Below are 72,089 nucleotides of genomic sequence, written 5' to 3'. Positions count from 1 at the left end.
AACAACATTAGATTCTCTTAAACACGTGTTTCAAATTCAACACGATACAAATTTATTAGACGCATTCATTAGATGTAACATGTTTAGTTTTTTTATATTTATTTTATTTTAGTTGGGTGCTCTATTAAATGTAAATCGTCTATAGCTTCCGTTAAAATTCAGTAGATTATTTTTGCTATAAATATTTTTTTTAAAACATTTATAGATGTATACATATTTATGATGCATATAAATAGTTAATATTCTGTTGAGAAAAGTAAAAAGAAAATGGGGAAAAGAAGGAGATACTACATTCACATGGTCATTAATCATGGATGTCAAGTCAATTTTTATAGTAGAAAAGTGCGCAAGATTTCAATATAGTGGCACATGATTTTTTTATACTATATTCATATTTTGGTAATTTTATCTCTTAAAGTGCACAATTTTTTCGAAAATCAAAACTGAGAAAGCTTAGAAAAAAATAAATGGAGGAATGTGTAATTTATTCAATGAACCAGATGCTTATTTATGTAAAAGAAACCCACATAGAGGAAAATTTACAAGAAAATGAAAATTTTAAAATTATTTATAATTATGTCAATATGTCAAACTAGAAAAATCATTATTTTAATATATTTTAAAGATTAGAGTTTATAAATTAAGAGTCTAGGATATAATTTTTAGGGTTTAAGATTTACAATTGGGATATAGAATTATAAATTAGAGTACAAAAGCATACTTTATTTTTTTATATAAAAAATAATAATATATTTAGAATTAATATTTGTAGTATGATTTAATTGTAATTTCTATAGTGCTTTTTACAGGAAAATCATATTAGTTATAAAAATTAGAATTCAATCAAATTAGAAAAATTAATTTTCTTTTAAAAAAAAATTAATTCTAAATATATCATTATTTTTCCCAAATAAAGTATGTTTTTATACCATAATTTATAAATTTTAATTCCCAATTCATAAATTCTAACCGTAAAAAAAAATATCCATATACCCCTAATTTATAAACCTTAATCCTTAAAATATATTAAAAATAACAATTTTCTTGGTTGGACATATTAAAATTATTATTTGACATAGTTGCTAATAATTTTTAAAAACTATATTTCATGTAAATTTCTCTTTTTGGAATTATGATTTTCACTTAAAAAGCGTAAATAATAAATTCCACTCTTTACACGCTATAAAGTAGTAAATAAATAGGGATTCCTACATGGATATCATAAAAAAAAACTATAAAACTACAAGTAAATCAGAATATCAAACTGAATTCTAAATATGTCAATTATTTTTCTATATATGACAAATAAAGTATGCTTTTGTAGTCTAATTTAAAATTCTAAACTCCAATTCATAAATTCTAAACCTTAGACAATATTCTAGACCCCTAATTTATAAACTCTAATTCTTAAATAGATTAAAACTAATGATTTTATTAATTTGACATAATTCAAAATTACGACTTGACATAATTGTAGATAGTTTTTTAGAAGTGAATTTGTACGTAAATTTCCCTAAATAAAACACATCCTATCTCTTCTAAAGAATGGTCTTGTTGTAACAAACTAATTGAAACAGTAAACTTAAAAAAGAAATAGTTCATAATAGACTCAAATTTTGTATTTCTTTTTCATCTTAAAACTAAAATTTTATAATTTTATTTATCCGTACAAAAGTAGAAGTATAAGATTTCATAATCCAATCTTAATCACTTTAAGTAATTTTGTTTACATATATAAAAAAATTCCATATATTAAAAATATAATTTAAATGGATAAAAAGACTAAACTGTTGGATATAATAAAAAGTTAAGAATCATGTAACGTATTATTAAAAAATATAAGGACTAAATAGTATGTTAGGTAAATATATAAAGACTAACAAATTTTTTTACCTTATATTAATTGATTTTCACATACATACAAAAAAAAAAGATAAAATGGGTCATAAGAGGTTAAACATATAAATATTTATGCATGATGTGGTAAATTAGAATATGTGATTTTTGTATAATATATAACTTAATTTATTGAATTTATTGTTTTAGAGATTTAGGTGATATTTTAGACAAACTTTCAAATTGTCTCCGGAAGACCGAGAATGGAGGTGCGACCTATCTCGTTTATTATGTTATTATATAAAAAATTAAATGACTATAGTTTTAAACAAAATAAAAAATGTAATTTTTTTTCTCTATTTATACTTTTCCATTATTATTTTTATAATTTCTTCGATCATGCAAACAAAAAAAAGGAAAATTTAAAGATCGGACTGGGGCACATACGCATGAGCAGAAGGAGGAGAGACAAAGTCATTCACAGCTTCCTTAACATAAGTAGCAATGCTTTGAGACATGGATAGAGTGGAGATATGGGCGAGATTCACATGGTCATTAATTCTAGTTCTTAAGTCAAATTTTAGAGTGGAAAAGTGGGTAAGATTCCAATATAGTATCTCTCTAAAAAATAAAAATAAAGTGGCGTATAATTTTTTTTATACTATATTCAAATTTTGGTAATTTTATCCCTTAAAGTGGGTAAAATTTGTTAAAAATCAGAACTTAGAAAGCTTAGAAAAAAATAAATGAAGGAATTTGTAATTTATTCAATGAATCCCAGACTTATTTATGTAAAAAAAACCAAATAAAGGGAAATTTACAAGAAAATATTTTTTTTATAATTATGTCGAAGTAATGATTTGAATTATGTCAAACTAAGAAAATCATTATTTTTAAAACTAGAGTTTATAAATTATGGGTCTAAGATATATTTTTTAGGGTGTAAGATTTACGAATTTGGGTATAGAATTTATAAATTAGAGTATAATAGCCCTTTATTTGTGATATAAAATAGCAATACACTTTATTTGTGATATATAAAAATAATAATATATTTAGAATTAATTTTTGTACACATTAAAATAAAAGACATGAATATAAATTAAATAAATATTATAATTAAAAAGATTGGTAAATAATAACTTTTGTTAGTTAGAAGGTTGAGATATCTCTACCAAAAGAAAAATAAAAGAAGGTTGGGATATTTAATCAAAATTTATAAAGTTTTTCAAATTATTTTCTTCCAATATATTGTTTCTGATATTTGACCTGCTAATTTGGTGTCAAAATGAACCGTAAACAGGATAGTCCAGTTTGGTTCTTACAACCATATACATATATATATATATATATATATATAGGAGAGGGCTCTTGTGAGAACCCTTTCATAGGTGAGAACTCACCTTAGGTAAGAACTACCCAAAACTACGTCGTTTTGGGTAGAAAATTAAAAAAAAAACTAAAAAACGCTACTGCTACTTGGGGGGTCGAACCCTGACCTCCTCCATTACACTCCACACTCCTTACCATTGAGCCATTTGCTTTTCTTGTATATTATGTTGTGCACTGCTTAATAAACCAATGCCGTTTTAGCTTCTATTTTTTTTTTTTTTTGGTAAGACTTCTATTATTTAATATTTGATGCATTCACTTATTAATATTGATTAAATATGCATAATAATAAATTATTAATAGAAAAAAAAGAAATTTGTATAATAATGAATTATTAATAGAAAGAAAATGTCCATAATAATGAATTATTAATAGAAAAAAAATCCAAAAACATGCTCCAATTTCTTATTTATTTAATTCTTTTATATTTTTGTAATTTATGTTATATAAGAAAATATATTTTTTTAAACATACGTTAGAACATATATTTTAAACTTTTAAAACACGAACTATGAAGTTTAGAACGTACAACATATTTTTTAGAACATACGTTATGTTTTTTAGAACATGTGTTATGTTTTTTAGAACATGAGTTATAAATTATATTATAGAACAAATGAAAAAACGATCCAGATATCTACTGATTTTTTAGAACATTATACTTAATTTTTACAACACAAACTACATATTTTTTAAAACATACGTTATAACATATATTTTAACTTTTAAAACACGAACTATGAAGTTAGAACGTACGACATATTTTTTAGAACATACGTTATGTTTTTTTAGAACACGTGTTATGTTTTTTCGAACATGAGTTATAAATTATATTATAGAACAAGTGAAAAAACGATCCAGATATCTGCTGCTTTTTTTAGAAAATTATACTTAATTTTTGGAACACAAACTATAAACTTTAGAACATATGTTATGTTTTTTAGAACATACGTTATGTTATTTAGAATGTGAGTTTTTTTTTTTTTTGACAAAAAAAATGGCCCATATAATTACTATTTTTTTAAGACATTATCTTAATTTTTAGAACACAAATTATAAAGTTTAGAATATATGTAACAATATTTAAAACACCGTCTTTAACAATTTAAAACATAAATTACAAAAATATAGAGGAATTAAATAAATAAGAAATTAGAGCATGTTCTTGGTTTTTTTCTTTTAATAATTAATTATTATGCACATTTGTTTTTTTCTATTAATAATTATTATGCGAATTTAATCAATATTAATAAGTGCATGCATCAAATATTAAACAATAGAAGCTACAAGGGCATTGGTATATTAATTAACGCGCGGAAAAATACACAAAGAAAGCAAATGGTTCAATGGTAAGGAGTGTGAAGTGTAATGGAGGAGGCCAGGGTTTGACCCCTCCAAGTAGCAGCAGCGTTTTTTCAGCTTTTTTTTATTAAATTTTACACCCAAAACTACGTAGTTTTGGGTGGTTCTCACCTAAGGGAGGGTTCTCACTTGATCCCTCCCATATATATATATATATATATATATATATATATATATATATATATATATATATATATATATATATAAGTTCACTCTTAATGGGTATTACCCATCCATAAGTATCTAGAAAAATGTGTATATCAAATAGAGATTTTTTTTAAATTAATACAATTTATTACCCAACTATTTTACTTTAATTCATTTTCTCTCTCATAATAAATTTCTCTAGAAAATGAAAAATATTAATTTTAAAATTTAGTATCTTCTTGAAAATAGTAATTTGAATTAATTTTATGAAATTGTTATTTGGATAGAAATTGTTTGTTAGAATAGATACAAATTTAAAACTATATTTTTTTTATCTAATTTAATCCTAATAAATGTACCTATTTCACGCATCCAGAAAATAAAAAAATAATTAATCATCATTAAATCTTAGTATCAATTGTCTTTTCTGTTTTTTTATGAACTTTGTACTAATTGCTTTTTCATTCACAAATTAACTCCTCAATTTTCTAATGGTTGCGAATTGACTCTCGAGAATTTCTAATTGTCTTAATTCGACCTCGTTGATTCCAATCCATAAAAATTAAGCCATTTCGTATTTTCAATCGCACCCCAGTTGTTTTAATTAATTCGATTGGATCCTCCAAACTCCCAAATTGACCCCTCCTATGTAACGTTTTAATTCCTTTAGTTAGGCCTTTCTTGTTTTTATTAAATCTCAATTGTTAAGTTCAATTCAATTTGATCCCTCCTTATTTCAATTATCCACTCCAATTTATTTAAATTTCAATTCGGCCCCTAAAACCATGCAAGATCTCAACCGAAAGGTTCAAGCCAAAGGAGAATCTTTGGCTCAATTTGTTGAGAAATTCCAAGCACTAGTCATCCAAATCAAATAATCTAGTGTTGGAGGAGCTATTGATGCCATAGCAAGCAATTGTTGAAGCTGCGCACTTTAACAAAGTATTATTACATCCAGGCCAAGAGATATCCAAGAGCTCATGAAGCTGATGCGGAGTTACACTCGATAGGATAAGCATATAAATCGAACCCATTTCTTAGGAAAGTCTGGATGCAATACGTTACATTATGTTATATTACAAGATGCAAATTGAGTATTTGCTCAAATTCGATTAATTCCGATTAATTTCTAAATAATCCTGGATTAATCCACAAAGGCCTTCTCGTAATTATATTTTCAATATTTAGGTAAATTATGCATAAATCTAATGGTTTTAGGTAAAGTTCGTATTTAGGGCTATAAAGTTTTAATTAAGTCCAACTTTACATAAATTATACATAAATCTAATGGTTTTGCAAACGTAACGTAACGTACCTTAGTGTAACATAACATACCTTAGAAAAACATAACGTAATATAATATAACATAACTTAGCACAACGAAACGCAATGTAATGTAAAATGACGTAACATAATGTGACATGGCGTAACATGAGATAACGTAACGTAACTAGAGGTGGCAATTTGCATGTTCGTATCGTGTCAATTTTTGTGTTCAAACACGACACGAAAAAAGTTTCATGTCAAAAATCCAAACACAAACACGACGTGCCAAAAACACGAAAACACGACACAGAAATATCAAAAGTAAAATAGAAACGTGTCAATTTAATGTGACCCAACCTGTTTGACACGACACTACACATCACGACACGACATGAAGAATACAATTTACATATAAAATAAAACTATTCAATCTCCACAATTTATATGGTAAAAAACTACAAAGAATTTAATAATAATCCTGAACTAGAGTATGTAAGCAAAAACAATTGAAAACTTACCAAAAAATGAGGGTTTGAGGGAGGAGGTGTAGTAACCGGCGATGAAAGGGATAGACCGGAGGATGAGAGGGTGAGGGCGGCGGCTGAAAGTGAAAGTGAAGTGAGTGAGTAAGGGCGGCGAGTGAAGTGAAACTGAAGTGAGGTTAGTGACCTGAAAAAATAAGGCCTTATATACTCCTCTTTCTCTCCTCTCCTCTAACCTTAAGGATAAAATTGTAATTAAAATTTCCGTGCCAGTTTTGTGTCTCCCGTGTTTGACACGAACACGACACGGAAATTAGCGTGTAATTTCGTGTTGACATGAAAATGACACGTTACCTATTTTGCCTAACCCAAACACGAAAAATCCGTGTCATGTTCGTGTTTTCGTGTTACGTATATTTTTGCCGCCTCTAAACGTAACGTAACTTAACATAAAGTAACGTAACAACGTAACGTAATGTAACCAAACGTAAGATAAAGTAACTTAACGTAACATATCGTAACGTAACGTATCGTAATGTATCATAACGTAACGTAACATAATGTAAATAAAACGAGTACTTATATTTTCAATATTTAAGTTTTAGTTTTATCAAGCGCAACACCTCAATGTATCTTCCATATAATATTTATTTTATGTAGTGTTTATTAGTACTGCAATCGAACTGAGCTAAACTGAGCTTTGACATGGTCATGCTCGGCCCGATAGAAAATTGAGAAGCTCGAGTTTGAGCTCAACATCCTATTTGAGCTTGTTCATTAAGAAAATTATTTGATCCTGAGCTACTCACGAGCACCTTGTTTATTTGTTCATGGGTTTTATTCACAAGAACCGCGTTAATTATGTTCATAAACTTTGCTCGTGAATAATTCATTAATTATGTTCATAAGCTTCGCAGTTTTAAAACCTACAAAACAAAAGTTTGATACAAAACTATGTAGCTTTACATTTTTTCCTTTATAAAAATAATATTATTAAAAAAAGTAGTCAAACTAAGCTTGCTCACGAGCCTATTCATGAATATTATAATCGATTTTGTTTATCATCTTGATCACAAAGTTATAACTGAGCATGTTTGTGAGCTTTTGATTCGAGTTTCACCATGTTTAATCTCAACTCCTTTACAAATCAAGCCACAAATCATACTCAATCTCGACTCATAATATATGTCTCTTTTAATGATATTTCGAATTTAAATCTTTTCTGAAATTGCAAAAATGTAAAAAAAAAAAAAAAAAACCAACTGATATGGAATTGGTGCAACACATATAACCTAACAGGTGCATTCTATGTATTTTATGTTAGGTAAAGCCAAGTTAAGCCAATTTCAAAGAACAAAAATTCTTAAAGAAAAAGAAAATAATGATAATTAATGTTTGAAGTGGTAATTAATTATGTCATTAGAAACTAATATAATCATAAATATTTAATAAAAATTAATTAATATTTAAACAATATAGTCAAAATGATAACACTATGTATCTCGAATAAATAATAATGGGATATTTTAGTCACAATAAAAAAAATCTGCCAAAATAAATAGTTCTTTTTTTTTTTGAAAATTAGTTTTTTTTAATCCATCTAGCTTTATTATTATTAAAAAAATTAAATTTTAAATCAATAGCTCACAATAATTAATTTTTTTAGTTTAATTAATTTTTGTATTGGAAGAATATATAATGCACATATTCCTATATTGTATTTATAGCACTATATTTTATAACTTGATATTATAAGTCATCCTAATAAATTTACACATTTTTCAAAAATACCCGTGGATGGGTAATACCTATTGAGAAATAATCCATATATATATATATATAAAGTAAACATGCAAGAGTAAAAAAAAAAGTAAACATGCCTGAAATCTCAAAAGATCAAATTGTCGGTTCAACCCGTCGCTTTGAGCGGTTCTAGCTGATTTTTAAATATTTAAAATTTGAATCATCTCTTATATGGAATTATTACTGATTTTGATTGGACGGTCCTCTTTAGTTCTTACTAAAATATACATAAACACATAAACGTTTACATAATTTTAAAGTTTATATAATTATATAAACAAAATCTAAAAGTTTAGTAAATTACATAATTTTAAACTCTATTTATTTACGTAAACAAAATATAAAAGTTTAGTCAATTACGTAATTTTAAACTCTTAACTATAAAATATATACCTTATTATTTCAATAATTTATATGTTAATAGTATTATTAGTAATAATAACTATTTAGATTAAAAATTATATATTTTATATTTTTCATTCTTTTTTTGTATATTAAATTTTATTATATATTTTGTTTAATTTATTATATTGAATATACAAAATATCTCTATTTGTTTTTGTTTTGTTACTTTAGCAAATTAGTATTAATTAGTAATTGCTAACAGATTAGGACAAATTCATGTTAATTAATAAATGGATGTATATAATTTTAGAGCAAGAATTTATTCACTGACATTTTGAACATATGCCATTACTTGATGAACATCAATGGTCCATAATAACTGCGCCAAAATCTATAGATTTTTATTTTTAAATTTGAAATCAGTCTTAGGTTTATTTCTTCAGATGTTTCACATTTATATAATACAAAAGTTGTTTTAGAAATTGGAGAGGTGAAACTAACTGAAATGGGAAGAATGAAGTTCAAATAATAAGATTGGACAATGTTAAGGCAAGACAAGTTAAATATTAAAAGAGGAAAGTTGGTGTTACAATGTTTCTCTAAGATCTAATAGCCACTAAATAAAATATAGAATATGATTTCAAATTTCAAATTTTGTATATTAGTCGTTAGACGTATGTGTTTCAGAATAAAATTTGATTTTCTTAAACACGTGAGTTTAAATTTAATATGTTCCAAATTATTTTATGTTATCTGTTATACACAAAGGTTTCCAAAACAAAATTAGATTCTCTTAAACACGTATTTCAAATTCAATATGTTACAAATTTATTATATATTCGTTAGATGCAACATGTTTTCATTCTTTTTTGTATATTGAATTTTATTATATATATATATATTTTTTTAATTTATTATATTGAATATACAAAATATCTCTATTTGTTTTTGTTTTGTTACTTTAGCAAATTAGTATTAATTAGTAATTACTAACAGATTAGGACAAATTCATGCTAATTAATAAGTGGATGTATTTAATTTTAGAGCAGAATTTTATACACTGCCATTTTGAACATGTAGTATTACTTGATGAACATCAATGGTCCATAATAACTGCGCCAAAATCTACAGATTTTCATTTCTAAATTTGAAATTAGTCTTAGGTTTATTTCTTCAGATGTTTCACATTTATATAATACAAAAGTTGTTTCAGAAATTGGAGAGGTGAAACTAACTGAAATGGGAAGAATGAAGTTGATAATAATAAATTTGTACAATGTTAAGGCAAGACAAGTTAAATATTCAAAGAGGAAAGTTGGCGTTATAATGTTTCTCTAAGATCTAATAGCAACTCTATATAAAATAGAATATGATTTCAAATTTCAAATTTTGTATGTTAGTCGTTAGACGTACGTGTTTCAGAATAAAATTTGATTTTCTTAAACACGTGAGTTTAAATTTAATATGTTCCAAATTTATTGTATGTTATCCGTTACACGCAAAGGTTTTCAAAGCAAAATTAGATTCTCTTAAACACGTGTTTCAAATTCAACATGTTACAAATTTATGATATATATTCGTTAGATGCAACATGTTTAGTCTTTTTATTTATTTATTTTATGGGTTAGTTACAAAGAAGTTAAGATTGACTTAAATAATTACATACGTCTTATACTAATCAAATTAATTCTACTTATGTCAAATAACTTCTACATATTCAAATATTATCATTGAAAACGCCACCTCCCTTAATATTATGGATGATTTATCTTATTTTTTAATTTTTAGATAATTAAAAAAATACACACTTGAATTAATATGAATACCTTTGGAAAAGATTGAAACTTCCACATTTAGAAAATGTTGAAAACCCAAATTTGAAAAACAAAAATAATGGGAAAGAAATAAGAATAAAAAATAGTTTATTGGTGTATTATCAAATACATTGTGAAAGAAATAAAATAAAAATAAAAGAGGGATATAAGAGAAGAAGAAAAAAAGTAATAGAAGCAATGGAATATGGACGAAAAAAGAAAAAAAAATTGCAACAAGAAATATCAATAGTGGTAATGTGAATTTAGGAGAATATAATTATCCGTTAATAGATATAGAATTTAGGAGATCCGTCCCTGACCATCGCCTCTAGTGACCACCATCTCTCTTTCACCGGCGACTGAGGCAATTATTTTGTATACATTTGGTACTGTTTGATATATTTTGTATATTATGCTAAATATTTTATATATTATGCAAAATATTTTGTATATTGTATATTTTAGTAAATATTATATATTTTGGTATATATATTTTTTATATATTTTTTGGTATATTTTGTATATTATGCTATATATTTCGCTATATTTTTTGGTAAATATTTTGTATATTATGTATTTTAGTAAATATTATATATTTTGGTATATTGAGGTAAATATTTGGTATATTATGGTATATTTGGTATGTTATGGTATATTTGGTATGTTATGGTATATTATTGTATAATAGATATATTATGATATTTTTTGATATATTGTGTTATTTGTTTTGGTATATTTTGGGAAAATTATGGTATATTATGGTTTTTTTTAGTATATTATGGTATGTTATGGTATATTTGTTATTTTTGGTATATTATGGTATTTTTTAGCATATATGGTATATTATGGTATTTTTTTGTATTTTTTGTATGTTATGGTATATTATGTATATTATGGTATTTTTTAGTATGTTATGGTATATTTTGGTATATTATGGTATTGTTTGGTATACTATGGTATATTTTGCTTGTTTAATATTTTTTTGTTTTAGTGGATAAAGATAATGGTTAGAATACAGTGGGATGATGTAAAAACAAGAAAGTTGCTTAATATTTTGGCAAAGAAGGAAATACCAAGTACAAGTATAGTTGGCCAACTATTGTCAAACTTTTAATTCACAATCAGGAGAGGATATTTTACCTAGATAAGGGTATGATCATTTTACTAACTTGAAAGAAAAGTTCAAAACTTGGGAGGAATTGCAACGTCTGACCGGAATAGCTTATGACCCTATAACGGGTTTTGTGGATGTTCAAGAAAAATCCCTGGAGCGATGACATGCTTACTTGCAGGTATGAACCTTTATTTTTCTTATATGATTGAATTGAATTGAATTATAATATTAAGTATGTATTTTGAAATATGAAATTTGTTTATTGCAGAAGAATAGCAAACATGAGTTAACATTGGCTAAGAAGGAGTTGGTGAATGTTGATTTGCTACGTAGAGTCTTTGGTGGTCAAACTGCTTATGTGTTGGTGATAACTTTGCACCCGCGATGGCAAAAACTGATTCATATTTAACAAAAAAAAGACATGGAAGATTTGACCATTGATGATGAAGAAAGTTCCGGAGATAGTGAAACAGATAAGAATGAACATAATCACGTAGTATTTACATCATCTACCGCCGAAAGTATCTCCCCTCCAAAGTCTGCCATGCGAAATTATCTCGCCACCTCCTCCAAACGAAAAAGTGAAGAGACTATAACTTCTCCTGAATTTAAAAGAAGGCAAACTAGTTTTGATATTGTTATCGAGTTATTGTCTAGTAGTTGCGTTGGTTCATCTAGTAGCACTTCAAAGGCTAAAAGGATTAGTGATACTCTTTCATCAATGGGAGTCCTTGAGATACGGGGTGATCAGTACTTTGTGACTGCTATTAGGTACTTGAATAAAGAGAAATATGCTAACAGTTTCTTAGCACTCCGAAATGATAATTAGAGATGGATTTATTTAAAGGACCTTGGTCTGGATGAAGATATGGATTATCCTCTATGATGATGATTAGACCTGGAAAAATAACAATGACACGATTACACGACACGAAATCGATACGGAAATTTATTGTTAGTGTTTAGCTTAATAGGTGATGTGTCATTTTCGAGTTGACCCGAAAATGACACGATAATTTTCGGGTTGTGTTCGTGTCAACACGCTTAACACGAAACTGACCTAAAAATATTTTTACAATTTTATCCCTTCAATTATCTAGGGTTAGATTCATGTGGTATATAAGCGTTCTTTTTATTCTTCTCCTACCCTTGCCTCTTTATACACTGCTCTTCTTCCTCTCCTCTCTCAAATCTCAGATTCTGCTCTTCTCACCATCGTTTCTGACTCAAAAAATCCACTGTCGGTGATTATTGATTCCATCACTACTTCCTCTCTCACACATCGATCGGAGAACACCATCTCTCTGAAAGTGAAACCATCGGTGCTTTTGCTTATCTTCTTGTCTTCTTTGCAGATGCTACAAGGAAAGGAACTGATTCAACTCTTTAACAAAAGTTCTTCAAGAAATGATCTAAGTTTTAATAGTTTGTTCCATATAAGTTCTTCAGTTTTTTTTGTTTGATTTATGATGAGGACATCTTATCCCTGAGCCCGAGCCCGGAACAACGAGGAGCTACACGAGAGAACCCACCTAAGGAGAGCGAAGACCAAGCCGAAGCAGAGGGTACGCGGGGCGTGGCTAACAGGACGCCATGCGTGGGGAGTGTCGTCCTTGGAGGAAGGTCAAGCCATTCGGGGACACGGAGCGCCACCAGTAACACACAGGGTGTAGGTACCAGTCTAGAGCAAGAATCTTCCCAGGAGTTCAAGCCCGCGGGGCGTACGCCTTGGGCGCCACACGTAGATTCAAGTCCACAGAGCCATCAAACTCAGGAGCCTAATTATGCGAGGCATAGTCCACAAGACACCACGCGTAAAAAGCATGATCGAGCGTCTCCAAGTTCAGGAGCGCAACTACACGGGGTGTAGTACTGGGGCGCAGGGCGTACTTGTCTGGGAGAATACTTCTCCTCCAAGTTCTCATCTTGAGGGGACCATTTTCTGTTGCTCTTTATTTACTGTTTTGCCATCAACCCCCTTATTACTAAACTGCCATTTTCCTATTCTATCCTTGTGCACATGTTTTGGCCAAAACCCTATTCATGGGCTTTTGGTCTTTTCCCTTCTTATGTTGGAGAGTATTTAAGCTCCACTTCTTTGTAATGTTTAGCAACTTTTGATATATCGAATTAAAGAAGCCTCCATTGGAGCACCAAGGTTCATCCTTGTGGGTTAATCCAACCTTCTAGTTAAGCTAGAGAAGATTGCATTCTTTATTGGTTTACGATTAAAACCTCCAGTCGATTTCACTCTACATCAGTTAGTATCAGAGACGAGTCATTTTCCTTGACCGGAAACTTCTTCTCGGAAATGGTTCAACCACGTATCACAAACGAAGCCACCGGATCCATGGAGCAACGAGTTGAGGCACTTGAAGGCAACGTGAAGCATATCTCGGAGTCTCTAAGAACGTTGGAAGAGAAGCACGAAATGAGTACCCAAGATTTGCATCGCCTCCTTGAAGAACTCACCATAACCGCCCGCAATACTCACAATCTTCTAACCGGAGAGCCTCACCGGAGAGAAGAGGAACAAGCCCGCCATCTTCTCGAACGGCAACCGACACCACCACCAAGGATAACTTATGCACCCCAAACAATGAACCCTCGGGTTCAAGAGGTAAGGCGGACTAATCCCGTAATCATTAGAAATGTGGATAGTGATAGTGATGGAGAATTGTTTGATGATTACGATATGCCTAGGATTGCTAGGAATATGGGGATTAGGATTGATGATAATGCCATGAATGATAGACCTAGGCATGATGTGCATATAAATGACGTTGTTGGTCCCGCGCATGTGCGTGCCGGGAATATGGATATTGTGCATAATGATGTTGTAGGTGGTTATGAAAGGGGAAATATTGGTTTGAATGACCCATATGGGGGCCGAGGTAATGAAAGGGGCGGATATAGAGGCGAACCGAATATGAGAATGGGGTTGGGAGGAAATTTTGAGAGAGATGACGCTTTCAAGTTGAAAGTGGACTTACCATCATTCGGGGGAGAACTCGACATAGAGGGTTTCCTCGATTGGTTGCTTGAGGTAGAACGGTTCTTTGATTATGCGGGAATACCGGAGGATCGGAAAGTTCGTCTAGTAGCTTACCGGTTGAAAGGAGGAGCCTCAGTTTGGTGGGATAACATGAAGGAAGGGAGAAGAAGAGGAGGAAAGGAACCGATTAGATCTTGGCTAAGAATGAAATCGATGTTGCGGGAGAGGTTTCTACCACCCGACTATGAGCAGTACATTTACAGTTCCTATCGGAATTGTTCTCAAGGCGCTAGGAGTGTGCACGAGTACACCTCGGAGTTCTTGCGGCTTTCGGTAAGGGCTAACTTGTCGGAAACCGAAAGCCAAAAGACTTCAAGGTATCTTGAAGGGCTGAGATAAAACATCCAAGACCAGATTGGAACGCAAATGGTGATTCGGGTGCAAGACGCTCGTAATCTAGCATTGAAGGCCGAGGCACAGTTGAGTTTGAGGGGACGTGAGGGCTATAGGAGAGCTGGGGTTGAGAACACTTATGGAGGGAGAGGAGCTCCCAAGGGGATTGACAAGGGCAAGGGAATTGCAAGTTCAAGTGAACCCAAGGTACCAAGTGCGGGAAAGGCACCTAGTGGAGACGTGAGGCCTTTTAAGGCAACACAACCCCCTAGGGGCAACAACCCGTATGCTAGACCGGCTCCGTTCAAATGTTTCCGATGTAATGAGCCTGGTCACCTTTCTAATGAGTGTCCCAAAAGGAGAAGTGCCAACATGGTTGAGAGGTATGATGATGACTATGAATATGAGGATGAGGGGGATGTTTGTTGTGACCCCGTCGATGATGAGTATGAGGAAGAGTATGATGGTGGGCACACCATACATGTAGTGAGAAGACTTTTGGTTTCAAGTAAAGTGGACTCGGATCAGCGACATCAATTGTTTCGAACTCGATGTCTAGTGCAAGGGGTGAAGTGCAATGTGATCATTGATAGTGGGAGTCAAGAGAATATTATCAGCGATACTGTTGTCCTCTGATGTGACTCTAGCAAGTGTACTAGATATAAGTAATAAAGTGATAAGTCAAGTATCGTATCCACAGGGATTGAGATCAAAATGATATGAGAAAATCGTTGCTGAACAGAGTGTGTGCGTAAAGGTATCTTCTTAGTAGGATTGATTGGTTGAGTGTGATAGTTTAAAACACATTGTGCTAAGTTATGAAAGATATGACAAATAGAAGACAGTTTAAAAGATAGAACATGCTAGGCACTGCCGAACAGGTTGTGTTAAGTCTTATAACATTCCAACGAATTAGTGATGATGCCAATGAAGCCAAAGTATCAGCTTTAATGCCCGCTTAAGTCAACTTTCGTGTGTTCTTAAGTTCCTGAGATTTACTAGAACCTTTAGCGTCCTAAAGATACATTCGTTCTCGCATTAAGATCGAAGCTGCATTTCTATCTAAGAAAACCCTCGACACAACCATCTAACAGGTCTGCTTCGAGGTTGCGAGATTGATAGAGATATCAGTGAAGATGCAAGCAGTGTCCTAACATTCATCTATCACATGCATAAATGCCGAGGCAAAGAAGTTAAACCCTCATCAATCACAACATTGGCAAAATACTACACATTCATTAAAACGATATAAAACTTACATTACTGACCTGGACTGGCCTTGCCCATTCAAAATGGATTACTCACTCATATCGAACAGTGAGTAATCAGTTGTTCTTGATACAACGAGAAGCTCCATTGGAGCTCTAATCTAAAGCTGTTGCTAAAATAACTTGTCTATTCTATGAAAACTAAAACTATCCGAACTCCATTTCTTTCCTTCGCTACGCCTACTTAAAGGAAAAAGACAGGGACAAAATTGGTACAAGTCAAGTACCTTTACAGAAATTAAGTCAACTAATACTAAAAAAAAATAAATTGAAATGATTCGAAATCCTTTTTTACCCTTGAACTCTCAAGGGTCGATACTTCATGTCATCTTGCTTCTTTGAGTAATGCCATCTTAACACTTTTCCACCTGCTGCTCTGCCTCTGCCTCTGCCACCTCTGATCTGTCGCTGTCCGTCATTGAGTATCTGGCGTTTAACCGCTGGATCAAAATAAGGCTCCACTCCTTCTTGGCGGTAGCGAAATAAGCTGTTTCCAGCGAGTTTGGCTTTTATCAATGCTCACCTATAAAAAGACATTAATCAGTCCTTTATCTTGCAATATAATGTAAAAACACCCAAATTCTTATATAAATATTATATTAAACTAAGTCAATTTCATGCCTAATAAATACCCCCAAATTGAACCTTTGCTTGTCCTCAAGCAACAAATTGTAAGAAAGAATACTGTAACAGAAAAGAGTTAGGAATGAAATTTTTTCAGAGAAAGAAAAAAAAAACAAAAAACAGACATTGTTTTGCCCAATGAGGAAATTTACAGATGCGTGCTATGAGTTTTTCCAAAGAGTTTAGAGCTTGTTTTAAACAGTGCTTCCTTTTACTCGAGAACTTCCTTAAAGCTTACAATTTAGACTTCTACTTTCACAAGAAGCTACCACTCGCCAAACATGCCTCGCTAAGGAATGGAATATTTCACTCACTCTCGCATGGCATTTATTTACCATAGGAAAAAGAATTCGATTTCACTCCTCAGCTCAGACACCACACCCTTAGGGTGTGAGTTTGCCTATTGGTCCTGAATCCAAGGGTCAAAATTCTTTCAAGCATAGTCCAAAGGACTTGACAAAGGTTGTAATGATAGGCTCAGTTTTAGGTTTGATAGTGGAAATCTGTAAAAAGTCCGGTAAGAAAAATGCCTGAAACACCTGCTACTGCTAATGCTAATGCTGAAACTTCCTCGAAAGGGGAGGGCATTCCTACCGCTGCGGATAGAGAGGTTAACTCCTCTCTCTCCCAGCCCGCCTGATCTGTCAACATGGTCGTTGTCCTAGCATTTGGTAACCTCTAACACCCTTATTCTATCCACTGTGCTATGCCTGTGTTGTATGCTTTAATTTATTTACAATCTGCTGCCATCATTATAACATTGAGGACAATGTGCTGTTTTAATTTGGGGGTGGGGGTTGTGTATCACAATAAATGCAGGCATAACATGATAAATGCTAAATTCTATTGTTTAACTAGTGATTTGATGTAGAACAAATATCTCTTGAGAATCTTTGATGCATATGTCCTTTTGTGATTTCTGTGTTTTCCGTTTCTTCATTCTCATCTCCTTGTTTAAATCACTATCTATTCGATAGTTTTATGTTCAAGGGGAATCACTAAACAGACTGTGCGAGTTTTGATGTAATTATTGAGTTTTACTTGTTTGTTTGAATTTTGTCTCCCCGAATCGGGAAGTTCCAAAAATTTTGCAAATTTTTAAATCTTCTTTCACAATTAAGTAACCCTTGTCTTGCTGCAATTTCCCCAAAAATAGTGAGAACTCGAGCCTGAAAGTGCATCTATAGTATGCATTGATTCTTTTCTGAGAGGGCCAGCGCTCACTATCTTTAGGGAGAATTTGCCTTGGTTTGCCTTGTTGAAATGGAGATTCTTTTTGACAAGCATAGGAAGAAAAAGGCATTAGTTCCCCCTTCCACTACATAAAAAAGCCACCTGTGCTTTGCACTCACATTTTAGGATACCCAACTTGAGCCATAACCTGTTCTTTCTGAATACCATACAAAATACCCCCGTCCTTTCACTGATATTCCCAAATACCCTGAGTTCTGTCTTGTGCTTCAAACCCAACTGTTTAAATTGAAATTATGTGCTTTTAAAATTACACAGCAAAGGCAGTTGTGCAGATAATAAAGATAAGATAGAAAGGAACTTGGGAAGTTGGTGTTTGGATGGAAGGGTCTTTAATGATTGATAAGATTAGAAAGGATAGGTTGTCTTAAGAAAACAGGCTGTTTGAATGTGGAAATGGATAAATCACTTTGATTGTTGAAAGCTGTATCGGTTAAATAAATTGCATGAAGACAGAATTCATACACTCTCCTTACCATGCTCCTCAATACAGATGGTTTTTAGCATATCGATAGATACCTCATGGGACTCATACTTTTGCTCGAGTGCAAATATCATCTCAAGGTTGGCTTGATTTTGAGCACACAGGGCATTTAAACTGTCAAGGATGTCCTCGCTCAAGAGCTTTGCACATTTCTTATAGAAGTTCAGATCCTTGGGCAGCTCGACCTGTTCAGAATCTGATGAGACCGACACCGTTGGCTCATTCTTTCTCTTCCGGCTCTCAACTTTCCTTGATGTCACAAAGTCCGACATCCAAACCCACTTCCCGTTCACCATTTTACCGAACAACATCTTATGCAGGCTCTTTAGGTCGATCTGGTCTGGGTGGTTCACAATAGTGAGCCGAGAGTGGTCCTCAGGCTTAAAGACTCCGATAGATTCAGTAATTCTCGTGATAATGCTCCCTCAACAGATAAGCAATGAGTTCTTCTTACAAAAAGCACTGATGTACTCCCTAAACCAGTAACCTAGGTTCATTCTTGGTCCAACTGCCATACTCCACAACGCTGTCAGATCTGCATGTGGCATGGTGGCTTGATTTTCTCGTGCGAAGATCGTGCCGGAAACCAACTTATGTAAGTAGCGAACATCATAGTCGTCAATATTGGATGCCTTGGAGACACTCCCATCATAATGCTGCTGACCTGTAAGAGAATTCCAAAAGGCAGTGGGGTCAAAGACATTAGGGGTCTTGGTGAACGCCTCCTTGTAGCTTTCGGACTCTAGGTCATCATCATCCGCAGCACCTAGCATTTGATTGAACAGGTTCAGCGAAGGTCTCTGAGTGTGACCCATAAGCCGAAAACTAAACTTCCCTTCTTCTTCAGGATCGGTGATCTCAGTGTCGTGCTTGAAAGTAGCCAGGAATTCGAGCGTCAATTCTTTGTACGTAGGTTCTTTCATCTCAAAGAAGCAGCCGAAATGCCCTGCCTCCATGAGTGTGCGCACGTGATCGTCAAGCTTTAGCCGCCTTAAGGTGTCCCAACAAACTGTGCGGATGGGTCTGAACTCAAGTTTAGCCAGATCTTCGTAGTACTTTTGCACCTCATGATCTTTGAACTGGGAGAGTTTCTTTACGAGCTTTCCATCTGGAACAAAAGCTACAGTGCTAGGCTCCGCCATCTTCCCTTTTTCCTTTTCTTTCCTGGCCGAACCCTCAACTTTTACGTGTTTTCCCGAACCACGGGTTCTCATGCTGTGCTCTAATTTAAATAAGGTTTCCCAGTGATAAAGGGCACAGAGCATGTGATGTCTAAGTGAAAGGAACTAACAAAGGAAAAGAAAATACAGTGAGCGAATGACCGTAATGAAGTAGATCTCTTTAAGTAGGGAGAACAGAAACGTTCCATTGTCAATCTGTCCTTATGAGGGCGGTCTAGAGGACGCCACCTGGACAAATTAGACAAAAGGCGTGTTCGTTCGAATTCGAATAGGGGTGACGAACGGTCATGATTTAAATTTCGAATTTATTGCTCCCTATCCGTTTGATTTCATCGAGGAAGACAGGCGAAATGAGTGCCTATGGATATAGGATTAGACGTGTTCACTTTTTCTCACTTTTATTTCGCCGCCCAACTTCCCATGGTAAACCACTTCCTTACTGAACAGGTACATTCGTAAAACTTGACCTTTAGGAAAGGGTGTGAGTTTTACGACTGTGCTTGTTCCTGAGATACTCATTACGGATCAATGCTAGACAATAAGTGAATTTATACTACAATTGATACTACTTAACAAAATTTTGAACATTAAAAATATAATAATTTAAATGCAGAGTTACTTGTGCCACAATTGGTGTTTGTAGCGAACACCCTTTTCGCTTCTGCTGGCCTGGTGGATCCTGAAAGTGAACTGTGTCGATCTTCCTTGTGTGGTCGCTCTCTAAATATGGTTTCAGTCTTTGCCCATTTACCTTAAAAGGTTTCTAACCTTCCCTACCAATCTCAACTGCTCCATGACCAAACACCTTGCGCACCAGATAAGGTCCCGTCCATCTTGACTTTAGCTTCCCAGGAAACAACCTGAGTCTTGAGTTGTACAGGAGGACTCTCTGACCTTCATGGAATGACTTTGTTTGGATTTTCTTATCATGCCACACCTTTGTCTTGTCTTTGTAATTCACGGCATTCTCATATGAGAACAGCCTGAATTCTTCCATGTCGCACAGTTGCATGCGTCTCTGTTCTCCAACAGCCTGTGTCTCAAAATTTAAGAACGTTAATGCCCAAAAGGCCCTGTGTTCCATTTCTACTGGCAGGTGACAAGATTTTCCGTATAACAATCTAAACGGAGACATTCCAATTGGTGTTTTCTAAGCTGTTCTATATGCCTAAAGAGCATCGTCAAGCTTGTTTGCCCAGTCTCTCCTAGAATTTCCAACAGTTTTTTCTAAAATTCTTTTGATTTCATGATTGGAAATCTCTACCTGTCCACTTGTTTGTGGATGGTAAGGTGTGGCAATTCTGTGAGAGACTCCAAGCTTTCCCATCAGCTTCTCGAATTTGGCATTGCAGAAGTGGGTTCCTTGATCACTAATGATCGCTCATGGGACACCGAATCTGGCGAACCACCTTTTTAGGAATTTTACAACCACACGGGCGTCATTGGTGGGACTAGCCATTGCTTCAACCCACTTGCTCACATAATCTACAGCCACTAAGATATATTTATTCCCAAAAGATGTAGGGAATGGCCCCATAAAATCTATGCCCCAGATATAAAAAATCTCGCAAACAACTATGTTGTTGAGGGGCATAGCATTCCTAGCCGAGATGTTGCCTGTTCGCTGGCACTCATTGCAAGTGCTAACGAACAGATGGGCATCTTTGAAAAGTGTTGGCCAGAAAAAACCTGATGGAAGAACCTTGGCTGCAGTTCTGCTAGCGCTATGGTGCCCTCCAGCTTCACGGTCATGACAGTGGCTTAGAACATCCTGTCCCTCTTCTTGTGATATACATCTTCGAATAATTTGATCAGCGCACAACCTAAAAAGATAAGGGTCATCCCAAAAATAATATTTAATTTCAGAAAAAAAAACTTCCTTCTTTGATTCGTGGACAGGTTGTGTGGCTTGAGCGAACTCGCAAGGTAATTAACAATATCGGCAAACCATGGCGCAGATTGTGCGGCATATAGATGCTCGTTTGGAAATCTTTCCAGAATCTCTGGTTGTTCCTGGCTGCTTTGGTGAGAGATCCTTGACAAATGATCATCCGCGACATTTTCAGTTCCCTTTTTGTCCTTAATCTCGAGATCAAACTCTTGAAGTAACAATAGCCAACGGATTAATCTCGGCTTAGCATCCTTTTTCGCGAACAAGTAGCGTAGCGCAGCGTGGTCTGTGTGCACAACTACTTTGGATGACACCAAGTAAGGTCGAAATTTGTCGAAGGCATACACAACTGCAAGCAGCTCCTTCTCTGTAGTTGTGTAATTCTGCTGGGCATTGTTTAGGGTCTTGCTTGCATAGTAAATTGGCCTAAACTTTTTCTCTATCCTTTGTCCAAGGACGGCCCCCACACAAGTATCGCTTGCGTCGCACATCATCTCAAAAGGTTGCTCCCAGTTTAGGCCTGCCAGTATATGCGAGTTGATCAGCTTGGTCTTTAAGAGCTCAAACGCCTTCAAACAGTTTGCATCGAAAGAGAATTCGGCTTCCTTATGAAGCAGTGCTGACAAGGGAAGCGCAATTTTTGAAAAATCTTTGATAAACCTGCGATAAAACCCTGCGTGCCCCAGAAAGCTTCGCACATCTTTTACATTGGCCGGAACAGCCAGCTTTTCGATTACTTCCACCTTCGCTTTGTCCACTTCCATCCCTTTCTCTGAAATTTTATGCCCGAGGACAACTCCTCCCAATTTAAGACTAAGTGAGTTTCCTTGCATCGCACAAGCACAGCTTCGAGGTTGTTTAGACAGCTATCAAATGAGTTTCCATAAACCGAGAAGTCGTCCATGAATATTTCTACAGTCCGCTCCACCATGTCATGAAAAATGGACATCATACATCTTTGGAAAGTGGCTGGAGCGTTGCACAGTCCGAATGGCATTCTTCTATAAGCATAGGTCCCATACGGCCATGTGAACGTTGTCTTCTCTTGATCCTCACTGTGAATTGCGATTTGGTTGTATCCTGAATATCCGTCGAGAAAACAATAGAATGCATATCCTGCTAACCGCTCTAGCACCTGATCAATGAAGGGCAAAGGGAAATGATCCTTCCTCGTGGCTTCATTGAGCTTTCTGTAATCAACACAAACTCTCCACCCCGTAATCGTTCTTGTGGGCACCAACTCGTCTTTCTCGTTGAGGACTACTGTTGTTCCTCCCTTTTTTGGCACAACGTGAACAGGGCTTGTCCACACACTATCAGAGATTGGGTAAATAATGCCAGCATCGAGAAGCTTGATCACTTCTTTTCGCACAACCTCCTTCATGTGGGGATTTAGTCTGCGTTGCGGTTGAACAGTTGGTTTGTGCTCCTTTTCCATCAAGATTCTGTGAACACAGACTGCAGGACTGATTCTTTTTATGTCATCAATTTTCCATGTGATCGCATCCTTGTTTCTTCGTAAAACTGCCATGAGTTGCGCCTTTTGGTCAGGAGTTAACTTTGAGGATATGATGACCGGACTTCCGCTGGGTGGTTCAAGGAACGCATACTCGAGGTGTGCAGGCAACGGTTTCAATTCTGGTTTAGTCATCGGCATAGTTGGTATCTCCGGTGGTTCTTGATGAGTAGGAACAGTAGGATCGAAAGGAGATGCCGGTAGGTTAGATTCTATGGAACAGCCCGTTCCTTCGCATATGTTCACCTCTTCTCCCAACAAAGTTTCTAGAGTGTCATGTTCCTGCAAAGTAGACAAACTTTGAAAGTCATCTAAGAAACAGCATGTGTCATCATTATTATTTGCACGTCTCATTGCCTCGTTCATTTTAAAGATGACTTCTTCCCCATTAATCCTTAAAAATAATTGTCCCTCGCCTATGTCTATCAATGCTTTCCCCGTGGCTAAGAATGGTCTACCTAGGATGATAGGAACATGCAAGTCTTCATCAATGTCCATTATAATGAAATCAACGGGCAAAATAAATTTCCCTACTTTGACTAGCACATCTTCCACAACCCCCATAAGATAGCATACTGAACGATCAGCTAACTGAATAGACATACGAGTAGGTTGGGGTTCTCCTAATCCAAGTTTAGCATATACCGAATAAGGCATCAGATTTATGCTAGCTCCTAGATCACATAGTGCATTTTCAATATTTAGCTTTCCAATTGAACAAGGAATAGAAAAACTCCCTGGATCTTTTAGCTTCTTAGGTAGCTGCTGCTTGTTTTGCAGTATAGACGAACAATCTCTGTTGAGTTGTATCATGGAAATGTTTTCCAGCTTCTTTTTGTTTGACAGGATGTCTTTGAGGAATTTGGCGTATGACGGCATCTGTGCCAGTGCTTCTACAAAAGGAATGTTGATGTGTAACTTCCTTAAGGTATCCAACACTTTTGAATTCTGTTCTTCCAGCTTCTTGTTGATTAGACGCGTTGGATATGGCACAAGTGGAACATACGGCGGTGGTGGTTTATACATTCTTTCGCTTTCCTCTTGATCCGGCTTACTTGTACAGGTTGTCTTCCTTGTTTCTTCATCACTAGGAGCAGCCTGTTCCTGCTCCCCTTCAGCTTCTTTGGACGTTCCTGCACACTCAACATTCTTATCAGTCAAAACATTCGGTTGAGTTTCCTTACCAGACCTTAGGGTGATTGCCATGACGTCGCCCTTAGGATTTGGCTCTGTGTTGCTCGGCATTATTCCCTTTCCTTTTGACGTGGATGCAGCTATCTGGTGAACCTGTGTTTCCAGACTTTTTATTGATGCTTGTGTCTGTTTCATGAACTGCATCATCATTGTTTTCATATCTGGCCCTACGTCTTCCTTTGGTGGCACAAGTTGCTTGTAGTGCTGCTGAGGCTGTCTTTGGTACTATCCTCCCTGCTGTTGTTGATACCTTGGTTGGTCTTGATACCGTGGTTGCCCCAGCTGGTCTGGTTGGCCTGTCCATCCAAAATTTGGATGGTTCCTGGTTTCAGAGTTGTATGTGTTAGAATAGCGGTTAGGCTGGTTCCTTTGATTATACCATGCGTAGTCACATTCAGCCTGTGCGCTCTTTCCTTGCTTAACTCCGGGACAATTTATATTGAAATGAGCTCCTCCGCAAAAATCACAAATGTCATTGAATGGTGGTTCATTGTGGATCAAAGACACATTTATCTTTCCCAGCTGTCGAGCAAGCTGTTCTACCTGACTTGTCAGTTTTGACACAACATCATCATTTCCCATCTTCTTCCCTTCACTTCGGGCTGAGTGCCAGTTGTAACTTGTGCTGACTACCTTCTCACTAAGGTCATACAAAGCCTGTGGCTCAAGATCTTCTGGATTACAGTTAGCAATGGATTCGATTTGAATTTTGTAAATGTTGGTCACACCATTGTAGAAATTTTGCACTTGCATCCACATAGGGATACCATGATTTGGCACCCTTCTCAATAACTCTTTATATCTCTCCCAGGCTTCTGCCAGCGACTCATCCTCTTCTTGTATGAACCGAGACACTTCATTTCTCAGTTTTATGGCCTGTCGAGGTGGGAAATATTTCATCAGAAAATCTCACGCCATCTCTTCCCAACTTGTGATTGTTCCTGGCTGTAAATTTCTTAGCTAGTTCTTCGCTTTATCCCTTAGGGAGAAAGAAAACAGCTTCAGTCTGATAACATCATCAGAAACACCTCTGTTCGATCTGAATGTGTTGCACAACGTGATGAATTCTTGAATATGCCCATTTGGATCTTCAGATTGAAACCCATTAAATTGTACTGAGGCCTGGATCATCTGTATCATGGACCCTTTCACCTCGAACATGTTGTTCCCCTCATTGGGTAACACGATACATGAGGAATGTCCCTCTGTGGTTGGCCTCGAATAGTCTCTGATTCGCATAACAGGAGGGTTGTTATTCTCTCCTTCTTCTTCTTGGTTTGGTTGAACTAGTTGTTCGGGTGGTACCCTTCCAGCCATTCTTCTCTCTCTTTGTCTTTCTCTCTATCTAGCACGTCGAGCTCCCGCTCTATTTCGTCTACACGTCCTCTCTAATTCGAGATCGATAGGAAAAACAGGAGGTCCAGCTCTACGCATAAACAGGTTAAGAACTTCTTTGTTTCCTGCACGCCTTAGCAAACAGATTAAAAACACCCTGTTTCATAGAAATTTCAGATAAATTTTGTTGCTTAATCCCCGGCAACGGCGCCAAAAACTTGTTGTCCTCTGATGTGACTCTAGCAAGTGTACTAGATACAAGTAATAAAGTGATAAGTCAAGTATCGTATCCACAGGGATTGAGATCAAAATGATATGAGAAAATCGTTGCTGAACAGAGTGTGTGCGTAAAGGTATCTTCTTAGTAGGATTGATTGGTTGAGTGTGATAGTTTAAAACACAGTGTGCTAAGTTATGAAAGATATGACAAATAGAAGACAGTTTAAAAGATAGAACAGGCTAGGCACTGCTGAACAGGTTGTGTTAAGTCTTATAACATTCCAACGAATTAGTGATGATGCCAATGAAGCCAAAGTATCAGCTTTAATGCCCGCTTAAGTCAACTTTCGCGTGTTCTTAAGTTCCTGAGATTTACTAGAACCTTTAGCGTCCTAAAGATACGTTCATTCTCATATTAAGATCGAAGCTGCATTTCTATTTAAGAAAACCCTCGACACAACCATCTAACAGGTCTGCTTCGAGGTTGCGAGATTAATAGAGATATCAGTGAAGATGCAAGCAGTGTCCTAACATTCATCTATCACATGCATAAATGCCGAGGCAAAGAAGTTAAACCCTCATCAATCACAACATTGGCAAAATACTACACATTCATTAAAACGATATAAAACTTACATTACTGACCTGGACTGGCCTTGCCCATTCAAAATGGATTACTCACTCATATCGAGCAGTGAGTAATCAGTTGTTCTTGATACAACGAGAAGCTCCATTGGAGCTCCAATCTAAAGTTGTTGCTAAAATAACTTGTCTATTCTATGAAAACTAAAACTATCCGAACTCCCTTTCTTTCCTTCGCTACGCCTACTTAAAGGAAAAAGACAGGGACAAAATTGGTACAAGTCAAGTACCTTTATAGAAATTAAGTCAACTAATACTAAAACAAAAATAAATTGAAATGATTCGGAATCCTTTTTTACCCTTGAACACTCAAGGGTTGATACTTCATGTCATCTTGCTTCTTTGAGTAATGCCATCTTAACACTTTTCCACCTGCTGCTCTGCCTCTGCCTCTGCCACCTCTGATCTGTCGCTGTCCATCATTGAGTATCCGGCGTTTAACCGCTGGATCAAAATAAGGCTCCACTCCTTCTTGGCGGTAGCGAAACAAGCTGTTTCCAGCGAGTTTGGCTTTTATCAATGCTCACCTATAAAAAGACATTAATCAGTCCTTTATCTTGCAATAAAATGTAAAAACACCCAAATTCTTATATAAATATTATGTTAAACTAAGTCAATTTCATGCCTAACAGATACCGCAGCCAAGAGGTTTGGGTTAGTGATTGAAGCGCATCCTAGTCCGTATAGTGTGGGGTGGATCAAGAACGTCGGAGAGCTGAAAGCCACTCAAAGGTGTAGGGTTCCTCTTGAGATAGGGGAGTACTGGGATGAAGTTTATTGTGACGTTGTGGAAATGGATGCTTGCCACCTACTGTTGGGACGCCCGTGGCAATTTGATAGGGATGCTACCCATGCCGGAAGGAAGAACACCTAACACCTCTATTGGGAGAGCCTAAGGACAAAGGGAAGTCTACCTTGATTGTTTGCCCAACTCACAAGGCGTTTATTAACGAGTGTGAGGAGAGCCAAATGGTCTATGTAGTGATGGTGAAGTCAAGCACGCCGACGGATGGGGTAGGAAGCGAAGAGGGAGAAGTTCCGAAAGATGTGGGGAGATTGCTCAATGAGTTCCGTGACGTTTTTCTGGGAGAGTTACCATATGGGTTGCCACCTCTACGGGACATCCAACACCATATTGATTTAGTGTCGGGAGCTAGCTTGCCTAGTCTTCCCCACTACCGGATGAGTCCTAAGGAGAGTGAAGTGATGAAGGAGAAGGTGGACGAGTTGATAAGAATGGGCTACATTAGGGAGAGCATGAGTCCGTGTGCTGTACCGGCTTTGTTGACACCCAAGAAGATGGGTTGTGGAGGATGTGTATGGACAGTCGGGCCATCAATAAGATTACCATACGGTACAAGTTCCCGATTCCCCGACTTGATGATATGCTTGACCAATTGGGTGGGTCCAAGGTCTTTTCGAAGATCGACTTGAGGAGTGGGTACCACCAAATCCGGATTAAGGCGGGAGATGAGTGGAAGACGGCGTTTAAGACGCGTGATGGGTTGTACGAGTGGCTAGTGATTCCATTCGGGATGACCAATGCACCGAGTACTTTCATGAGGCTAATGAACCAAGTCTTACGCCCAGTGATTGGGAAGTTTGTGGTGGTCTACTTTGACGATATTCTCATCCATAGTAAGACGTTGGAAGAGCATATGGGGCATTTGAGAGCCGTGCTAGCCTTGCTCCGGGAGAACCAACTCTTTGCCAACACTAAGAAGTGTGACTTTGTCATGGAAAGTTTGGTATTTCTCGGGTATGTGGTCAGTGGGCGTGGTATCAAGGTGGATGAAGAGAAAGTTAGAGCTGTTCAGGAGTGGCCGACTCCGAAGACCGTTGGGGACATTAGGAGCTTCCATGGGTTAGCGACCTTCTATAGACGGTTCATCCGGAATTTCAGCGCCATAGTGGCCCCCATGACCAAGTGTTTGAAGAAGGGTAGAGGTTTCCATTGGGGAGATGAGCAGGAGAGCAGTTTTGCGTTGATAAAGGAAAAACTAAGCACCGCTCCGTTTTAGCGTTTCCAGATTTTGACAAGCTCTTCGAAGTTGAGTGTGATGCGAGTGGCGTAGGAGTTGGGGGAGTATTAATGAAAGAGAGGAGGCCCATAGCTTACTTCAGTGAAAAGTTGTGTGATTCGAGACAGAAATGGGCCACCTATGACAAAGAGTTCTATGCAGTAGTGCGGGCTCTCAAGACGTGGGAGCACTATCTCATTGGAAAAGAATTTATGTTGTACACCGACCACCAAGCCCTCAAGTACTTAGGGAGCCAAAAGCAACTCCGGAGCTCCATGCACGCTCGATGGTCCGCTTTTGTGGACAAGTTCCCTTATAAACTTCTCCACAAATCGGGGCAACAGCACAAAGTGGCGGATGCTTTGAGCCGAAGGGTAGCCCTCTTGAAAACAGTAACCTTGGAGTTGGTGGATTTTGAGCACATCAAAGGGGAGTATGAGGAGGATCCGGACTTTGGGCTTGAGTGGGAAAAGTGTAGGAGAGGTACCGAAGAGAGTGAGTATCAGTTAATGGATGGGTTTCTTATGAGGGGCAGCCAATTGTGCCTAACCCAGTACATCCATACGAGAAAGAGTGATCCGAGAACTACATGGAGGGGTGTTAGGAGGCCACTTCGGTCGAGATAAGACCTTGGAAGCGGTTAGCTCTCGATACTTTTGGCTTAGGATGAGGAAAGATGTGGTGTATATTGTTGAGCGATGTGAAACTTGTCAAACCTCCAAGGGGCATACTACTAACGTCGGATTATGGATGCACTTACCGGTTCCGGAAACCATTTGGGAGGATCTCTCAATGGATTTTGTGTTGGGGCTGCCAAGGACTCAACGAGGTATGGACTCCATCTTTGTGGTGGTGGATAGATTCTCGAAGATGGCACACTTTATCCCATGTAGGAAGACTAATGACGCCACCGCCATCGCCAAGTTGTTCTTTCGTGAAGTTGTGAGGTTGCATGGGGTCCCAAAGAGTATAGTGTCGGATCGGGACACCAAGTTTGTTAGCCACTTTTGGTGAACTCTTTGGGCTATTCTCGGAACCACGTTGAAGTTTAGTACCACGGCTCACCCACAAACGGATGGGCAAACTGAAGCAGTCAATCGGACCTTGGGTAACTTATTAAGGAGCAAGTGTCGGGACAAACCCAAGATGTGAGATTATTTGCTTGCCCAAGCCGAGTTCGCCTACAACTCCGCCGTGAGTTCAACCACCGGGAAGTCACCCTTCGAAGTTGTGTACACCAAAGCTCTGAACCATTCGCTTGATTTGGGGGAAGTTCCAAAGGGAGAGAAGAAGAGCGTAGCGGCTCAGAATTTGGCCAATGACTACCACCGAATGCACCAAGAAGTTCGGCATAGCATTGAGGAGAAAAATAGTAAGAACAAGGCCAAAGTCGATGAGCACCGGAGAGATGTGCAGTTTGAGGTTGGGGATGAGGTGATGGTGTACTTGGGGAAAGAACGACTTAGTCATGCCCCGAGTAGCAAATTGAGGCCGAGGAAGTATGGCCCCTACCAGATCACAAAGAAAATTAGTGCCAACGCGTACCAACTAACCCTTCCCAATTGGCTTGGGAAAATGTCTTCTTCTTTTAACGTGCAGGATTTGAGCTTGTGGAAGCCGGATGGATCATTGCCAATCAAGGTACCCGAGACGGAGTCCGACTCTTTCAAAGAAGGGAAGAATGATGAGGACATCTTATCCCTAAGCCCGAGCCCGGAACAACGAGGAGCTACACGAGAGAACCCACCTAAGGAGAGCGAAGACCAAGCCGAAGCAGAGGGCACGCGGGGCGTGGCTAACAGGACGCCATGCGTGGGCAGTGTCGTCCTTGGAGGAAGGTCAAGCCATTCGGGGACGCGGAGCGCCACCAGTAACACACGGGGCATAGGTAGCAGTCTAGAGCAAGAATCTTCCCAAGAGGTCAAGCCCGCGGGGCGTACGCCTTGGGCGCCACATGTAGATTCAGGTCCACAGAGCCATCAAACTCAGGAGCCTAATTATGCGAGGCGTAGTCCACAAGACACCACGTGTAAGAAGCATGATCGAGCGTCTCCAAGTTCAGGAGCGCAACTACACGGGGCGTAGTACTGGGGCGCGGGGCGTACTTATCTGGGAGAATACTTCTCCTCCAAGTTCTCATCTTGAGGGGACCATTTTCTGTTGCTCTTTATTTACTGTTTTGCCATCAACCCCCTTATTACTAAACTGCCATTTTCCTATTCTATCCTTGTGCACATGTTTTGGCCAAAACCCTATTCATGGGCTTTTGGTCTTTTCCCTTCTTATTTGGGAGAGTATTTAAGCTCCACTTCTTTGTAATGTGTAGATACCCATTTTTGTCCGGGACATTTTTTGAACCTTAACTGATTATATTTGGAATTCTAACAAATTCGTGAATTATATTAGAAATGCAAACTTTCAATTACAAGTATAATTTATTAAGAAAATTATATTTTATACCAATTTTTTATATCTCGGTATAATTATCACATTAAATCCGAGATGTGATTTATTGGAATAGAAATATTTTTCAAGTATAAATTATATTTGAAATAAAATGTGATGTGTTCTAAATATGAGTCTTGAAATTGTTATATTTTAAATTTATTAGTTAAATTCAACTTGTATCTAATTGGTTAGAATAATTTTCCAATTTTAATTCGTTGTGAAATTATATTGGAAATCCCTATAATCTAAGTACAAAGCTATGACAAAATCAATTTTTAAAGTTATCCATAATTACTTTTAAAATGATTTTGGTTTATCAATTATATTTAGGATATAATTTCCAAAATTATCTTACATCAAATGAATTAATAAACTGAAAAAATAATGGAATAAAAATAAAATAGAGTACATTATCAAAAAATAAGATAAAATGTTATTATTAAGAAAAATAAATTTTACATTTTAAAATTAATTAATTTCAATGTTTTACAGACACAGCCATCCAAAGTACAGCCAAGCCAACCTACAATCCAAAATTCAAAGGCAGAGAATGACAAATTTCAACATCTTGAAAAACAGCTACTCCATCTTGGGACACAGCCACTGCATGCTGAAGTCTGAAATTAGCAAGAGACTCATGTGACTACTTGGCTTGAATCCAAGAGGAGAAGAAGAAGCCAAGGTTGGGCAGCCTGCACCTTGAAACCAGCCACTGCACCATGCAGAAGACAAGACAATTCATCACAAAAGGGACAACATGTTTTGGACCTCTATAAATGGAGGTTGAGCACCTGAAACAAAGGGGGCAACAACAATATTAGAGCAAAAAGAAAAGTGAGCAAGAAAAAAGAACATCAGAGCAGAAAAAAAAGAAAAAACACAGCAAAAGGAAAGAGCAGCAACATTGAAAAAAAAAGAAGCAGAAAAGCAAAATAAGAGAGGCAAAAATCAATTAAAATTGTAATAGAGAGAGTTCTAGCTTTAGGGAGTGATCTGGTCTGTTCCTTTCTGTAATTGGAGAGCAATACCCATGCTAAGGAGTTCCAAACTCGTAGACGGTGCCGCTTTGTAAGGTTGGTAATGTAATATAATTCTGCTTTAGCAGTTTCAGCCTTCATTTTTAAGTTCTGCACTTTTAAATATTCAGTATATATGTCATCTGCATATTGCTTGATCTAAATATTTACTAGTTCCTATTTATCTATTTGTTCTAAGTTTTAGTAAGGTCTTAAACCATCACAGAATCAAAAAACACCAAGTTACATCATTTATACTTTCCTATTTGAAGTTCCAACTAACGAATATCAAGTAGAATCATAAAATGTAAGAGGAAAAATCTAGCGTATATTCCATGAGGATCCCTCAACCTCAACAATACCCTTTTCAGTGAATAAATCTCAAACAAAAGGAAACACAATACCCAGTCCATAATCACGGAAGAGCCAGAAAAACAATGAATCAAAAATCATGCCCTGTACATACAATTCCAGAACAACAAATACAAACATGCCCAAAACCATAATCAATAGATCAAGTTTAATTTTGAATCCTTAGAGAAATAAAAATGACATATAATGTACATGTAATCTGTATTTAAACCTTTGAACCACGGAAAATGACCTTAATCTAAGCTTTAAAACCAAAAATGAATGAAGAGAGGTGAGGTTATAGAAACTTACCGATGAGAGAGATGAGACCCCTAGCTGGAACCAGAAAACGAAACCAAACGTTTTGGTGCTGCGGACGCTTTCTCTGTTCGGAATGCGCCTATAAACATGTATTTCAGCTTCTGAACCAAAGGAAAAAACAACATTAATTTAAGCTTCAAACGGTAAAAAAACGACTTCAATTTAAGCCTTCAGCAAAATCAAACAAGTACAGTGAAAGAGGTAAGGTCGTAGTAGCAGGGAAGTACGTCAACTCACCGACACAGAAACGAGATGAAACCCCTAGTCGGAATTGATCCGACGCCTGGTCTGATGTCGCGGATCCCCTTTACTTTCTCCGTTCGGTCCAAGGAAAAGTCCCTCGTCTCCAGAAATAAAAACCGACCAGCTGCGCCTCCTCTCCGTCGTTCCTCGGACGGAACCATCGCCGGCGGTCGCCAAGGGGGAATCCCTGCTGCTCTGACTCGAAAAGGACCGCCGGTGAGAAGATGATGAAGGCTAAAGGAGGGAGAAGGTCGAATGTCCAGAGATGGGAATTAGGAATCCCTAAATCGTAAAGTGATGAGGGTGAACCGGGTCAACGGTATTGGATCCGAATATAACATAGAGCCGACCCATTCCTTAACTCATTTACTTAAGCCTTTTTCTTCAAATTGTTTAAGTTAAAGCCCATTTGTCTCCTTTTTATTAATAACTCTCAATTAATTCATTTATTTTAATTATCTAATCAATTGTTAAAGTTTGATCTTAGTTTCTGTTAGCTTAATATAGCTTACTAGTTGGCTCAAAAAAGGGTTAGTTGTTTAATCATTGAAATTTATTTCTTTCCCTGTTAGTCTAATTTAATGATTTATATAGCTTAAATTAGTTTATAAATAAATCCCTTTCGTAGACCCCGTTAACTCAAGTTTGTAATTTAACCCGAATATCCTTTTAGCTTCTCAAATGTCATTTTAAAATTAAGGACGACGTGATTCGAACTCCTAAACGATATAGGTCACTCACGAACTCCCAATTACTTCTATTACCCAATGCATAGGGTTATGACCTAATCATATGTATGGTAAATGTAAAACGATAAAACGCGCACGAATAATAGTAACATCTCCTATTATCCAACGCATAAGGTTATGTCATAACCGTATGCATGGTAAATGTGAAATGATAAAAACGTGCATAAAAGATAGTGACATCTTCTATTACCCAACGCATAGGGTTATATAATAATCGTATGCATGGTAAATATGAAATAATAAAATCACATAAAAGTGATAGTGATATCCTCCAAATATATTAAACTCTCTATGTAAGGTTATGTCATAACCATATGTATGGTAAATAGAAAACGACGAATCGTACGGAGATAATGTCAATATACCGCAAAAAAAATATGAAGCTCCCTGCATAAGGTTATGTTATAATCATATGCATTACTATATAGCGTACGAAAGGTTTCATAGTTACGTACCCCTTAACGTCTCGTTCTACTCTACTTAAACCTAACACTGTGACTGCACCATAACCACGATCCCGAAGACCTAAAGGAGCTTCCAAAGTACGAAACCTAATGGTTATAGTTTCAAATCCCCTATACAAGGTTATGTCATAACCGTGTATACGATTGACGAATTCAAAGCGTGGCGAGGAAGGCAACATTGTTGCATTACAACCTCCTTAGCTCAATCGGGTAGGGTTATGTTATAACTCTACAAATCTAGAAGACTTCATGAATATTGAAGGAATGCCTAGATGAACGTAATTATTAACCAAAGCAATACCGAACACGAACACATAAAACAAGCATGCGGAAATATAACAGTACCGATTTTATCGGGCGGGGTAGGGTGAGATTTCGTCTCTTCCCTACACGTAATCGGAAACCGAATCTAGAATCATCGCAGACCAACTTCTTTATCCAAACTGGCCCGAAAGGGTCAATTTCAAATCAAATCGGTGTCCAATCAGACCGTCAAACTGATTGGTGGCGACTCGAAACCCCATTAGATCAATCTCCTTAGAGGGACTGTCTAGCACCGTTTGAAAACCAGTAGAGCGGGAGCCATCGAATAAGACAAACAGTTCGTGATCCGCGGGCACGGGCGCGACAGTTGGCGACTCTACTGGGGACATTGTTTTCCCGGCTGTGTATGTATTTCTAATTGTTTGTGTTGTGTGTTCACTTTTTATATTGCTTTGCTTACTCGTTTATCCTTGGCATATCACGCACGCCACACTATCACACTTGCACCCAAAGGTCATGTCATGATCTCACCCTTTCTAGGATCTAGGTAGAGGCAAAGTACGGTCCGCCTCTCAGTATTACCGAGGCTGGGGTCCTGAAACGCACTCGACTCAAATTGGACTTCCCTAATCAGTAATGATAGGGTTAAGGATTTGTGACCCAAACCATGACTTTCCTACCTTTAGAAATAGATCCAAGAGCTACCCAAATAGAAGCTAGCCTTTTGTGCAGGTTAACCCTTTAAGGCATTCATTATAATAAAAAGTTGCTTTGTGATCTGATTAACGCGTATGTGATTATGCCTAACTGTTTATACTCGTGTTGTTGTCTAACATAACATGGCTTTCTCACGAAAGATTATGAAAATAATAAATGGGTTACCCTTGAAAAGTCTAGGACGTTAAAGAATATCTATTTTATTGAAGACTTTATTTTGAGCATGAATTGAATCACTTTTCAGATGCCAGAAGTGACTCCTCTTTTGTCCAAAGATATTCTGAGAAATGGAATGGACCTTCTAAGGATAATTCAGTTGTTATAATCATAATTTAAATGCGAAGATTTTGTCGTTTATTCGCGACTAAAAAATAAAAATAAAAAGCTTTAAAATGGAATATGATTTCTTGGCACTAATGCTTTGTTTTCTCTCTTATACTCATTATCGAATAAATGTATAAATATGGATATTCAATACTTTTTCATGGCATCTTCTTCAAGCATAATAGAAATCTTAAATAAAAAAATAGCAATGAAAAGTTGATCTCGCAAAAATAAGTTGATTAACTCATCAATGGGATAACATAAAACGATGGATATGCTTGAAGAAAAAGATAACTATCGAATGCTTATATTTATATTTTGTTTCGATACTGTGTACGAAGAGTGTCTAAGAAAGCATTTCTCGCCTAGTGAGATTATATTTTGATAACATCACATCACGTCATTACATACATTGTATCATGTCATCAGTACGTGTGTGTCCACCATATGTGTTTATCATGCATCTTGTAGCGATGTATTCTTGCGCACTCCATTACGCAAGATACGTCTTCCCATTTCATACCATTTTCCATGTTGTACATTCTTTTCATGTGTCATATCATTATGTCAACGTACGTCTAGGATACAGGACATCACATATCATGATTTGTGTCACCACACATATATGAACACCCACGTGTCAATCATTCATATCATGAATAAAATCATTCAACATTATCAAGTTTTCTTTGAGCCCGTACATCACTGTAGTTGTGCGGTCTCCCTTTTCATATGTCAGTTTGTGTCATTCATTATCATGCATAAGCTTTTATAGAGATTTTTTTTTCATAACCGTGACATTTTCATACACGACATGGTCAAATTGACCTAGTTTCGCACAACATCCATTTCATGTATTATATTTCATTCTTCGTTTTAATGCGAGCAAAATTTTAGGGACCTTTTAGAAAAAAAACTTTCAACGTCTCATGCATTTGCATTGTTTTTCTAAAATGAAAAACAGAAAAATCGTCTGTTTGGCTTGTTCAATCAATAATCCAACAAAAAAAAGAAAAAACGATAAATAGAGATCATGAAAAAAAAAGAAAAAAGAAAGTCGGGGGACCTTACTTTGATGCCTCATGCAAAATTATTCAATAAATTGCTTCGGAATTATCAGCACGTTCTGAACCTCTACGACCACCTTGTTCGAAGCGGTATAATCCTAAATGCCAGATGCACATACCATTCACGAGTTATTGGACTTTCAAGAAAGTTGAACTTTGATTGAACAAAGAATGTATCACGGAGCATCATCTTAAATCCCGCCGAAGGTTCAAGAAATGCGCATTCATTTCAAACATCATTAGGATCATGACTGTTTAATAAAATGCATATTATCGTCTTCATTTTATTCATACCCTATATTAAATTATTCCTTTCAGTCACTCTCAAACATATTGTCCATCAATAGGTAATGAAACCATTTTGAAAAGTGATAATGATCAAGGTAGAATTTCCATTGACCTTCACGCACTTGGGAGATGCTTGAGTTGAGGTTTGAAAAAAAATAAAAAAAAATTGAAAAAAAGAAAAAGAGAAAAGAAAAAAGAAAAAGAAAAAGAGATAGAAGTTTGATCTTATCATCAAAGAGATCAATGAAGACCACATGATAGATGTCTTGCAATCAATTTGTCATTTTTTAGGAAAATTATCTTGATTAAGTCAAAATTTAAAATCATTTGATTATTCCTCGAAGCGTAATATCAGACTGCTTATGATTAAGGAAATGATTAAGGCCTTCTTTGGATCGTACATTCAGCCTTTAACCTACCTTTTTCAATATACTCCTTTGTTCACCCCTTTGAGCCATAGACTTTTTTTCATATCGCCAATTTCCCCGCTTTCCAAAAAGGAAACCAATTGATTGAAGAATGGTCAAAATTCAATAAAGCGTCAATGTTCCCTCAATTTACCAAGACGCTACAATAGATGAACGAAGCCGTTGAAATCTAAAAAAGGAGCCTGCTAGGTTGAAAACCCGTAAGGGCAATCTAGGCAAAAGTTAGGGCAAATAAAAAGGAAAAAAAGAGCCTGCTAGATTGACACTCTCAAAAGGAAATCTAGGCAAAAGGAAAGGCAAGCAAAAACCAATTGCATGAAATTGAAAGTCGATTGAGAAAAAAGAATTGTCCAAGATAGTAGTTTCCTTTTGAAAAATAGGGAATTCTCAAAATCAATTGGTCTACTTGATTCTTCTAAACCTTCTTCCATCAGTATTACCTTCAACCCTTGAAAACCAAAAAAGACCTTTCGATCCTTAGTCATGATGTTAGTCTATATTAGCAGAGAGGAATAAGAATTTTATGCATATGACAATTTGCATTTCAAATTTGACTTGGTCTGGATAATCTACCCAGAATTGGAAGCTATGATTCAAGCATACATATGGAGCTGTGACAAGCAACATCTTCTCATTAGACGGTCAAAAGGAGCTCATCTCGTTATTCAAATAAGAAAAAAAAACGAATGAAAAAATGAGAGCATAAAAAAAACTTCAAGATTTGTGCAAAGACTTCAACAAGAGCACTTCAACAAGCATAATATCAAAAACGTTGGGGGCAATAAGGTTGATCGCCGTAACATCAACATACACTCGTTCATGTTTGAACTGATACGAGTTGATAGTTGTGAAAAGCAAAATTGGGGGCAATCACAGAAATGCCACCAATACAAGCCAATGATTTCATCAACAAGATAGAATGTGAGTTGGGGGCAACTGAGACGATGTCACCAATAAAGAAAAGATTCAGAAAAATATCACGTTGAGACACGTGGAGCAATAGAAACCTTCTTGATCATTTGAACTTTTTGATGGTTTCATTATCTAAACCATTCTTCCCAAAAAATAATAAAAAAAAAACTAAAATGAAAAACACAGTTCATACCAACATTCATCCTTTCCTCATAAACCTTGCTTTGAAAATGGTTTTATGCATTTGTTAAAAAGTCATGATCCTGAAAAATATGTGAAACGAATGGTCGACTTTTCTGGAATCACGGTCCCTCACAGAAAATGGGACATTGATGCACCACTTCAAATCATTCTTCATCTGGAAGCTTGCTAGGGGGCAACATGGCTAATTTCCTTGGCACCAGATCCATCAAACAAAGGTACCAGTAGTGCCTAAATTGAAAAAACAACGTTGGGGCATTATACCTTCCCATGATACGAACAAAGAGATAAAATGGTTCGACACACACATAAGGAACCATAATCTTCAAGAGCATGGAGATTCAGAGCATCCTCAAAGACAACAAGAAGTCAGAGGAACAAACTCGAGAATAAGTCAAAGAAAACCTGAAGCAGTCGAGGCCTTAAACCAGATGAAGTCAAGATCCCCAAGGAGTAGCGATGATCTCTTTTGGATTATGCATTTTGAATGAGCCAAACAGATAAGAAAGCCATTCTCAAAAATACATAACATCTTTTATGGTGTTTTCAATAAAGGTTTTTAAACCATCCTAAAAAAATGAAAATAAAAAATCATGATACCCTTTTCTGCACTAAAAGCTTCAATTTTCTCAAAAGTTCATTTGCGAAAGTTCTTACTGAAATTAGAGTCGCAAAATATATCACATTTTTGCATCATTAAAAGCACGCATTTATAAGCATAAACATTGCATGTGCCTTTCATGTGTGTAAATACATTTTGTCCTGCATAGCCACTGAGTTATTTTGCAGGAAAGCAATAAAAGCTAGGAAAGCGATCAATAGTATCGTACCAACCAAATTTTAAAAAAAAAATCAAGAGCAAATGCGAAAGGTGGATAGGAAATGTCCGTTTGGAGAATCGCCTATTCACATCACTTTAACTTCAATGGCAGAAAAGTCTGCAAATCATTCAAAACCAACGGAGGATGTCCGTAAAAGTCATTCAAAGCAAACTGGAGAATGCCCAGTCTCAAAGCCATTCAAAACTGTAGGGTGAACAGTCTCAAGTCATCCAAAACCAACGGAGGATGTCCGTAAAAGTCATTCAAAGCAAACTGGAGAATGCCTAGTCTCAGAGCCATTCAAAACTGTAGGGTGAACAGTCTCAAGTCATCCAAAACCAACGGAGGATGCCCGTCAAAGGTCATTCAAACTGGAGAATGCCCAGTCTCAGAGCCATTCAAAACTGTAGGGTGAACATTCTCAAGTCATCCAAAACAAACGGAGGATGCCCGTTAAAGGTCATTCAAACTGGAGAATGCCCAGTCTCAAAGTCATTCAAAACTGTGGGATGAACAGTCTCAAATCATTCCAAACTGGAGAATGCCCAGTCTCAGAGCCATTCAAAACTGTAGGGTGAACAATCTCAAGTCATCCAAAACAAACGGAGGATGCCCGTTAAAGGTCATTCAAACTGGAGAATGCCCAGTCTCAGAGTTATTCAAAACTGTAGGATGAACAGTCTCAACTCATTCAAAACTGGAGAATGCCCAGTCTCAGAGTCATTCAAAACTGTAGGATGAACAGTCTCAAGTCATTCAAAATTGTAAGATGAACAGTCTCAAGTCATTCAAAATTGTAAGATGAACAGTCTCAAGTCATTCACAAGATGAACAGTCTCATACACAAGTTGCGGGGAGCCGCTCTAAATACTCATACACAAGTTGCGGGGAGCCGCTCTAAATACTCATACACAAGTTGCAGGGAGCCGCTCTAAACACTTATACACAAGTTGTGGGGAGCCGCTCTAAACACTCACATATTTGTTGCGGGGAGCCGCTCTAAACACTCCATATCGGTTGCGGGGAGCCGCTCTAAACACTCACACACAAGTTGCGGGGAGCCGCTCTAAACACTCACATATCGGTTGCGGGGAGCCGCTCTAAACACTCACACACAAGTTGCGGGGAGCCGCTCTAAACACTCACATCTCGGTTGCGGGGGGCCGCTCTAAACACCTACATCTCGGTTGCGGGGAGCCGCTCTAAATACTCGCATATCGACCGCGGGGAGCCGCTCTAAACACTCACACACAAGTTGTGGGGAGCCGTTCTAAATACTCACACACAAGTTGCGGGGAGCCGCTCTAAATACTCATACACAAGTTGCGGGGAGCCGCTCTAAATACTCATACACAAGTTGCGGGGAGCCGCTCTAAAGACTCACACACAAGTTGCGGGGAGCCGCTCTAAACACTCACACACAAGTTGTGGGGAGCCGCTCTAAACACTCATACACAAGTTGCGGGGAGCCGCTCTAAACACTCACACACAAGTTGCGGGGAGCCGCTCTAAACACTCACAAATTGGTTGTGGGGAGCCGCTCTAAACACTCACAAACCAAAATCAAATCAACACAACTCAAGTCAGATCAACACAGATTGATCCGAACATTCAGGGAGTTTTACTAAACCTTTCATTGTTTTTAAGTTTTTACTTTTTCGCTCAATAAAGTGCAAAAATGGTTATCTATTTGTACTTTGTATACTCCATTTCCAATGGAGATATACAAAGGGGGGCAGCTGTAGATACCCATTTTTGTCCGGGACATTTTTTGAACCTTAACTGATTATATTTGGAATTCTAACAAATTCGTGAATTATATTAGAAATGCAAACTTTCAATTACAAGTATAATTTATTAAGAAAATTATATTTTATACCAATTTTTTATATCTCGGTATAATTATCACATTAAATCCGAGATGTGATTTATTGGAATAGAAATATTTTTCAAATTATAAATTATATTTGAAATATAATGTGATGTGTTCTAAATATAAGTCTTGAAATTGTTATATTTTAAATTTATTAGTTAAATTCAACTTGTATCTAATTGGTTAGAATAATTTTCCAATTTTAATTCATTAGTTGTGAAATTATATTGGAAATCCCTATAATCTAAGTACAAAGTTATGACAAAATCAATTTTTAAAGTTATCCATAATTACCTTTAAAATGATTTTGGTTTATCAATTATATTTAGGATATAATTTCCAAAATTATCTTACATCAAATGAATTAATAAACTGAAAAAATAATGGAATAAAAATAAAATAGAGTACATTATCAAAAAATAAGATAAAATGTTATTATTAAGAAAAATAAATTTTACATTTTAAAATTAATTAATTTCAATGTTTTACAGACACAGCCATCCAAAGTACAGCCAAGCCAACCTACAATCCAAAATTCAAAGGCAGAGAATGACAAATTTCAACATCTTGAAAAACAGCTACTCCATCTTGGGACACAGCCACTGCATGCTGAAGTCTGAAATTAGCAAGAGACTCATGTGACTACTTGGCTTGAATCCAAGAGGAGAAGAAGAAGCCAAGGTTGGGCAGCCTGCACCTTGAAACCAGCCACTGCACCATGCAGAAGACAAGACAATTCATCACAAAAGGGACAACATGTTTTGGACCTCTATAAATGGAGGTTGAGCACCTGAAACAAAGGGGGCAACAACAATATTAGAGCAAAAAGAAAAGTGAGCAAGAAAAAAGAACATCAGAGCAGGAAAAAAAAAAAGAAAAAACACAGCAAAAGGAAAGAGCACCAACATTGAAAAAAAAAGAAGCAGAAAAGCAAAATAAGAGAGGCAAAAATCAATTAAAATTGTAATAGAGAGAGTTCTAGCTTTAGGGAGTGATCTGGTCTGTTCCTTTCTGTAATTGGAGAGCAATACCCGTGCTAAGGAGTTCCAAACTCGTAGACGGTACCGCTTTGTAAGGTTGGTAATGTAATATAATTCTGCTTTAGCAGTTTCAGCCTTCATTTTTAAGTTCTGCACTTTTAAATATTCAGTATATATGTCATCTGCATATTGCTTGATCTAAATATTTACTAGTTCCTATTTATCTATTTGTTCTAAGTTTTAGTAAGGTCTTAAACCATCACAGAATCAAAAAACACCAAGTTACATCATTTATACTTTCCTATTTGAAGTTCCAACTAACGAATATCAAGTAGAATCATAAAATGTAAGAGGAAAAATCTAGCGTATATTCCATGAGGATCCCTCAACCTCAACAATACCCTTTTCAGTGAATAAATCTCAAACAAAAGGAAACACAATACCCAGTCCATAATCACGGAAGAGCCAGAAAAACAATGAATCAAAAATCATGCCCTGTACATACAATTCCAGAACAACAAATACAAACATGCCCAAAACCATAATCAATAGATCAAGTTTAACTTTGAATCCTTAGAGAAATAAAAATGACATATAATGTACATGTAATCTGTATTTAAACCTTTGAACCACGGAAAATGACCTTAATCTAAGCTTTAAAACCAAAAATGAATGAAGAGAGGTGAGGTTACAGAAACTTACCGATGAGAGAGATGAGACCCCTAGCTGGAACCAGAAAACGAAACCACACGTTTTGGTGCTGCGGACGCTTTCTCTGTTCGGAATGCGCCTATAAACATGTATTTCAGCTTCTGAACCAAAGGAAAAAACAACATTAATTTAAGCTTCAAACGGTAAAAAAAACGACTTCAATTTAAGCCTTCAGCAAAATCAAACAAGTACAGTGAAAGAGGTAAGGTCGTAGTAGCAGGGAAGTACGTCAACTCACCGACACAGAAACGAGATGAAACCCCTCGTCGGAATTGATCCGACGCCTGGTCTGATGTCGCGGATCCCCTTTACTTTCTCCGTTCGGTCCAAAGAAAAGTCCCTCGTCTCCAGAAATAAAAACCGACCAGCTGCGCCTCCTGTCCGTTGTTCCTCGGACGGAACCATCGCCGGCGGTCGCCAAGGGGGAATCCCTGCTGCTCTGACTCGAAAACGACCGCCGGTGAGAAGATGATGAAGGCTGAAGGAGGGAGAAGTTGAATGTCCAGAGATGGGAATTAGGAATCCCTAAATCGTAAAGTGATGAGGGTGAACCGGGTCAACGGTATTGGATCCGAATATAACATAGAGCCGACCCATTCCTTAACTCATTTACTTAAGCCTTTTTCTTCAAATTGTTTAAGTTAAAGCCCATTTGTCTCCTTTTTATTAATAACTCATTTAATGATTTATATAGCTTAAATTAGTTTATAAATAAATCCCTTTCGTAGACCCCGTTAACTCAAGTTTGTAATTTAACCCGAATATCCTTTTAGCTTCTCAAATGTCATTTTAAAATTAAGGACGACGTGATTCGAACTCCTAAACGATATAGGTCACTCACGAACTTCCAATTACTTCTATTACCCAATGCACAGGGTTATGTCCTAATCATATGTATGGTAAATGTAAAACGATAAAACGCGCACGAATAATAGTAACATCTCCTATTATCCAACGCATAAGGTTATGTCATAACCGTATGCATGGTAAATGTGAAATGATAAAAACGTGTGTTAGACGAGGTGCCGCGGCCTAATCTCCCGGGCGGACCGGGGGGTGGACAACCTCATGGCAACGTAAGCGGTGATTGGCGCCGAAAGCAACCAATCGTGGAATCAAGCTGCTCGGCAGGGCCGGAGCTCGGAGATATGGAAGAGTCGCCACCCACGAATGGGAAAATGAACACCGATCCCTTGCGGGAGACCGGTGTGGGTTCGGGAAACTTAGGTACGAGCCGAGAAGGCTAGCTCCTTTCCGGAGAAAGGCTACTAGGCACCCCGACATCGCCCGGTTATGAACCACCGGCCTCCTACTCAACATGTTAGGCGATAACGAACTAATCGTATACTTCTTTAAGTTTAAAATTCATTTGAAACCCTTTTCTTTCTCTTTTTGGAAACCATTTTGAGCATATGATATTGAAAAGCCACATCAGTAAAGAATCACCCATTTATGTTTATACATACACAGAGAGGGGGAAGAAAGAAGTGATTTATTTACAACCGTATTTAAATATTATGTTGTGTGTCTATTCTACATTAACTTATTTCCCCAAAACGATATTTATTACATGGTTCGCACCTTAATCGCCGTTGGAACGATTTAGGTGCGTTTTAAAACCCCGTTTGATGAAGCTTACCCGAATCGCCGTTGGAACGACTCGAGTAATTGAAAACGTTAAAGTAAAAGCCTTTTAATAAGAAAACGTGGTTAAACATACAAGTCAATTTTATTTTGTACAAATTCATTAAGAAAGCGATTCAAAATCTCCATTATTAACAAAGAAAACGATTTTGATTACAATGTTCGCTTAATCCGTCGTTGGAACGGACTAAGGTTTTAAAACGTGGTGTTTTGAAGACGATTTGAAATATCAACCAAAATGACTCTATTTATCTACATTAGAGATCTAAGAAAGCTCATTAACTTAAATAGTTTAATTGAAAACTCTCTTTTTGTGACTTATTTTCCCCACTTATTTAATGGACTCTCTAACTATTATAATTACATCAATAAACACATTTTAGGCCCAAAAATTAATTTTTCCAAGTGAAGCCCATTTGAAACATGGACTTATAAATGACCAAAAGAAATAAAGAAAATAATATAGATATATATTTACACATTTTAGCCCAAAAGACATAAAATAAGAGTAAAAGAAAATATACTATCTAATACATATATGAGAAAGAATAATGAAAATAATACCTTTATATTTTAAACATAAGAAAATAGTGAATGAAATTCATAAATAAGAAAATAACATTTATCACTCAAAATAATTTTATTTAACAATAATTAAGACAACCCAAATATACCCCAAAACTATATATATACATAACTAATATAATCCTAATGTCAAAAAGACTATATGTTCATCTCCCAATATCTACTAATTATCTCCCAAAATGACCAAGTAAATAACATTTAAAATAGAATTTAATGTAATTTAAATGAATAATAATAAAAAAGAAAGTAATATGTACATATATAAAAAATTAGAATGAAAATGGAATACCAATCTCCTAAAATAATTATATATGCTAAAGTTTTAAAACAATTTGAGAAGAATATATTACATAATTATATATATATATGCTAAGGATTAAAAGTCTAAAAGTTGAGACCGAAATGGCATTTTTTACATTTTGGCAGATTTACCGACGGAAAATCCGTCGGTAAACAGCATTTAGTGACAGAATTGGCAAATTACAGCAGCACTCCAATATTTTCCAGATTTATTCAAAAGCTTTAAATTAAATCTAATTCGATCGTTTTGGACTTCCGAACTACCAAAGATGGATCATAGTCGAACACGGAAGTTCCTAAAGCGATGTTTTTATTTTAAAACGTTATTTGGAAACCTCTTTTAAATAAGAACTTATAATTACAACATTTTCGATACCCGAACTACCTTTTTATCGGATCACGGTTCGTATTGGGATATCCAAAACGAGGTTTTTATTATAAAACAAAACCGAATTTTATTTAACACGAAACGAAAATTAAATAAATACGTTAATAAAATAAAACGTGACAAAATAAACAAATGACTAAAGGAATAAAAACTATAGCATAAAAAAAAATAGAAGGAAAGAAATAAATTAAATAAAATAAAGAGTCTAGTCCTCGGATAATACCTTTGATTCGGTATCTGACAGTCGAAGCCGATTGATTCCACGAACCCCGAGCTCCCATTTTTTATGAAAAATTTAGTAAAAATTGAACTTAGGAAATTTAGAGATTTTCAATTTTAGAAAAAAAAAATGTTTTTTTCCCAAAAAATCCACTTCCTCTCTCTAGAAAAATATCTAGTGTGAGAAAGCTCTCCCCCAAAAAATCCTCCTTTTCACCTTGGGATCCGTGCCCTTATATAGGGAAACGGATCCCGGAACAATGGGCGACGCCCAAAAAAAATTGGGCGTCGCCCATTGTGGTTGGGCGGCCGCCCAACCTAGTGTTGGGCTACCGCCCAACCTTGTTGGGCGGCCGCCCAACAATGTTGGGCGATCGCCCAACGCGAGGTTGGGCGCCCGCGCCCAACCCTCGTCGGGCGTCCGCCCGACGCGTTGGGCGTTCGCCCGACGTGGTTGGGTGCCCGTCCGGTGACCCTCGGGGCGTGCCCCGCGCCGTCGGACGCGTGCACTCCGTGGCCGCCGAGCGCGCGTTCCGCGCAGCTAGACGCTCACACGTCGCGGCCGCCGAACGCGCGCCTCGCGCTGCCAGGCACGTGTGCTCAATGGCCCACAAGGGCGCGCACTGCCAGCGGTCCCAGGCATTGCTCGGGCGTCGAGAGCGTGCCACTCGTGGTGCGTCCGACGGACGCCGCGCGCACGTCTCGAGCCATCAAGCGGGCGTTCGACCATCGTCGTCCGCGTGCGGGATGCCGTTGTGTGCCCGCGCCGTGCCGTTAATTTTCCTCAGCTTATTATTCTTTATATATTTTTCAAAACTTCCGGAATCAATCGCTTCGACCGCCTTGTTTCAGGTTTTCGTCACAGGTCCTCCGACTCGGTGTCTACAGTTGCCCCTACTTTTCTATTTTGACAGTGATGTGTGTGGTTCGAAAACGTTTTTGCTAACGTAACACATGCAATGTAAAACATATAAAAGTAAAAGACACGTAACGAGTAGGAGGAAACATACCTGACCTTTGCGCTGCGCGCTCTGGCGTTGCTCTCTGACTGCATCAGACTCTGCTTCGGGCTGCACCCTAGTTCACGATCGCGGGGATAATGGCTAAATAGCTACCCTAGTTTATGACCGCGGGGATAATGGCTAAACAGCTACCCTATTTCAAGATTACGGGGATAATGGCTAAACAGCTACCCTGATTTACGACTGTGGGGATAATGGCTAAACAGCTACCCTATTTCAAGATCGCGGGGATAATGGCTAAACAGCTACCCTATTTCAAGATCACGGGGATAATGGCTAACCCGCTACCCTAGTCTACGATCTTAGGTAAATATGGCTCAAAAGCAACTCCGGTCTGCGACCATGAGTCAGATGGCTCAAAAGCAACTCCGATCTGCGACAGTGAGTCAGATGGCTCAAAAGCAACTCCGGTCTGCGACCGTGAGTCAGATGGCTCAAAAGCAACTCCGGTCTGCGACCGTGAGTCAGATGGCTCAAAAGCAACTCCGGTCTGCGACCGTGAGTCAGATGGCTCAAAAGCAACTCCGGTCTGCGACCGTGAGTCAGATGGCTCAAAAGCAACTCCGATCTGCGACCGTGAGTCAAATGGCTAAAAAGTAACTTCGGTCTGCGACCGTGAGTCAAATGGCAAAAAAGCGGGTTCTGTTTCTGGATTTTCTTACCACACGGTTGTCTGTATTTTCTCACTAGAGCTATCATCTCGATGATTCGATGGGCACACGTCTGAGTCCGAAATGAAATAGACTACTGATTGTTTTTCTGTTGACTGTCGTCTGTATTTCGACTGGTGTCACTGTTCTGTAAAAATTAGCTGTTGTTTGGAATTGATGTTTTGACAATGTTAGTCACTGTCTGGGAGAAATGCAGGCTGCAACGGACTGCAAATCGGAGGTCTGTGCACCTGGTAATTAATTATTTACTTTTTACCTTTATGTCAAATCGTACTTTTTTCACTATTTACGGGAATGCCATTCCCTTTTCCTATATAAGGTGGTGGGGTTTCATTTCAACCCCACACCTTCTCTCTCCTCTTTCTCTCACTAGACTTCAATTTGGATTATTCTTGGGATGGATTTAGACGAATGGGATGGCACTAGAGGCATGGACGAGGTTTACGTAAACCTGGATAGAGTGGATACCTTCCACGACCCTACAACACACTTGAGCAGGACACGCTGCAACGAGGTAAGTGGTTTCTCACTTTTATTTGATTTGAACTCTAGGATTTAGCACTCCTATACGAATATGATTTGCATGCTAACTCTTAGACTACCTTAGAGGACCTTAGCTAGAAAACATGAATTCCTTTATTTACACGTAACACCTGTTTGTTTTTGTAAAAATGCGCGCTATATGCATGTGAATAGTACACTACGAATTTATGCATGTTGACAGTAAAAACGATGTGAATAGTAAAAACGTGAATAGTGCACGTGAATAGTAAAAACGTGAATAGTGACAACGTGAATAGTAAAAACTTAGCTAATGCACGTGAATAGTAAAAACGTGAATAGTATACGTGAATAGTATACGTGAATAGTGACACGTGAATAGTAAAACTTAGCTAATGCACGTGAATAGTAGAACCTAATCTATGCTCCTCGTCGCCGCAGACGAGAGTGGATCAAAGAATTGACTCAACCTTACGTGAAGGACCCTACATGAGAGATTTTTGCAAAAAATTGGTCCTAACTGACTGGATGTCTCTAGGTTAGAAAATGGAAGAATACCTAGTCTTAACGCGTTCTTTTCAATTGCATGCTTTAGGAGCTGTATTTAAATTTTCTTATCTTGTTCCTTTTTAGTTCATTGAGATTTCGGGGACCACCGCCGAGGTTCTCTCATGGTATGATAGGCTAGGTGCCGCGGCGAGAGCCCGTGTGCAGGAGTTGGGCTTCGAGCCCTTTATTGCAGCGCTGCCCCGCACCAACGGGGTGTGTGATCCTTTTGGCCTACGAGCCCTGTGTGAGTGGTGGGTTGACTCGACCCACACCTTCCACCTTTCCTTTGGGGAGATGACCATCTCGCCTCGAGATTTTTCGCTATTGACCGGATTGCGAGGGAGCAACACTCCCGTCCCTTTCCACTTTGGTATGATGCGACCACGGGTCGACCCTGCTAGGCTTGCTACCTTGATTGGACCGGGAGTTCGTCTATGCGCCAAGTCTACTCCGGTGAAGTTTGTCTCTACCGCGAGCCTCTTGAGTAGACGTGATTTCTGCGAGACTGACGCTACCGACCTGGCGGTTCGTAGCTTCTTGGTATACGCTCTGAGTGAGACGATTTTCCGCACGAAGGGCGGGAAGGTACATGCGGGCCTCATTCAGGCGCTCAGCGATTTGGATGCAGCGGCTTCCTACGATTGGGCGGGGGCAGGCTTAGCCTTTCTTTATAAGTTTTTGGATCTGACTTGCCGGAAGCGCAAGGACTTCGGCGGTTATACCTTTGCCCTGCTGGTACGTGACGCCTTCTTGACTTATCCGTCTTATCTTTTTCGCATTTTTCACACTCCTAGTCCTTGTTTTTACCGCAGGTGTGGGCATACGAGAGACACATCCTTCCTAGCCGGTCTCGACCTCGACCGAGAGTGCCGAGGCCGCCATTTATGACTCGATGGAGGGACTTCGACTTGAGCGCTGAGAGGAGTCGGACAGTGTCGCGGCTTCTGGATCGGATCGACTCGCTGACCCTGAGTCAGGTAGGTTTTGCCCCATCGTGCCAGATTTTGGTTTGAGCCTTTCTGACTTTCTCTTTGTGTATTTTGCTTTAGATTCAGTTCAGGTGGGATGACCTCGACTTCGGCCCTGACTATGCATACGTGTCGATGATCCAGGAGCAGCAGTGTGTGCTCACCGGCCCCTGCGTGCGGGCGTGGTATCTAGGGGATCGAGGCATTACCGGGGTTGGAGACGCTCATTGGACACCGGGTGAGATCCCCATCTCTATGTTCGCGGTACGGACCCTGCCTTTATCGGTCATTCGTCGGGACCTGACCCGTAGGTATGTTGGTAGAGCGGTGTGGATTCACGCCGGGGGGCCGCGAGCCTTACTTGTCTACTTTACTGAGCGCGGGGGATTCCCCGACGACAGCGATGGAGGTAGATCCGGTGACGGATGTGTTTTCGAGAGAGGCTGTCGCGGCAGTCTTCGGTCAGGAGGAGGTTCCGGTAAGTGATTCCGTTCCCCCTTCATTTTATTTACGATATGCTCAAAGGTTTTATTGTGTGTTTTTTTTTTGCAGGAGGGATCTTGGAGGAGTGCCCACTTATCTGATTTTTTTGATGGCACTCAGACTCAGACACCAGCGCGCGAGCAGCCCTACTTCGTCGGCGAGTCCTCCAGCGCAGCCCGACCGGAGAGATCATCCATAGGCGTGCCTATACCAGGCTACGGGAGGGATTATGCTACGATCCGCTATGATGAGTCTGGGACACCTTATGCGGGATTTGAGGCGGCCCCTCCTATCTTCTTCTCGAGGGTCCCGTTTGATCCCTCGGACGCTTCACTGACCACTAGGGAGACCTGTACAGACTACGTGGATCTATCCGGCTTCCTACGAGATTGCCTCAGCTTGCGCTGCATCGACCACCTGGTATGTATCATTACTGTACTTTAGTGTAGTGAAATGTATGCATGTATGTATGATTTATGTTTTTACCTATGCTGCCTTTTATCTGTTTTTTTCTTTTTTTTCGTAGAGTGATCTTCATGCCCATGAGCGGAGACAGAGTGAGCTAGTGCGGGAAGCTGATGCCCGAGTTGGTCATGTGTATCAAGAGAGGAACGACCACTGGTCGGGGGTGATGCGACGGGAGACTGAGGGTCGCCTTGCCGTCGAGGAGAGGGCGCGTGATGAGTCGATCAGACGCCTTGCTGCAGAGGAGAGAGCACGAGCTGCTGATGAGAGAGCACGGGTTTCTGATGAGAGAGCACGAGCTTCTGATGAGAGAGCGCGTGTTGCCGAGGAGACACTATCTGCGGAGCGGGCATCTCACCTGAGAGATTTTGAGAACTATTGGGACTTCCCTCCGTATTAGGCTCGTAGCTTTCATTGTTGCTTTGTAGCTTTTATTAGGGTTTCTCCGATGTATAGCTGATGTATAGGGAGTGGGGTGGATAGTAGGTAGGCTTTTTGTGAAAAGTAGGATAGGAAATGTATAACTCGTGATTCATATTACCATGCATTCAGTAGATTATGATGATTCCAATCATTCTCGTCAAATATATTCATGCCTTTATTTATTTACAAACAACAGAAATACTTAGTCTCTTATACATTGTTTTTGTAATTGCTCAAGTCATAACTATTGTTACCAGGACCCGCCTTTCGGTTTTCGGATCCTGGTGATTTTTCTCCTCTCCTTTTACTATCCCGGAATTTTTAAATGAGTGCCCTTTCGGGTTTTCACCCATTGGGATTTCCCTTATTGTTGCATAGGTCGCCCTTTGCGGGTTTTCGACCTATCGGGAATTTTTCTTTTTTTTTCTCTTTTTTTTTTTTTTTTACGAAAAGTATTTCTTAAGCCTATCCAGATTGGTAGGTTCGGAGAATTCCATGCCGTCCATTGTGGTTAACTTCACCGCTCCTTTGCTTAGTATCTTCTTCACGACGAATGGTCCTTCCGAGTTAGGCCTGAACTTCCCCCTCGGGTCGGTGTGCGTCACACGGATCTGTTTCAGCACCAAATCTCCTTCTTTGATAGGGCTGGTCTTGACTTTTTTATTGAAAGCCCGAGCCATCCTTCTTTGATACAACTGTACATGGTAAAGGGCTTCCATCCTTTTCTCATCAACTAAAGCCAACTGCTCGCATCGCCTCTTTTACCCATTCCACCTCGGGAATTTCTGCTTCCACTGCGATTCTCAACGATCGCTTTTCAATCTCAATCGGCAAAACTGCTTCTGTGCCATACACCAAAGAGAATGGTGTTGCCCCAGTCGAGGTTCTGACTGTCATGCGATAAGCCCACAACGCGAGAGGGAGGTGCTCATGCCAGTTCCGATGTGATTCTACCGTCTTTACGAGGATCCTTTTAAGGTTCTTATTAGCTGCTTCTACTGCCCCATTAGCCTGTGGACGGTACGGAGAAGACCTGTGATGTTCAATGCCATATTCTCGGAAAAGATTCCTTACTTCCCCCTGAAACTGGACTCCGTTATCCGTGATCATGTGATGAGGCACTCCGAACCTGGTGATCAAGTGTTTTTCAATGAACTTTCTCATCTGCTTGGATCCCAGTTTGCTAAACGACTCTGCTTCTACCCACTTGGTGAAATAATCGATGGCGACTGCAATAAACTTATGTCCATTTGAAGCATTAGGCCTTACTTCGCCAATGATGTCAATGCCCCAAGCAGCGAATGGCCAAATAGGTGCTAGCACGTGTAATTCCATGGCCGGAAGATGACTGCAATCGCCGTGGATTTGACAATCGTGACATTTCTTCGCATACTCGTTACAATCCCTTTCCATGGTGAGCCAATAGAAGCCTTGCCTAATAATTTTCTTAGCGAGTACTGCTCCTCCTATATGGGCTCCACAAATTCCCGAATGTACTGATTCCATCACTTCGCGGGCTTCACCCGCATCCAAGCATCTTAGTTGTAATCCGTCAATGTGCCTTTTGTAAAGCAAGTCGTTATGGATGACGAACTGACGAGCTAGCCTTCTAATCACAGCTTGATCCCTAGGTTCTGACTCTGCCGGATATGTTCCATTTTTCATGAAGTTCACGATATCGAAATACCACGGTTTTTCATCTGCCCCTAACAGCATTACGTCTTCGTAGCACGGTTTGTGAGATCTTCTCAATACCAATGGTTTCGAAGCAAGGTTCCGGGGGTTGTCCCAAACTGACACCAAAGTGGCCAAGGCATCCGCGGCCTGGTTCTGAGCTCGAGGAATGTGATAGAAGCGACATTCTTTGAATCTCAATGCCAACCCTCCTAGCTGATCTAGATACGGACGTAGCCTTTCTTCTCTCACTTCCCAGTTCCCTTGTGCCTGTTCGATGATCAACTTGGAGTCACCCCAAATTTCGACATATGATGCTCCCAGTGCTGCTAATGACTCCAAACCATAAATGCACGCTTCATATTCGGCCATATTATTAGTAAGAGGGAAGGATAACTTCTTCGCCATCGGGATTCTTTCTCCTTCCAGTGAGATAAGTAGTACTCCTACTCCGGCTCCACTCGAATTAACTGCTCCGTCGAAGAACATTTTCTATGGTATGACTTCGATTGCGTTCAAATGTTCATCGGGGAAATCATAGCTTACTTCTTCCTCTTCTGCATTCAGGGGTTGGTTAGCCAGAAACTCTGCCACGGCCCTTCCTTTGATAACCTTCTTCGTCACATATTCAATGTCAAACTCGGACAAAAGCAACAACCATCTGGCTAACTTCCCCGTCAAGGATGGAGTTCGGTATAGATACTTCACGGGGTCCATCCGAGAAATAATGATCACTTTATACGATTGGAAATAGTGCCGCAGTTTCTTCATCAACCACACCACTGCCACACATGTCTTTTTGATCATGTTGTATTTGAGCTCATACTCTAGGAACTTCTTACTCAAATAATACACCGCGTGCTCCACACCGGTGTCTCCCTCTTGAGCCAACATTGCCCCAATAGATCGCTCCTCAATTGCTACATAGAGGAGAAGTGGCTTTCCCAGTTTAGGCGGTCTCAATACTGGCGGATTAGACAAGTAACTTCGGACACTCTCCAACGCTTGTTGACACTTATCATTCCAAACGACGGGTTGGTCTTTCCTTAGCAACTTAAAGATTGGCTCGCAGATTGCGGTGAGTCTCGCTATGAACCGACTGATATACTGAACTTGCCCCAGAAACCCCCTCACTTCCTTCTCATTTCTCAGCGCTGGCATTTCCTTTATAGCCTTCACTTTATCGGGATCCACCTCAATTCCCTTATTTCCGATTACATAGCCTAAGATTTTCCCCGACGAAACGCCGAAAAAGCACTTCTTCGGGTTTAACCTTAGCTTGAATTCTGCAATTCGGGCCAAAAACTTCTCGAGTGCGGCAAAATTCCCTTCTCTTGTCTCTGATTTGACCATCATGTCATCCACGTAGACTTCTACCTCCTTGTGTATCATGTCATGGAACAGGGCTGTGGCCATTCGCTGGTAGGTTGCCCCGGCATTTTTCAAACCAAATGGCATCACTCTGTAACAGTATGTTCCCCACTCTGTTGTGAACGAGGTTTTCGCTTTGTGCTTTTCGGCCATCTGAACTTGCATGTAGCCCATGAAACCATCCACATTTGTGTGTAAGACGCTTGATGCTGCACTGTCGATCAATACATCGATATGAGGCAAGGCGAACTCATCCTTGGGGCATGCCTTGTTAAGATCTCTGTAATCCACGCACATCCTCACTTTGCCATCCTTTTTTGCAATGGGCACTACATTTGCGACCCAAGGGGGATAGTCGATCACTTCGATGAATCCTGCTTCTAACTACTTCTTCACCTCCTCTCTGATCTTATCTGCCCATTCGGGTCTCATACGTCGGAGCTTCTGCTTTACGGGCCTCGCCTCGGGATATGTTGGAATACGGTGAGTTACGATTGATTGATCGATTCCAGGCATGTCTTCGTATGTCCACGCGAATACAATTTTGTATTTTTTAATTATTCTCTCAAATTCTTTTCTCTCTTCAATAGTTAATTCTTGAGCAATTTGTATAAGTTTAGGATTTTCATCCGTACTAATATTGAAAGTTGACATTTCTATTGTATTGATTTCAAATGTAGGCATGTTATATGAATGAGAATGCATGGAATGATCATGATCAACATCAAGCAAGTAAGCAAAATCGGAATTCATTTCATTGATAGCGTGGGTGATTACATCATCTGACTCAAACAAAGCAGTAATACAATTTTCATCCTCAATATCTTCGGACTTGTCATATACTCTCGAGGTACTAGGCTCAATTTCAGCTCCTGTAGCCGCTTCAATGGTAATGACCTGCTCCTCGGCATTTGAATCCAGCATCATGATCTCCTCGACAAAGCAGCTTGCCTTTTCTTTGCCCCAGTCGGCGACATCATTGAAGATTTCAAACCCTGGAAGAATCTTTCCTTCCGTGCTAGTCCACGACTCGGAGGTTCCCGAATATGGCTTTCCATGCCCCTCGCTTACAAAATGCTTCCTCAAGCCTATTTTTCCTTCTGCACTCATGTTGGATGGACTCCCCTGCTCATATCCCAAACCCCTCCGGGTTTTCTGACTTTTAAAATCCGGAAACTCCGACAACCCTTGATGGTGTGCTCCTAATCCCATTCCCGGGATGAAACCTCCTTTCATCATCTTCACCACATCGGTGGTCATGCTCGACTCGTAAATCCCAGAGACTTGGAATCCGGAGAAGAGTTGAGGCTCAATTCCCAATGCTGCCACCGAGCTTAATTTCTCAGCTCTAATTGTTACTATCTCCTCCCCGAAAGGAAACTTGATCATTTGGTGGAGCGTGGAGGGCACACCTCCCAGCTTGTGGAACCAAGGGCGTCCCAACAACACAACAAAAGTTACCGGGATGTCCAACACGGTGAATTCAGTCTCTTCCTCATGCGGCCCTACTTTCAATTTGGCCTTGAAGACTCCTTCAATATGCCTACGGCTGTCATCGTATGCTCTGATCACTGTTTCAGAAGTTGTCAAATCTCCTCTCTCCACTCCCAACTTCGATAAGAGTTTCAACGGACAAACATTAATGGTCGATCCATCATCGACCATCACACAGCTAGTCTTCTTCCCGTTAATTTCCGCTCGGATATATAATGGCTTGTTGTGAGCCTTCCCCTCTTCTGGGAGATCCTCATCGGTAAACGTGATCTCAGTCTTCTTTCGGGCTATTGTTGCCCCTACTAGTGCTGCCGGCTCAGTGTCGGTGGAAATAACCAAATTCTGCAACTCCTTCATCAGGTTCTCACGATGGTACTTAGAATGGCATAAAACTTCCCAGACCGTAGACTTAGCTTGCGTCTTCTTCAACTGTTCAAGAACTTGGTCATCGGGCTTAGGAGCCGACCCTTCTCCAATCTCAGTCTCTACCATTGGTGCCTTTCCCTCGGCCACACGACCTGATCTCATCATCACCGCAACTTCCGGCTCGTCATCCGACTCGTCCCAAATGTTGATAGGGATCTTCCGATTGGCATCCTCCTCGTCCGAGGAACTCGCCCAAATGTCTACGACCATTAAATCCATGACGTGAGGAACACTCGGATTCAGGAAAAAGGGATCCGCTGATCCGTACAAAGCCCAACCTATCAACTCATCATAGTCAAGGAGGGACACCCGGCTCATCCTCCTCGCGGCCAACGGAATAGCGCTTCGTTGTATGCACATAAGCTGCACCTTATCGCTCATTGTCTCATTACACTGCTCATAACGGTGCCTCCACCTTCTAGCATAATCCACAAAATGTTCCTCGGGGAATAGCCTAATCCTGTCCAGATCATCCAGGGATCCCGTCCATGGAATGTACATTTCATATCTCGCCACGAAGGCATTTCGGAGCGGTATCCAATGGCACATCTCTTCCTCTGACAGACCCTGATGCCACAATAAGGCTTCTCCCATCAAGGTTTCCGGAAAATGTTCATGCAACTCACACTGTGGGAATCCAGCGTTATACATATGATCGCGGAATATCCTCGCATGCTCTACAGGATCCTGGTATCCACCATACCTAGGCATTGCTAACACCGCATCAGGTGTTTGGTAAGACGGGGAATCAGGAGTTTGCTCTGCTAGCATCCATACCGTATATTCCTTGATAAATCTCTTCGTCATAGCTGCCCAATCGGTCTTAACATACATCGGCAGCGACATGTACCACATCAGTGGTTCACCCATCAATGAATTACAAAACAAGCTAGTGATCTCTTCCTCTTTGAAACCCAAGGCTGTCATAGCTGACAAATAGAAGTGAAGGTGCTCCATAGGGTCCTTATTGCCGTTATACTTGCTCACCCTTGGCAATGGACGCTTGATGGGTCCAATCTGCATTGCAAAGTGCTCCGCGGTTCTATCCTCAGCTCTCTGATACTTTTCAAGAAACAAATCCGACAACCGATCCCAATCGTGCTTGCAAGAGTCGGGCAATGAATGGAACCATTGCAAAGGCTCACCTACCAGCGAATGGTGGAACCACTGAGCAATTTCATCTACCCCGAAGGATTCAATAAACATGTCGTGCATATACTCACGCAAGTGCACTTCGGGATCCCTTCCTCCACTGAACAAACCCAAATTAGGCACGATATTCCGAGACGACCCTTCTCCGGTCTCTTCAGCACTATCCTCGTCGTATGGTGCTCCACCCTCTGATCCTTCCTCCATTGGTTCATCCTCTTGTTCCTCACCCAAGAAGGACACATACAGACCATTTCCTACATTGCTTCTTTCGACGGAGTCCAACAACTCCTCTACATCTTCCTCAAAAGATTCCATCACCACAGTTTCCGTCAAACCAGCTCCGATCAAGCTCACCCTATGATTAGGCAATGGATTGCGCCTAACGGAAGGGTTTGCTGACGAAGGATCAGCTATCTTCTTCTCCTCAATCAAATCTTGGATTTCGTGTTTCAGCCTTTCGCAATTCTCAATCGTATGTCCATAACTACTGTGGAACTCACAATACCCTCTAGCCTGAATCTGCGGAGTAGGTTGGGCTTTGTTATACGGGGTAAGGGCTTTCAACAACCCCTTCTTCTGTAGACGTTCAAAAACTTTCGCATAGGTCTGATCAAACTTGGTGAACCGCCTCTTTTCGATAGCATTAAGATCAACCACTTTCACTGTCGCAGATTCCGTACTCGCGCTAGGCCCTCCGACACTATATCCAGACTTCGTCCACTTGGTATAAGCTTTCTTCGGCTCCCCATCGCCTTCGACAGTCAAGGCACAACTATACATCTGATTGAAATCTGTGAACGGCATATATCTCAACTCATTCCTAATATACGGCAACGTATTGCCAATCACCATTCGGATCTGATCTTGCTCAAACGGCTTCTGTTTCATGACCGCGGCCTTAGCCTTCCATCTCTTCACGAAGTCTGAAAGGGATTCCCCAGTCTGCTGCTTAGTGCTCTTTAACTCTTTCAAAGTGACTTCCAACATGGTGTTAAAACTATACTGAGCGATGAATGACTTCGCTAACTCCTTCCAATCCTTCTTTGTCACCATTGGCAGCGCATGGAACCATGTGAGGGCAGCCCCCTCCAGGTAAGTGTTAAACAGCCCCAAGACCTGATCCTCGGTCAGGATCGTGTGCTTCATTACCGCAACGTACTGATTCATGTGAGCGGTGGGATCTCCAGTTCCATCGAAATTTTTCATGTCAGGGTGCCGGAATTTCAGAGGCAAAGCTGTTGCTGTCAAACAATTCTTCAAGTTATAAAAATCTTGACTCCCGGAGCTTCCTCCGCGCAAGTCCTGCACTTCCTGTGTGATGTGTTGCCTCCACTCCTCTTCCTTAGCTTTCTCCTTCTCTAACTGTTTTCGGACATAATCCTGATAATCCTCCTCATTCCCAAAGCGAGGGCCATCGTTCACCTCATTCTCAGCACGCTTACTACCACTCTTGTTGTCCTTCAGTGCTAACTCAGCTAGCTGGGCCAAGATTACGGCCAGCTGGTCGTTGATATTGTTCACAGAATTCTCCAATTCAGCCACCTTCTCGTCGGTTGCAGACATACTGACGGAAGACTGAGTATACTCGGATGAAGATGATTCAGAAGCCACAACTACTGATTCGGGACTGTCTACTCGCGACTGATCAAACTGTCTGACAAGCCGATTACTCTCGCGAAATCACAACCGCTTAATGATGACGTCTGCGCGAACGGTATCCATTAGTATGTATGCATGATTTCATATGCATGATTCGTGGTGTGTGCGTTTATTTATTTACGATTATAAGATAAGAAGAACAAACGTTAGTTTTATTTACACGTATCACAACATCTCTCTTCCACCCTTATTCCTCCACACACTCGTTGGTCCAGGTCTCTTTCTTAGGATTTTGGTTTGGGGCTCACATTGCAGTCCAGGGGACGCGTGATGCCGTCGATTATTGTGGAAAAATAAATCATTCATCAGACAATACAGTTCGTTTTGACGTATCAACGTTCAGTGACTAAGAAATCGACCAAGTTGGATTGTTCTTTCAGAATAACTCGTCTTTGTCCTTTCGTGAGACGCATTAGTTCGGGTTTTGATTACCTTTGAGCGTATCTCAGTTTTTAGACGTGGTACGAGTTATTCTTCTAGTTCAATCGTTTGTTATTGTCAATGACTCGTTCCCTTTTGTTCGCGTGGGTTCGTGTCTCGATTTTTGGATTACAACGGGATCTTTTGGATCTATCGAGAGACGTAACCACGTGTTTATTTAGTGATGGAATCACTTTTGGATTTTATTTTAGGGTACGGACTCATCGCGTAACGTGTTTGTTCTTAGCGTCGAGGATTCGTTTGCTCATTTTGCTACGTGAAAGATGGTGAGTCTTATTTTGAGCGCACGGTAACCTTTCGGCTAGCAACAATTCGTTGTTTTTCCCAATCCACGGGATATATCATTTTAGTGTGGTTATAGAAAATCAACATTTCGTTGAATCGCGCGTTTATTCGAAGCGAGGATATCACCGTTTTCTTTCCTTTAAGCGCGAGTTTAAGCAAACCTGTATATCGGGCCATATTTCTTGCAGTTTTGGCAACGGTCGAAATGATCGAGTCGTTAGCCAAAACCCGCAGTCTCGTCCATATGGCGCAACTATATGGTTTGGCTTAATTCGGCTTCGAGATTTCAAACGGGGTATATAATCGTTCGAGACACGTATTCAACGGCATTGGTTTATTTTCTTTAACTACCCTTGGGATTGACATATATCGTAGACTCGGAATGATTTTTGGTCGTTTAGTTCATTTTTTTCCTTTTCTTTTATTTTCTTAGTCACCTTTGCGGATACATCCATTTCTCTTAAGAACAACTCGAGGCGTAACGTGAAAGCTTGTCTTTTATTCAGAAGGGACGGGCTACTTGTGCGAAACTTTTCACGTTACGACAGGGTCGTTCGAAACAGAAATGTTCTTCATTTTCCTTTCGTCATGATCTCGTTTTATCCTAACTTATTTAAAGAATGTGAATAACGGCTACCGTTAATATAGTCTTTTGTATCGAAATATAACTATCCTTAATACCGAACTGATTCATACTAATACGTGCTTACGTCATAACGTATTTCCTGAACACGTGCCTTCGTCAGGACACCGAAAGGGACAAGGCGGGTCGCACATGTTCATTCATATGAGATGACTAAGTCGTCTTTAGTTCAAATCGTTTCGATGTTTTAGGGTAATTAGTATGTCGATTCATGAGTATATATTAACGCATCGTCTCATTTTCTTTACATAATTTAGGATTAGACACGTATCATGGCGGTTTGAAAACACGAACTGATTCATTTATCACATCAAAAATAGTAACGGGTAATCCTATGGAAACTTCTAAGGCTACTATATGCTGACACGGCTGACCGCGGGACCTCACAGGACCGCACAGATTCGCCCCTAACGAATGGATGGGGACCCTCTGGCGCCTTACTGTAAGGGGGAACTTACGCTAGCCTCTTTCGAGCGACGAATGGACTCTCGCTAGAGGTTTCGCGGAAATTACCCAAAGGGTTTGCAATAATGCTCGTGAATGCATACGAAAAGAAGTAAAACGATCCGTCCCCGTTAAGGGCTTAGTGCGTGCCTTCCGGAATCAAATTTCTCGCTTCCCCAGCAGAGTCGCCACTTGTTAGACGAGGTGCCGCGGCCTAATCTCCCAGGCGGACCGGGGGGTGGACAACCTCATGGCGACGTAAGCGGTGATTGGCGCCGAAAGCAACCAATCGTGGAATCAAGCTGCTCGGCAGGGCCGGAGCTCGGAGATATGGAAGAGTCGCCACCCACGAATGGGAAAATGAACACCGATCCCTTGCGGGAGACCGGTGTGGGTTCGAGAAACTTAGGTACGAGCCGAGAAGGCTAGCTCCTTTCCGGAGAAAGGCTACTAGGCACCCCGACATCGCCCGGTTATGAACCACCGGCCTCCTACTCAGCATGTTAGGCGATAACGGACTAGTCGTATACTTCTTTAAGTTTAAAATTCATTTGAAACCCTTTTCTTTCTCTTTTTGGAAACCATTTTGAGCATATGATATTGAAAAGCCACATCAGTAAAGAATCACCCATTTATGTTTATACATACACAGAGAGGGGGAAGAAAGAAGTGATTTATTTACAACCGTATTTAAATGTTATGTTGTGTGTCTATTCTACATTAACTTATTTCCCCAAAACGATGTTTATTACATGGTTCGCACCTTAATCGTCGTTGGAACGATTTAGGTGCGTTTTAAAACCCTGTTTGATGAAGCTTACCCGAATCGCCGTTGGAACGACTCGAGTAATTGAAAACGTTAAAGTAAAAGCCTTTTAATAAGAAAACGTGGTTAAACATACAAGTCAATTTTATTTTGTACAAATTCATTAAGAAAGCGATTCAAAATCTCCATTATTAACAAAGAAAACGATTTTGATTACAATGTTCGCTTAATCCGTCGTTGGAACGAACTAAGGTTTTAAAACGTGGTGTTTTGAAGACGATTTGAAATATCAACCAAAATGACTCTATTTATCTACATTAGAGATCTAAGAAAGCTCATTAGCTTAAATAGTTTAATTGAAAACTCTCTTTTTGTGACTTATTTTCCCCACTTATTTAATGGACTCTCTAACTATTATAATTACATCAATAAACACATTTTAGGCCCAAAAATTAATTTTTCCAAGTGAAGCCCATTTGAAACATGGACTTATAAATGACCAAAAGAAATAAAGAAAATAATATAGATATATATTTACACATTTTAGCCCAAAAGACATAAAATAAGAGTAAAAGAAAATATACTATCTAATACATATATGAGAAAGAATAATGAAAATAATACTTTTATACTTTAAACATAAGAAAATAGTGAATGAAATTCATAAATAAGAAAATAGCATTTATCACTCAAAATAATTTTATTTAACAATAATTAAGACAACCCAAATATACCCCAAAACTATATATATATACATAACTAATATAATCCTAATGTCAAAAAGACTATATGTTCATCCCCCAATATCTACTAATTATCTCCCAAAATGCCCAAGTAAATAACATTTAAAATAGAATTTAATGTAATTTAAATGAATAATAATAAAAAAGAAAGTAATATGTACATATATAAAAAATTAGAATGAAAATGGAATACCAATCTCCTAAAATAATTATATATGCTAAAGTTTTAAAACAATTTGAGAAGAATATATTACATAATTATATATATATATGCTAAGGATTAAAAGTCTAAAAGTTGAGACCGAAATGGCATTTTTTACATTTTGGCAGATTTACCGACGGAAAATCCGTCGGTAAACAGCATTTAGTGACAGAATTGGCAAATTACAGCAGCACTCCAATATTTTCCAGATTTATTCAAAAGCTTTAAATTAAATCTAATTCGATCGTTTTGGACTTCCGAACTACCAAAGATGGATCATAGTCGAACACGGAAGTTCCTAAAGCGATGTTTTTATTTTAAAACGTTATTTGGAAACCTCTTTTAAATAAGAACTTATAATTACAACATTTTCGATACCCGAACTACCTTTTTATCGGATCACGGTTCGTATTGGGATATCCAAAACGAGGTTTTTATTATAAAACAAAACCGAATTTTATTTAACACGAAACGAAAATTAAATAAATACGTTAATAAAATAAAACGTGACAAAATAAACAAATGACTAAAGGAATAAAAACTATAGCATAAAAAAAAAATAGAAGGAAAGAAATAAATTAAATAAAATAAAGAGTCTAGTCCTCGGATAATACCTTTGATTCGGTATCTGACAGTCGAAGCCGATTGATTCCACGAACCCCGAGCTCCCATTTTTTATGAAAAATTTAGTAAAAATTGAACTTAGGAAATTTAGAGATTTTCAATTTTAGAAAAAAAAAATGTTTTTTTCCCAAAAAATCCACTTCCTCTCTCTAGAAAAATATCTAGTGTGAGAAAGCTCTCCCCCAAAAAATCCTCCTTTTCACCTTGGGATCCGTGCCCTTATATAGGGAAACGGATCCCGGAACAATGGGCGACGCCCAAAAAAAATTGGGCGTCGCCCATTGTGGTTGGGCGGCCGCCCAACCTAGTGTTGGGCTACCGCCCAACCTTGTTGGGCGGCCGCCCAACAATGTTGGGCGATCGCCCAACTTTCGTTGGGCGAGCGCCCAACGCGAGGTTGTGCGCCCGCGCCCAACCCTCGTCGGGCGTCCGCCCGACGCGTTGGGCGTTCGCCCGACGTGGTTGGGTGCCCGCCCGGCGACCCTCGGGGCGTGCCCCGCGCCGTTGGACGCGTGCACTCCGTGGCCGCCGAGCGCGCGTTCCGCGCTGCTAGACGCTCGCACGTCGCGGCCGCCGAACGCGCGCCTCGCGCTGCCAGGCACGTGTGCTCAACGGCCCACGAGGGCGCGCACCGCCAGCGGTCCCAGGCATTGCTCGGGCGTCGAGAGCGTGCCACTCGCGGTGCGTCCGACGGACGCCGCGCGCACGTTTCGAGCCGTCAAGCGGGCGTTCGACCATCGTCGTCCGCGTGCGGGATGCCGTTGTGTGCCCGCGCCGTGCCGTTAATTTTCCTCAGCTTATTATTCTTTATATATTTTTCAAAACTTCCGGAATCAATCGCTTCGACCGCCTTGTTTCAGGTTTTCGTCACAAGTCCTCCGACTCGGTGTCTACAACGTGCATAAAAGATAGTGACATCTTCTATTACCCAACGCATAGGGTTATGTAATAATCGTATGCATGGTAAATATGAATTAATAAAATCACATAAAAGTGATAGTGATGTCCTCCAAATATATTAAACCCTCTATATAAGGTTATGTCATAACCATATGTATGGTAAATAGAAAACGACGAATCGTACGGAGAAAATGTCAATATACCGCAAAAAAATATGAAGCTCCCTGCATAAGATTATGTTATAATCATATGCATTACTATATAGCATACGAAAGGTTTCATAGTTACGTACCCTTTAACGTCTCGTTCTACTCTACTTAAACCTAACACTGTGACTGCACCATAACCACGATCCCGAAGACCTAAAGGAGCTTCCAAAGTACGAAACCTAATGGTTATAGTTTCAAATCCCCTATACAAGGTTATGTCATAACCGTGTATACGATTGACGAATTCAAAGCGCGGCGAGGAAGGCAACATTGTTGCATTACAACCTCCTTAGCTCAATCGGGTAGGGTTATGTTATAACTCTACAAATCTAGAAGACTTCATGAATATTGAAGGAATGCCTAGACGAACGTAATTATTAACCAAAGCAATACCGAACACGAACACATAAAACAAGCATGCGGAAATATAACAGTACCGATTTTATCGGGCGGGGTAGGGTGAGATTTCGTCTCTTCCCTACACGTAATCGAAAACCGAATCTAGAATCATCGCAGACCAACTTCTTTATCCAAACTGGCCCGAAAGGGTCAATTTCAAATCAAATCGGTGTCCAATCAGACCGTCAAACTGATTGGTGGCGACTCGAAAACCCATTAGATCAATCTCCTTAGAGGGACTGTCTAGCACCGTTTGAAAACCAGTAGAGCGAGAGCCATCGAATAAGACAAACAGTTCGTGATCCGCGGGCACGGGCGCGACATAATGTTTAGCAACTTTTGATATATCGAATTAAAGAAGCCTCCATTGGAGCACCAAGGTTCATCCTTGTGGGTTAATCCAACCTTCTAGTTAAGCTAGAGAAGATTGCATTCTTTGTTGGTTTACGATTAAAACCTCCAGTCGATTTCACTCTACATCAATTTATGTTTTTGATTTGTTTGTATGTTTTGTTGGAAAATTTTGAGTGCATTAATAAAAATACTGATTATGTTATTTGAGTTGTGTAAAATGCTTTGGACTGTGCAAACATGTCGGTTTGTGTTAACAGGCCGAGTCGTCTTAGCAAGTCAAGTCGTGTTAGGCTAAGTGTTTAGTAAAATCTGTGTCATGTCATGTTTTTCCGTGTCAATAGCAGGTCGTGTTCAGGTTCGACATTTTGACACTAAAATATTTTCGTGTCGTGTTTCTGTCTGGCTTTTTTACACTAACCCAAAATTTGACACGACACGAACACGAAAATTGTCAGATCTAATGATGATGTTTATGCTTTGTGTTGTGTGCTTTTTAGTTTGATTGTCACTTATTATTATGTACTTCATTTTAGTTGAAACTTTGTGTTATGTATTTTATTTTAGTTGGATATTTGTTTGATGTTATTTGATAGCCTTAGATATTTATTTGTTTGATGTTATTTGACAGCCTTACATATTGAATTCTTGTTATGTAGAAGGATCACGATATTGGAACTTATATAAAAGCAATTATTAGTGATGAGGAAGGTGTGCCATTTCGAGATCACCATGGAAACAAAAGTTGGAATGTATTGGCTTGTTGTTCATTTGATAGAATTTCAAATTCATTAATGTCGGATGGGAAGGAAATGCGCATGATGTTATAGTGTGGAAAGATTCTTTAACTGATTCAAAATATTGTTTTTCGCATCCACCTGAAGGTAAAGTTATATTTATAATTTTTTTTATTTCCATAACAAACTTATCATAGATTGTAATTTTTTTTCTTCTCATAATTTGTAGGAAAATATTATATGGTGGACTCGGGATATCCAAATACATTTGGATATTTATCCCCAATTAGAGACTTCGGAGTTAGATGTTGATGCGCCTACAGATAGCGTTCCGATAGATTCACTGAGGGATAAGTGTACCCCGCCGTTATCAAGTAATAATCTGGACAAGTCCAGGTATCGAATCCACAAGATTTACTCCTGCAAGTATCAAGCTACTCGGTTTCTAGTGTTATTTAGGCTTTGGGGGGTTTAAGTTTGGTTTTGTTTCTATATTAATCTACTCCTAGCTAAGTTATTCTACTCCTAGGTGATCTTTCAATAATGTAATTACCCGAAGGGATGTGGTATGATGCGATAATATTGAATTCAACCTAATTTGCTAATCAATTAATAACCTAATCTAAGTCGCTTTTATCTAAGGCGATTTACCCTACTTATCCTTCTGTGGTTTCTAGTGCGTGATTCCCTTGTAAGGGCGAAACTAGCTCTAAGGCTCAGTAATTTGGGCTTAATCTTCCGCAGGGTCGTCAATCCTACAGGCTCTGACTAGGTCAGATTCAACTCGCAATATGTGCCAACTATGTATTTGGATTTATGAATGAGTTAAACCAATTAAAGCGTGAGACAAAGATTAAATCCTACAGGCTCTGTCTACCACTGCAGGCGTCTTCTTAGGACTTAAGGATGGAACCTTGAATAATCCTCGGGGAGTGGAGCTTGAGTGTTCTTCAATGGAGGATGAAGGAGATGGAGGAGATGGAGAGGATTCTTCAAGGGGGAAAGCTAGGGTTTTACAAATAATGAAAGATATCTAATTTACATTAACCAAGTCTTATTTATAGTTGCGGTTTGAATCCCAAATCTAATCGAATTTGTTTCCTGTTGCATGTGGAAGAGTTGGGGTCGAGTCGTGGCATCGTGGAGCCGTGAATCAGTCAAAAGACTGATTCTTGAGGTCCAGCTCACCGAGCTGGGCGAGCCAGCTCCCCGAGTTGGCCTAAAATGGCCAGTTTTGGCGAGCGACAAGTGCCTAGACGCTCTGAGTGACTGCCGGGGGTCCCCGAGACACAATTTTTGCCCGAACTTGTTCCTGTTTTGACCTGCACATGCACGTAAACTCTAAATAACCTTAGTTCAGAGGCTAAATTGACCCACCAATTGCTTGATTTGAGTAAAAACTCCATTTGGTGTGACTTTTGGTGGATCATTTAGTAATAATAAATAATTGAAAGTTAATATACGTGCTAATTTGGCAGTATTTGCATAAAAACGATCAGAAAACGACCTCAAACTACAAAAGTAAATAAAATATATACAAAATCCAATTAACACACACACACACATGCATAAAAATACGAGAATTGCTCGCTTATTGAAGGAAAACTAAACTAAACCGTCCTAAAAACCGTACCTAAAGATAGGGGGTTTTGACGCCTATCATGATCCAGCCTTCTAGAGAAAGGATTTCACCTTCGATGGTAAGGCTAAATCCCAAAGGCGCTTCTATCCCCTTGATACCAATCCATCACCAACATGACCACTGTATAGCACTTTATAACTGGATTTGCTTGAATAGAACCCCGTCCGCATATAGTGCCATATCTGCCTAGCCTCGACCTGTCTGAATGGAATTAGTAAACTGTTAATTTGAGCAGCTACTGGTGGGCAGAATAATCTACTTAGCTTTCCTCTGTCCCAAATTCTGGTCCCCGGGACGAAAAGATCAGCCACCATCACTTCCTCATGGCCTTCCACCACCTCCAAATTCGCACAGAACCCGCCCTCCTCCTGCAGCCAAGGGTACCTCCATACCGATACAGACTTGCCATCACCGATTCTCTAACGGATCCCCAACTTAAGCACACCAAGCGAACGCCACACACTCCCCCAAATGAAACTAGGATTAGAGCCCAGTTTGGATTTGAGAAAGGTCCCTGAAGGAAAATATTTAGCTTTTATTATCTTACTAACCAGTGTATGAGGTTCATGGATAAGCTTCCATCCTTGCTTTCTGAGAAGTGGTAGTTTGAAATTCTGCAAGTCACGAAAACCTAAGCCTCCAGCTTCTTTGCTATGACTGAGTCGTTGGCAATCAAACCAGTGAATTCGATGTTGTCCCCTGACTTTCGTGCCCCACCAGAAAGAATTCACCATCTTTTGGAGATCAGTACAAGTTGATTTAGGAAGCAAGAAAACACTCATACAGAAGGTGGGGAGTGCTTGAGAAACCATCTTCAGAAGTATTTCCTTACCCACCGATGACAAAAACCGCAAACTCCATTGACTCATCCTCTTTTTTAATCTTTCTTTAAGAAAACCAAATATAGCAGGTTTAGATCTCCAAATCAGAGATGAGAGGCCCAAATAACGCCCAGTGTCGAGTGGTTCATGGACTTGGAGGATGTTGCACATCAACAATTTTGAATCCCGAGGTACATTGGGACTGAAATAAACACCCAACTTACATAGATTTACCGCCTGCCCTGACGAAGCTTCATATAAACTGAGAATTTTGGCAATTTTTTTGACATTCTCCTAGATTAGCTTTAAATAACAGGAAGCTATCATTAGCAAATAACATATGTGAAACAGACGGAGCACCCCTTGCAACCGAACAGTCGTGTATCTGTCCCTCATACTCTGCTTTCTACAACAATCTAGACAACACTTCAGCACAAATAATAAACAAGTAATGTGAGAGAGGGTCACCTTGTCTTAACCCCCTCCCATGTTTGATGGGACCTTCAAACCAACCATTCATAGCGATAGAATATTCCACAGTAGATACACATAACATAATCCATTTTACCCATATCTCTTGAAAATCCATCTGAATAAGTACTGCCTGTAAAAAGCCCCAATCCACCCTATCATAGGCCTTACTGATATCAATTTTGAAAGCTAACTCCCCATGTAAGCCTCTATTTTTCCTCTTGATGTGGTGAATAGACTCAAAGGCGACCATGATATTGTCCGTTATAGACCTACCTGGCACGAAGGCTGACTGATTTTTGCTAATCAATTCAGGTAAGACCATCGTAAGTCTGTTAGACAAAACCTTAGCGATAAGTTTCTACAACACATTACATAATGAGATTGGTCTAAGATCTTTGATGTACTCCGGCCTACTAACCTTAGGGATGAGAACAATAATTGTGTCATTTAGGTTAGCATGGAATTTAACTCGGTTAAGATACCCAACACATGCTTTAAAAACATCCATACTAATATCAGGCCAAAAGGTTTGAAAAAAGCCTGGACTCAAACCACCAGGCCTTGGGGACTTGTCAGGATGCATCTGAAATAGCACCGTCTTGAATTCTTCATAGGTGAAGGGAGTAGTGAGAGTATTGTTCATATCACCAGTGACTAAAGGCAACACAACTTCGACAATCCCATAAGATAGGGATATTGGCGGAGTAAAGATGGAGGAGAAATACTCAAAGATGAGGTTACTTAAATGTGCAGACTCTTCAACCAAAATACCATCCTCATTCTGTAGACTCTTTATTACATTCTGCTCTTTTCTGGGTCTAACACATGCGTGAAATTTTTTGGAATTCTGGTCCCCTCCCTGCAACTAAAAGGTTTTAGCCCTTTGCCTCCAGTGCACTGTCTCAGCCTCAAGTAATGAATTCAGTTGACATTTAGCCTCAAAAAAATTATGAACTGAACTAGGATCAACTTTATCAGCCAAACTGAAAATCACCTGCTTGTTTCCTTTTATTTACCGTTGGAAACGTACCTTGTAATCCTTCCCCCACTATTCCATGCTGCTTGTGCAAGTAGCCAATTTAGCTGTTAAGTTGAGATGACGATCCCTGACCCATACTAAACGAACAAAATCTGAGAAGCTTGACTCAAGAAGCCATTCATGTTCAAACTTGAATTTTTGCGGGTTTGAGGCAGCCACCTTCACTTCTGTCTCTAGTAGTATGGGAACATGGTCAGAATAAGCCACCACCAAGGTTGACAGCTGATACCCCTAGAAATGAGAACACCAAGAAGCAGAAGCTAATGCCCTATCTAATTTTTCCCGGACCCAAAAAGCCGACCCTCGACTCTTTTCCCATGTGAACTGCCCTCATTGGAGAAATAAATCCGTCAAATTATTTACCTCTATAGCTTCCTTAAATCTGTCCATAAGTGATTGTGGATAGATCCCCTAGCTTCTCGTCCTGAGCCAGAATACAGTTAAAGTCACCAACAAGTACAACAGGTAGAATAGACATAGAGCAAAGCTGATTCAGTAACTACCAAGAGAAACGATGCTGACTCCTATCTGCAAAACCACAGAACCCAATGAGCCTCCAGTACCCTTCAACCGTATCATGAATATGAGCTTCAATATGATGATTTGAATATGAAAATATAGAGACCAAATTGGTATCCTCCCAACATAATGCCAACCCTCCTCTATGACCCTTACAATTAACTGAGAAGGATCCTGCAAAATTAAATTTTTGACACAAGATATCAATGGATCCCTTTGACAAAAGAGTCTCCATAAGAAAAACCACCCCTAGTTTACTAGACCTAATTAGATCCCCGAGAGAACGAACTGCCCCAGGGTTGCCCAGACCCCGACAGTTCCAGCTTAAGCATTTCATGGCTCTCGGCGGACCTGAGCTTCAAGCCTCGCCGCTTCTGATACTGATGAAGACATTAAATCCGGTGATGTCACAGAAATAGGTACATTCTGAATAACCTTAGCATTGTTCACTGGCGTACGGACCACAGTAGGGGATGAACACAAGGTAATTTTATCTCCATTTACAACACGCCTTCTCTTTCTATCCTCTGCCAACTTAAGACCTTCATCCTCACTATCCATCAGCATTGTGGACTCATCCACCACCGAGTTCAGAACAACCACATTCTCCTTATTAGGATCCTCACCTGCCCCACCAACAATACCAGCTTGTGGTTGAATATGACTGCTATTAACATTGGCGTTACCCCCTCTAGATTTTGTAAGGCTAGGGCCCCTTTGTGAATGATTCGACTGAGTTAAAACTCCAACCCCACTTCCTGCCTCTTTTTCTACTGAAGGACCCCCCCGGATCACGCAACCATTTCGATGCTGCAACCTCCACACTTTTTCTAGCCGGGGCTTTCAGCCACTCTCCCCACTCTCGCTTAACCTCCTCAGGCTTGACTGTAAACAACTGTTCATAAAATCTTTTTGTATGCCCTAGTAACCCGCAAATTTGAAAGTGATGAAAGACCAATCATTCTGACCTTTCCTGATCTTCTTACACCTCATGAGGGGCTTCCGAACATCAACAAGAACCCTGATACGCATAAATTTCCTGCAAAAACTCGAGCTGTTATTCATATTGTACTCTTGATACAGCCCAATGAAGTTTCCCATCTACTTGCCTACCACCTCAGATATTGAACACAATGGTAAATCATAAATATGTATCCAGAAAGCTGCTTCAAACAAAGGAACACTTTTAGGAGAAGGTTCGTTTTTCCATTTTGACATGATAAGCAGGTGATTATCGAAGGATCGGGGACCTCCAGCAATCACACAAGCACGATCAATTTCGTGAAAAAATTCAAACACAAAGCAATTAGGATCTACCTCATAAATTGCCACTCCACGACTAGGCCCCCAAAGGGATGAAAATCGGGTTTTCATAGCCACTATGTTGACCGTGCAATCCATGAGGAAACGACCAATGAGAGATATCCAGATTTTTTGGCAATCGGGTTTGAAGATGGTCTAGAAAATCAAGGGCATCATGTTCACCATCAGAGAGAGAAAGATTACCTAATGAATCCTCCATGGAAAGACCTTCAGAGACCTAGAACCTTGACTCAGAGAATTAAATTAGAGCAGAAAACAGAAACCAGCGTCGTACGGGAGAGATCGGAGAAGAAAGAAAATCGGAGCCAACGAACTAAGACAAATAGAAAACGAACCGGCCGACTCCGGGGCAAGCGACTAGAAAACTAATAGATGGCGGTTGAAAGGAACGCACAGATCTTTGAGAAGAAATCTGGCCGACCAACACTGCAACCCTCACTTTTCACATGAGAGACTTCGCAACCCTCACTTTGGTGTTTTAAGCAAAATTTTTCTTTTTCATGGAAACAAACTCTTTTAAAAGCTAGATGATTCCATTATAATGTTTGGTTGACAAATTTTAAAGAAATTGGTGAAATGTAAGTATTATTACAATTCATATGTTTGTTTCGTCAAATGTGGTTAGAAACTTCAATTATTCTCAAATTTTCATATGCATGGGAACATCATCCATGTATGATGGTTAAAAACTTGTTAGTTTTTGTTCGTTTTTCCATTTTCGTATTTTTCTGTTTTTTTCATTTTATTTTGTCTTTTTCACTTTTTTAGTTTTTCACGTCT

The 72,089-nt window shown here is 39.1% G+C and overlaps 2 long non-coding RNA genes and 1 other non-coding gene across 3 annotated transcripts; 1 reads left to right on the top strand and 2 right to left on the bottom strand.

The window, feature by feature from the left end:
• The first annotated feature begins 25,121 nt into the window (after positions 1-25,121).
• On the top strand, positions 25,122-25,228 carry LOC136225275 (small nucleolar RNA R71). The gene has a single exon (XR_010686999.1). It is a non-coding gene; the product is annotated as a small nucleolar RNA R71 (small nucleolar RNA).
• A 6,205-nt stretch (positions 25,229-31,433) lies between these two features.
• On the bottom strand, positions 31,434-33,254 carry LOC136221788 (uncharacterized). Its single transcript, XR_010685308.1, has 3 exons — positions 32,949-33,254; positions 32,703-32,812; positions 31,434-31,814 (listed from the first exon to the last, which is right to left on the bottom strand). It is a non-coding gene; the product is annotated as an uncharacterized lncRNA (long non-coding RNA).
• An 8,217-nt stretch (positions 33,255-41,471) lies between these two features.
• LOC136221787 (uncharacterized) lies at positions 41,472-43,299 on the bottom strand. Its single transcript, XR_010685307.1, has 3 exons — positions 42,992-43,299; positions 42,745-42,854; positions 41,472-41,852 (listed from the first exon to the last, which is right to left on the bottom strand). It is a non-coding gene; the product is annotated as an uncharacterized lncRNA (long non-coding RNA).
• Between the last annotated feature and the right edge of the window lie 28,790 nt (positions 43,300-72,089).

This window comes from Euphorbia lathyris, chromosome 3 (assembly GCF_963576675.1).
Source record: "Euphorbia lathyris chromosome 3, ddEupLath1.1, whole genome shotgun sequence".
Classification (NCBI taxonomy): Eukaryota; Viridiplantae; Streptophyta; class Magnoliopsida; order Malpighiales; family Euphorbiaceae; genus Euphorbia; species Euphorbia lathyris.
Note: the sequence above shows the minus strand (reverse complement) of the source record. Positions and strands in the feature narration are given on the sequence as shown.